Below are 72,089 nucleotides of genomic sequence, written 5' to 3' on the forward strand. Positions count from 1 at the left end.
TTCTTGATTTCAGTGTCCGAAGACTAAGGAACAAAGAAGTTTCCTTGGTCAAGGTGTTATGGCGAAACCAATTTGTTAAGGGTGCAACTCGGGAAGCTAAGGCGGATATGCGATCCAAGTACCCGCACCTATTTTCTGCGAACTCCATCAAGTCGAAGGTACCGTTCTTTCCTCAATCATGCACTTCTGATAAAAGTTGTAGCAGTTCAGCTGTCATTTATTATGTGTTCAGCTGTAGTTTCTTGAATTTATGCATTCTATGTTGCATTCGGAGTGAGAAACAATGTGGTGATGAGTCTAACGAATGGTTTCAACTGTATGCTCTATTCCCTATCTAAACTTTGCATGTCTATGGTCATTCGAGGATGAATGTTTCCAAGGGGGGGATGATGTAATACCCTGGGAAATTTTTCGTTGAAATTTTGCGCATAAATTTATTGGGTTCTATCTTCTAGAATGAATTATATATTTTTTCCTATGCAATGTCTTAGATTATGACCCACAATTGCGTAGAGTATCAAATAAGCTTTCCAACGATATATGGATCATCCAAAACGGACACCCGAGCGGCTAGTTATGAACATTCCGATCGAATCGTGAATAGTAGTGAACAGTAAAACATGCAGGAAAAAGTACAGAGGCCTGGCGTATTTTTGCTCCAAATTTAAATGATCATAACTCCTTGTACATAATGATCTGGGTAATCTAATATATATGAACGGAAAGGTCTGCGAGTCCTCTTTCCAATGAAATTAGTTTCATCCAATTTGTCTATCGGAGCAAAAAAGTTATGGTCGATCTACTTCAGCCTATCAAAAGCAAATTTTTGGGTCAACTTCAAATGATCATAACTCCTCATACGCAATGATCTGGGTGAGATAATATATATCAATGGAAATATATGAGAGTTCTCTTTCTAATGAAATTGGTTTCATCCAATTTAGATATCGGAGTAAAACGTTATGGTTGATCTACTTTAGTCTATCAAAACAGTCCACCAAAGGACAAATTCAAAGTTCACCATTAATTCTGCAAATTTATTCAAGATTCCAAGTTCCTAGTTCAAGAACACCAAGAACCATCATTCAAAGGCACGATTAACATCTCAAAAATGAGTATCGATCTAAAGTTCATCATTCAAGGTATGTGGGGATTTTCAATAAGAACTCTCTTTCGTTCTTGTGCCCAAAAGTAATTTTCTTTACAAAGGCATATTTTTATTTGATTTTTTACGAATTTGAAGCATGAACCCATATCTTATGATGATTATTATGAAATCTTGTGTTTATGATTTTGAAAGATGAATTTACATGTTTGGAGATATAGAGCATGAATCTTGAATGACATTTATCATGATTTTGATATTTGGGTCGTGAAACCCCATTAGAAATTGTGTTTTTTTGAGAAAGTGTGTTATAAGCACGTTGATGTTGAATATTTGAGATATTTTGAATGATTTGACCTTTTGGTCTTAATGGAGTTATTTTGAACTCGAGTGTGAAAGCAATCCACAACGTCGTTAATTTTGATAGATGGGAAGCCTGATGGCTCTCGATATATATTTATATATTACTGAAATTGTTTTGTTGTGGATTGTCTTTGAAATAAGCTGAGCTAAGTATGGGAGAAATCTTTAGCACCGAGTGGGAGGACTAAAGAGACCTTATTTTCCTAGAACTACGTGCCCCCGTAGGAGTGAGCCTGAGGCTGATTTATATACTGATCACTAGTTTGTGTGGATTTGATATCGATAGTCCTACTACGATGTCAAGGATAGGACAGCTCTCCCCAACGTGGGTTGTACGTTGGACTCCATGTAGCTCACATGGTTTAGTCGGTTATAGGTTCTCCCAGTGTGTGTGTGTTTTCTTCTGTCTATGGTGAATGGTGAAATGATTTGAAAGGGGAATTGTGAAAGTTACTCTTTCGAAAGATTTAAATGATATTTACATTATGAGAATTGATATTCTTGATGAACTGAAAGTGATTGACAAATTATATGATGACTCACATGTGTTATTATACTTATTTCATCCTCTCTTGATTATGATGATTTTCTTCGGGCTATGTGAGTCTTTCATACATCCTGCATATTTCTTATAAATATTTATGATGATGATGTTTATAAAACTGAATACACCCCCATATACTCGGTTCCTTTCCATGGTACTGACCCACATCTTCGGATGTGGGCTGCATTTTCTCGGAATGTAGGTTCAGGTGCTCAGTTCCAGATTTGACAGTGATTCTTTAGGCATGCTGTACTACATTCTCTGTCGTGGTGAGTCCTCATGTTCCGAGGACGTGATGTCTGATGTTGGTTTTATGGAATTATTTACATTTGATAACTGAGTATTCGTCAGTTGGGTCATGTCTCAATGGCTCGCTAGTTTTATTTATTTTCTCAGAGGCTTGTCAGACTAGTATAGATGTTGGGAGTTGACTAATAAGTCGTATTTTGTTATCTTTCTGAAATTTTTTTATTCTTGGATGATGATTACTCAGTTGATATTTGAGGGTTATTTATGAAAACCCCATTGATTTGTGTTGAATTGAATGAAAGTGGTTCAAAGGGTTAGCTTGGGGCTACTCGTAGCCTCAAGCGCCGTGTGACACTCCGGGACCCGTTTTCCAGGGCATTACACGTCTCATGCTTGTTGTTTGAAAATATTTAAGCCGCATGGCAGTGGTGATCTTTTTTCAGCGTCATCATTCTAATGGTGTCATGGGCTGCATACCTAAAACAAGTTCAAATAGGCTATTTTCCGTTGCTGATGACCTCTGCAAATTATAGCAAAATTGTGTTGTATCTAGAAGATCTGCCCATTTCCACCGGCTTTCTGTCACATAATTCCTCAAGTACTCTTTAAGCAAGTGGTTTATTCTCGGAGTTTGGCCATTAGTTTGTGAGTGATTTGCCATGGAAAATTTTAGATCAGTCCCCATCATAGTATATAATGCGTGCCAAAACCGACCAGTGAACCGCGCATCTCTATCACTTACGATATCACTTGGCAAACCAAAATACTTTACCACATTCTTGTAGAATAATCCTGCAACAACTTCTGACGAACAAATGATTGGAGCAGCAGTGAAAATAGCATATTTTGAGAACCTTTCCACCACCACCATTATGGACGCATTGCCATCTACTTTAGGAAATCTACAAATAAAGTCCATCGAGACTGAAATCCATGGCCTTTCAGGAATAGGCAGAGATTGTAGCAAACCCGCCTCTTTCATACGTTCAGTCTTGTCTATTTGAACCACATCACAAGTCTTCACGTATGCCTCAATATTGTCTTCTATCTTTGGACAAAAATAAACACGGGATAGCAGAGCTAGCATCCTTTCAACACTGGGATGACCAGCCAATGGAGTGTCATGTGTCTCTTTCATCATGTCTTTATGCAGGCCACTACCTTGAGGTATGACGATTCTCTCCTCTTTAAAGTAAAGGAGATCATCCTCGATCCAAAACCTCCGAATGATCCCATCTTTCACTTGACCCATCCACTTAACATAGAGTGGGTCATTAGCAGCACAAAATCTAATTCTATCCAAAAAATCAGATTCAAGTCTAGCAATAGAGTACACTGCAGCAAATAACTCTTTTCGACTTAGTGCATCCGCAACCTGGTTGTGTCTTCCTGGTTTATGCTCCCACGTGAAGTGATACTCCGCCAGGAATTCCTGCCATCTAGCATGCTTTGAACTCAGCTTCTTCTGGGTCTTAAAGAATATGTTCGGAACATTGTCCTGAGCACCACAAACCGAGTACCTAGCAAATATACCCTCCAACTCTGTAAACAATGCACCACTGAAACCATTTCTTTTTCATGTGTCAAATATATTTTCTCAGCATCACTCAATTTCAACTTTCAAGAGCCATAGGATGGCCTTCCTGCCCCAATACACCTATAATATCCTTATCTGACGCATCAGTGTGAACTTCAAATGGTAACTCAAAGTCTGGCAGCCTCAAAATGGGTTCTGAAGCAATAGCATCTTTCAACGTGTGAAATGGTACATTGCACTTCTCAGACCACACCCACTTGACGTCTTTCTTTAGAAAATCAGTCAACACTGCAACTTTCTTAGAGTAACCAGTAATGAATTTGTGATAATAATTAGCCAGCCCCAAGAATGATCTTAATTCTTTAACCCCGCTAGGTGCCTACCAATACGATTGCTTGCATCTTCTTAGGATCCATCCTCACTTGGTTTTGACTAACCAAATTCCCAAGGAACTTCACTTCCTATTTGGCAAATTCGCACTTTTACATCTTGACATTAAGTTTGTACTCCCGCAATCGAGACAATACTAACTTCAAATATTCCAAATGTTCATTAAGGGAACAACTATAAATGACTATGTCGTCTAGATATACCACAACAAAGTCATCTAGGTAATCAAATGACACATCATTCATCAATATTGCAGAAAGTTGCTGGGGCATTCATCAACCCAAATGACATAACCAAAAATTTGTAAGAGCCATACGTCATCATACACGTGGTCTTTGATTCATCATCTTCTGCTATTCAAACCTATCAATACCCTGATCGTAGATCAATTTTAGTAAACCAGCATGCCTTGGTAAGCATATCCATGATATCTTACACCAACGAGATAGGATACTTGTTCTTCACAGTCACTTTATTTAATGCTCGATAGTCCACACTCATCCTCATTGCACCATCCTATTTCTTTTGGAATAAAAAAGGATCACCATAAGGAGCCTTTGATGGTTGAACCAAACCAGCGTCAAACAACTCATTCAGTTGTTTTCACAATTCAGCCAACTCTTTAGGAGTCATTCAATAAGGAGCCTGCGCAAGAGCAACTGAACCTGGTAGCAATTCAATTTTGTGATCGATATCCCTCCTTGGCTGCAATTCTTTAGGAAATTTAGGGGGCATCACATCAGCATATTTCCTCAGTAAACCAACAAAACAATCTGTCACCTCCACCTTCACATTTCGTTTTACTTTAATCATGGCAACAAGAAAAGTTTCAACACTTTTCTTCAGTCCTTTTCGACTGAAATAGCAGAAATGATAGGGCCCTTGTTTTTCCCTTTCTTTACTTCTCCATAAGGATGAGAATCCTTGATGAAACTTGGATTGGTTAAGTCTCATATCATCACTCCGTCTAAGTGAGGAAAAGGAACAAAATGAAACTATGTAAGGAAATCTATCCCTAGAATGACTTCAAAATCACCTAATGGCATAGCTATCAAGTTGTGTTTTCCTATCCAACTTCCAATCACCATCTGCACATTGTAAGCTATGACAATAATGGCTTGTGCCTTAGAACTCACTGTCTGGACAAAGAATGGACTTTTCTTCAACTTAAGTCCATATTTCATAGCAACTTTGGCATCCACAAAAGTATGAGTGGATCCAGTATCTACCATTTCCATCACACGATTGCCATCAACTTTTATTTCGAAGTGAATTAACGCAGCATGAGGGTTGTTGAAAGACTTTGAGGATTCACCCACAAAATTAAGCAAACTGATTTGGTTAAGTGGCAACCCCAAAGGATTTTCCAACACAGCAATAACTTCGTCAACCCCATCTTGATTCACGTTGCTAGAAAACATCGCATTCACTCTTTCATGATTTAGATAACTCTTGGCTAAATATGGTCGACCACATGTCTAACAGCCCTCCGAATTGCCATCTTTCCCTTTATTCTTTGCATTTCCAGCATTTGTCAGAGCCTTTTCCTTGACACCCTTGTCGTTATGCCCATTTTTCTTCCCTTCCTATTGCTTCTCAGTCTTTTTCTTTGACTTCGATGAACTAGAAATGTCAAAATCAAAATGAGTTGAGCAAAAATCCACCAACGAGTCAGCAGCAACAATTGTCTTGGCAAGTCCTTCACATTCTACCTACGTAATTCATTTTTGTCCCATGCTTGCATCCCTGAGATAAAGTTATGCAACCTATCCTTATTAGACATAATTTAGATGTCCAACATCAAAGAAGTAAATTCTTTGATATAGTCGCAAATTGTTCCCGTTTGCCATAGCCTTTTCAACTTGTCTCTAGCAATCCATGAGACATTGCTAGGATGGAATTGATCCCTCATTTCCTTTTTCAACTTATCCCAAGTATAAATTTTAAGATGTCCAACACTTTCATCATCTGCATTCCGAGTACGCCACCATAATTTTGCATCACTAGTCAAGTATATCGTGGTAATGTTCAATTTGTCCATCTTAGCAACTCGTGTAGTAGTGAAGTATTGCTCCATATCCCACAGAAAATTCTCCAATTCCTTGGCACTTCTAGCACCACCAAAAGGCTTGGGTTTAGGAATTTTTATTTTGGAATTGCTTTCATGGGTCTGTCCAGATGCAGCCACCGCACATCGTAGAACCATCATCTCCGTCAGCAAATCTGCCATCACCTTGCCTTGGTCCTACACCAGTGATATTTTTGCAGAACTTTCATCATATTGGGCACGTAATAATGACAAACCTTCCTTCAAGGCTTTGATTTGTGTCACCAAATCAATCACGCCTTCAGTTTGCGTGAGTTCATCTGTCATGCCAATGAATTTTTGAACTCGTGTAACATCTTTGTTTAATTGAGCGACAGTAACCATCTTCGTACTGCAAGGCATCTCTGATACTAGTTGAGATAGGGGTAATCTATTTTTTGCAACACCACTGCTTGGAAGTCGCACACACATAGCACAACTTCATCAACAACACATACAATGCGCAGTCTAAGCAATTAGACACAAATTGCAGAAACATAAAGCACTCAACCGTTTATAAGAACCGCATCCCCAACCTTTATATTTCTCTCAGAATTACAAAGGAAATGTCACACGAAAATTGTCAAAGTCTTACACTCATCACACTATTTCTGGATGCCTTTACAATTTTCCAATACACAAATAGATACTACACAAGGCAGTTTCAACAATTAAAACATAGGACACCTAGCAGCCTGCCATTGGACAAGGCCACATGCTATCACATGACATATAACTTCCTGATCTAGTAATTTAAATACAATTTGAAAATACCATGTTTACAGCATTCAAAATTCAAACTTAGTAACTACCTCATGTGATGAGCACATGAGTAGTCTTGAACACTTACCCAATAGTTGAGACAGGGGCATTCTATTTTTTGCAACACCACTGCTCGGCAGTTGTCCAAACACAGCACAACTTCATCCATAACACACACAATGCACAGTCTAAGCAATAGACACAAATTGCAGAAACATAAAGCACTCAATCGTTTACAGGAACCGCATCCCCAACCTTTATATTTCTCTCAGAATTACAAAGGAAATGTCACATGAAATTGTCAAAGTCTTACACTCATCACACTATTTCTGGATGCCTTTACAATTTTCCAATACACAAATAGATACTACACAAGGCAGTTTCAACAGTTACAACATAGGACACCTGGCAGCCTGCCATTGGACAAGGCCACATGCTATCACATGACATATAACTTCCTGATCTAGTAATTAAAATACAATTTGAAAATACTATGTTTACAACATTCAAAATTCAATCTTAGTAACTACCTCATGTGACTAGCACATGAGTAGTCTTGAACACTTAGCCAATTGTTGAGATAGGGGCGTTCTATTTTTTATAACACTACTGCTTGGTAGTCACGCACACACAACACAACTTCAGCCACAACACACACAATGCACAGTCTAAGCAATAGACATAAATTGCAGAAATATAAAGCACTCAATCGTTTATAGGAATTGCATCCCCAACCTTTATATTTCTCTCAGAATTATAATGGAAATATCACACAAAATTGTCAAAGGCATACACTCAACACACACTATTTCTGGATGCCTTTACAATTTTCCAACAACATAAATAAATACTGCCTAAGGCATTTTCAGCAGTTACAACATAGGACACCTGGCAGCCTTCCATTGGACAAGGTCACATGCTATCACATGACATATAACTTCCTGATCTAGTAATTAAAATACATTCTGAAAATACTATGTTTATGACATTCAAAATTCAAACTTAGTACCTCATATGACTAGCATATGAGTAGTCTTGAACACTTAGTCAATTTTGCCAATGCTAAATACTTAGTCATTTTCCAGGTTTTCTAGTCATTTTCCAGCTTTTCTAACACTTTATCATCTTGTCATGCTTATAAGCCATGACTCATCTTGCCATCTTCATGCCATGCCAATGTCATGTCTAAGCCTGTGCCAACACCATGCCATTGCTTGCATCATGAAGCTGTCTTAGCCATGTCACAACTTAGGCCACACCAATGCCTATGCTGCGACTCAGCCTCGACCATGCCAGTGTCCATGACTGTGTCCATGCCATCACCTGCGCCTCACCAGTGTCGATACCATTCAGTGCCATAACATGTTCTTGTCACTACTACATGCATGTCCACTCAGGTTCCACGCGCCTTTCGTTGCCTTAAGTGCCCAAGGCAGCCTTGCCATCACTCTAGCATACATTGGTCTAACACATTGCTTGTCTTTGGCACATGTCAAGGACAATTTGCACCTTCACATGGCCTTGTGAGACATCAAGCCTTAGACTGAGGGTTTAACAAAGCACCCTCACATAATGACCTCGATGCTCTCGTCGAGGTTGTTTTAAGGTAGTTCTCTATTTGCTTGTCGAACTGCCATAGATTCTGAGCTTCTCCAAAATGGCGTCTTCTTCGCTTGAACATTTCCATTGAATTAAGAATTCTATCTTGGTACTCTTCTTGGATTTACCCATAATCCGGTGAGCAAGTATCTTCTTAATTCTGGATTTATACTCTTTCACGATCAAAGGAGGAGTTCTTTTGTTTTTGTTCCTTCCTAGGTCTTCAACATCTTCATTGTACCATTTCAGAAAACTAACATGAAAGGTAGGGTGAATTTTCAAACTTTCTAGCAAGTCCAACCTATAAGCAACTTCTTCGAGCTTCTCAATAACATCGAATGGGTCATCATACCTTGGGATTAGTCCCCGATGCCTTGTCTTGCTCATAATCTGGTTCCAGACTTGAGGAGTGATCTTCAAGAGCACTTTGTCTCCAACGCTGAACTCTACTGCAGTTGATGCTGATCCTCATACTTCTTCATGCATTTCTGGGCCTTCTTTAAGCTATCTTGCGTCTCAACAAGCATCTCATGCTTGTCTTTTACAAATCTATAAGAAGCAGGGTATTGGTGATCTTTTTTTTAGCATCATCACTTCCAATGGGGTCATGGGCTGCATGCCTAAAAAATTTCAAATGGGCCCTTTTCCATTGCCAATAACCTGTGCAAATTATAGAAAAATTATGATGTATCTAGCAGATCTACCCAATTCCGTTGGCTTGCTGTCACATAATACCTCAGGTACTCTTCAAGCAAGTGGTTTATTCTCTCAGTTTGGCCATCAGTTTGTGGGTGATTTGTCGTGGAAAATTTTAGACCAGTCCCCATCATAGTAAACAATGCGTGCCAAAATAGAGAAGTGAACCGCGCATCTTTATCACTCACGATATCACTTGGCAAACCAAAATGCTTTACCATATTCATGTAAAATAATTCTGTAGCAACTTCTCACTAACAAACGATTAGAGAAGCAACAAAAATAGCATATTTTGAGAACCTGTCCACCACCACCTTTATGGACGCATTGCCATCTACTTTAGGAAATCCAGAAATAAAGTCCTTCGAGATAGAAATCCATAGTCTTTCAGGATAGCCAGAGGTTGTAGCAAACCCGCCTCTTTCATACGTTCAGTCTTGTCTCTTTAATACACATCACAAGTCTTCACGTATGCCTCAATATCATCTTCCATATTTGGCCAAAAATAAACACGGGATAGCAGAGCTAGCATCCTTTCAACACCAGGATGACCAAACCAAGGAGTGTCATGCGCTTCTTTCATCATGTCTTTATACAGGCCACTACCTTGAGGTACGATAATTCTTCCCTCTTTAAAGTAAAGGAGATCGTCTGTGATCCAATACCTCCGAATGATCCCATCTTTCACTTGACCCATCTACTTAATAGAGAGTGGGTCATTAGCAGTACAAAATCTAATTCTATCCAAAAAATGATATTCAAGTCTAGCAATAGAGTACACTGCTGCAAATACCTCTTTTCGACTTAGTGCATCCGCAACCTGGTTATGTCTTCCTAGTTTATGCTCCCACATGAAGTCATACTCCACCAGGAATTCCTGCCACCGGGCTTGCTTTGGACTCAGCTGCTTCTGGGTCTTAAAGAATATGTTCGCAACATTGTCTGTTTGCACCACAAACATAATACCTAGCAAATATACCCTCTAAGTTTGTAAATAATGCACAACTAAAACCATTTCTTTTTCATATGTCTAATATCTTTGCTCAGCATCACTCAATTTTTGACTTTCAAAAGCCACAGGATGGCCTTCCTGCACTAATATGCCTCTAACTGCCTTATCCGACACATCAATATGAACTTCAAATGGTAACTCAAAGTCTGGCACCCTCAAAATAGGTTCTGAAGCAATAGCATCTTTCAACGTGTGAAATGCTATATTGCACTTCTCAGATCATACCCACTTGATGTCTTTCTTTAGCAAATCAGTCGACGCTGCAACTTTCTTAGAGTAACTAGTAATAAATTTGCGATAATAATTAGCCATCCCCAAGAATGATCTTAATTCTGTAACTCCGCTAGGTGCCTACCAATCAAAGATTGCTTGCACCTTCTTAGGATCTATCCTCTCTTAGTTTTGACTAACCACATTCCCAAGGAACTTCACTTCCTGTTTGGCAAATTCACACTTTTCCATCTTGACATAAAGTTTGTACTCCCACAATCGAGACAATACTAACTTCAAATGTTCAAAATGTTCATCAAGGGAACAACTATAAATGACTATGTCATCTAGATATACCACAACAAAGTCATCTAGGTAATCAAACAGCACATCGTTCATCAAGTTGTAGAAAGTTTTTGGGGCATTCGTAAACCCAAACAGCATAACTAGAAACTCGTAAGAGCCATACCTCGTCACATATGTGGTCTTTGATTTATCATCTTCTGCTATTCGAACTTGCCAATACCCTAATAGTAGATCAAGTTTAGTAAACTAGCATGCCTTGGTAAGCCTATCCTTGAGATCTTACACCAACGGGACAGTATACTTGTTCTTCACAGTCACTTTGTTTAATGCTTGATAGTCCACACGCATCCTCATTAAACCATCTTGTTTCTTTGGGAATAAAATAGGAGCACCATAAGGAGCCTTCGATGGTTGAATCAAACCAGCATCCAACAACTCATTCAGTTATTTTCGCAATTCAGCCAACTCTTTAGGAGCCATTCGATAAGGAGCCTGCGCAGGAGAAAATGAACTTTGTAGCAATTCAATTTTGTGATCGATATCCCTTCTTGACGGTAATTCTTTAGGTAATTCAGGGGGAATCACATCAAGATATTGCCTCAGTAAATCAGCAGCACAATCTGGCACCTTCACCTTCATATTTGGTTTCACTTTAATCTTGACAGCAAGAAAAGTTTCAGCACCTTTCTTCAGTCCTTTCTCGACTGAAATAGCAGAAATGATAGGGACTTTGTTTTTCCCTTGCTTTACTTCTCCATAAGGATAAGAATCCTTGATGAAACTTGGATTAGTTTTGTCTCCGATCATCACTTCGTCTAAGTGAGGGAAAGGAACAAAATGAAAATTTATAAGGAAATCTATCCCTAGAATGACTTTGAAATCACCTAATGGCTTAGCCATCAAGTTGTGTTTTCCCGTCCAACTTTCAATCTCCTTCTGCACATCATAAGCCATGCCTACAATATCTTGTGACTTGGAACTCACCGTCTGGACAAAGGATGGACTTTTCTTCAACTTAAGTCCATATTTCGCAGCAACTTTTGTATCCACAAAAGTATAAGTGGCTTCAGTATCTACTATTACAATCACACGATTGCCATTAATTTTTATCTCGACATTAATTAATGCAGCATGAGGGTTGGTGAACGTCTTTGAGGATTCACCCACAACATTTAGCAAACTGATATGGTTAAGTGACAATCCCAAAGAATTTTCCGACGCAGCAAGAACTTCATCACCCCCATCTCGATTCACATTGCTAGCAAGCATCGCATTTACTCTTTCTCGATTTGGAAAACTCTTTGCTAAATGTGGTCCACCATATGTCCAACAGCCCTTCGAATTGCCATCTTTCCCCTTATTCTATGCATTTCCAGCATTTGTTGGAGCCTTTTCCTTGTTACCCTTGTTGTTATATCCATCTTTCTTCCCTTCCCATTTTTTCTCAGTATTTTTCTTTGACTTCGAAGAATTAGGAATGTCAGAATCAGAACGTGTTGAGAAAAAATCCACCAACAAGTCAGCAACAGCAATTGCACTCAGCAAGTCCTTCATATTCTGCCTATATAATTTATTTTGGGCCTATGCCTGCATCCCTGTGATAAAGTTATGCAACTTGTCCTCATCAGACATATTTTCGATGTCCAACATCAAAGAAGTAAATTCTTTGATATAGTCGTGATTTGTTCCCATTTGTCGTAGCCTTTTCAACTTGTCTCTAGAAATCCATGAGGCATTGCTAGAAGGGAATTGATCCCTCTTTCCTTTTTCATGTCATCCCAAGTATCAATTTTAGGACATCCATCACTTTCATCATCTGTATTCCGAGTACACCACCATAATTTTGTATCACCAGTCAAGTACATTGTGGTAATGTTCAATTTATCTATCTCAGTAACTCGTGCAGCAATGATGTATTGATCTATATCCCACAAAAAATTCTCCAATTCCTTGGTACTTCTAGCACTACCAAAAGGCTTGGGTTCAGGGATTTTTACTTTTGAACTGCTTTCATGGGTCTTTCTAGATGCAGCCACCGCACATTGCAGAACCATCATCTCCATCTGCAAATCTTCCATCACCTTGCCTTGGTCCTGCACCACCGACATTAAGGCATCGCATGAACTCAGCAATTCTATAGAACGTTCATCATATTGGGCACGTAAAAATGCCAAATCTTCCTTCAAGGCTTTGATTTGTGTCACCAAATCAATCACGCCTTCAGTTTGCGTGAGTTCATTTGTCATGCCAATGAATTTTTGAACTCGTATAATATCTTCGTTTAATTGAGCGACAGTAACCATCTTCGTACTGCAACGCGTCCTTGATACTAATTGAGATTGGGGCAGTCTATTTTTTGCCACACCACTGCTTGGAAGTCGCACACACATAGCACAACTTCATCCACAACACACACAATGCACAGTCTAAGCAATTAGACACAAATTGCAGAAACATAAAGCACTAAATTGTTTACAGGAACCACGTCCCCAGCCTTTATATTTCTCTCAGAATTACAAAGGAAATGTCACATGAAATTGTCAAAGGTATACACTCAACACACACTATTTCTGGATGCCTTTACAATTTTCCAGGAACACAAATAAATACTACACAAGGCAGTTTCAGCAGTTATGATATAGGACACCTGGCAGCCTGTCATTGGACAAGGCCACATGCCATTACATGACATATAACTTCCTGATCTAGTAATTAAAATACAATCTAAAAATACTATGTTTACAGCATTCAAAATTCAAACTTAGTAATTACCTCATGTGAATAGCACGTGAGTAGTCTTGAACACTTACCCAATTTCGCCAATGCTAAACACTTAGTAATTTTTCGGCTTTTCTAACACTTGATCATCTTTCCATGCTTCTAAGCCATGCCTCATCTTGCCATCTTCATGCCATGCCAATTTCATGTCGCGCCTGTGCCAACGCCATGCCATTGTTTGCGCCATGAAGCTGTCTTAGCCATGTCACAACTTAGGCCACGCCAATGCCCATGTTGTGACTCTGCCTCAATCATGCCGGCCTCTATGTCTGTGTCCATGCCTATTCCATGCCATTACCTGCGCCTCGCTAGTGTCGATACCATGCCAGTCCCATGCCATATTCTTGTCACTGCTACACGCATGCCCTTTCAGGTACCATGCACCTGTCATTGCCTCAAGTGCCCAAGGTAGCCTTTCCATTACTTTAGCATACCTTGGTCTAACACATTGCTTGTCTTTGGCATATTTCAAGGACAATGTGCACCTTGACATGGCCTTATGAGCAATCAAGCCTTAGACTGAGTCAGTTGTTTTCTTAATTTGGACATACATTTGGAGATAAAAAATTTTATGAATTCTGATTGACCTAAAATTCAATAGGTTCATTGAAAATAGCCTAGTAAGAAATAATCAATAGAGATGAGTCAGGCCATGTTTGGGACGTTTTAGGTTGTTTATATTAAGTTTTGTTTTCAAAAATAAAAATCATTGAAACAAAAAAAAACAATGATCACTTTCTAAGTTTGACTTCACATAGGAATTATTTATACATGAAGCCACTCCCTAGATGGTTTTACCATCACACCACAGAATGAGAGTTCGTATGTTTAGAACTTTTTATTATGACGTAACAGCTATAAAACATAATAAAATTCACCAATTTTATTTTAAAGGAAAGAGGAAGCCATGGATGTCAACAACCTCTTACATGATGATCAAGAAGATATTTCCCTATAGTCATCCTCCATCACACTCTACTGCATCATCCATTTTAGTAAGCAATTCCATTTTCATTTGGGAGGAGCTTGGTAAGTTTAAATTACTTGAAGTAAATTACCTCACATAAATTAGAACGGAGAGAGGAATAAAGTGATGAGATAATTAATCCTACAAAATCTAAGAGAGACATAGAGGAATAATCTTGTCTATAATTTTAATGGCCGCCATTCTTTGTGATCCTTTGCCTAATGGAATACTCATTACAAATTCAAGAATTAAAAAGAAGTTCCAACTAGTTCAAAAGATATAAGAAATATCCGCTACTATTTTTTTAAAAAAAAACTATAAAATCAACTTTAAAAAGTAAGATAAGGACAGAAAAAGATATAATCAAGTCCACCTAATTCACGGTGTGTCCTTGAGAAATTTTTTCTCCTAAAATATCCGAGGTTAGTGGAATATCTCCTCCTAGGATAAAATGATTCAATTCAGAAAATAGTGGTACCTAAAATTTTCTGTACAACGAACTCACTCAACAGTTTGAAGATCACACAAGAGCTTTTAGAAAAATAAGCAGATATTTTTCCCCTCAAATATCATACCTTTACCTGAGGAAAAGTTCAGGTATTTATAGTCAAAAAGTGGTGCTTCAGAAAGGAAGAAATGGTTCACATAATAATGCACTATTTTTAAAATGACACCTACCTACAATGCATCTGCGCCGACCTGTGCTACATTTATGCACGCAGGTATCGTTGGCACAAACTGGAATGTTCTAGCTTGGGATGTGTCTCACCTGTACAGACCTATGCCTGCAGGCATTCATTTCATTTTTAAACAATACCTCGAAGGGTTACATCCCTTCGAGGTTCTTATGACTACATCCACAAATGGAGAAGTAATTTTCTATTGAATTTTTGTATTAAAAACTTCACTTATTTTCAAATCGATCATTTGATAAATTCAAATAATAATTTAAATTTAAATTCAAATAATAATTTAAATTTAAATTCAAAGTCAAAGTCGAGATGAGCGAGCAATGACAACGATGGCATGAGGCATATCTTGTTCTTGCCTCACTATCCACATGAAGAATTTCTTCTCAATATATATGCATAAGAAAGTTCCTTTATCTCACCAATGTGGGTGAACTGTACTTCCTTAAAGTGAAAACTCACTTCACTTTTTCCTCCATTTGTTCCCTTCATTTTTCATTCACATATTCAAGTCAGTATTTCTTTGAACTGTTCGTGGTGAACTTGCATCGGTGGCACTCGATCAATTGGTAGATATGATATCTTTAAACCGCTGAACTTTAATGTGCACCTAGACAATACAAGTCACACAACCAGCCTTTTACATTATTTGATCTCCTTGAACCTAACTCTTGGGATCTCTAGTCTGCTAGGTAGGGTTATTGCCATGAAGACTTTTCCTTGAATGTAAACACATTTCCTTCAATTATCTCTCAACTCCCTCTCTAAATAGGCCTTTTGTAAGTGGATCTAACATATTATTATTTTACTTTACATAATCAACCGTGAAAATTTCACTAGAGATTTGTTATCTAGCGATATTATATCTCCGTCTTATATGATGAGATTTACCATTATACATCATGCTCCCGACCCTTTGTATTGCCTCTTGACTATCACAGTGTATTCACATTGGTGCCAATGGTTTGTCCCAATAAGAAATATCTCCCAAGAAATTTTGGAGCTATTTAGCTTCTTCACGACTTTATCTAATGCGATAAATTCATATTTCATTTTAGAGTGGTAAATGCATGTCTGTTTGTTCGATATCTAAGAGACTGCTCCTTCACATAAATTAAATACATATTCATTCATGGATTTTAATTCATTCTATTTGGTGATCCAATTTGCATTACTACATCTTTCAATTGCCGTTGGAGATTTGTTATAATGCAAAGTATAGTCTTGAGTATGTTTTAGATACCGCAAAACTCTTTTCATTTCCATCCATCTCATCTACCATCCTAATTTACTAATAGTACATGGTATGTTTGATCGTGTATAATTCATGACACGCATCAAACTTCGGAACACTCTAACGTATTCCAACTGTGAGTCATGTTCACCATCTATCTTTTGAAGTGCAAAGCTAACGTCTAATGGAGTCTTGGCAAAATTGAAATTCAAATATTTAAACTTGTAAAGTACCTTTTCAGTGAATGAGACTATGAAAATGTCATCACTTATGGAGTTCTATGAATTCTTATTCCTAAGATCACATTAGCAACTCCAGGGTCTTTTATATCAAATTTGGTCTCATGTATTGGTTTCATAGCATTTATGTCAGAAATGTCGCTGCTTATGATCAACATATCATCCACATACAAATTGTCATGGCCTGAACTGAGACCCTGGCCGTGACGGGCACCCCAAGCCAACCAAGGTCTGATATGAAACCTTAGCCTTCCATTATAAGCATAGTAAGATAACAAACATGTGGAAGACAACCCATTATATAAGGCATTTGATAAATTATAAAAAGAAATTTGAAAATCAAAACCAAATCTAGAAAGAAATAACCCAAATAAAGTAGTGTTCATGTCTTATGAACAAAATTTAAAACAACAACCCATACTATATATGAAACCTCTAACTTTAAGAATAACTCCAAAGTTAGGAAGTTACTTCAAATATACCATAAATCAAAGAAATACAAGTATGGAAATATATGTGAAAAATACAAATATCTTTCGAATGATGGAGGGCTCACCTTTACAAACCAGCTGTCCCATGGGATAATGAACAACCTATGATGTACAAGGTCATAAGAAAAGGCCCTCAAACCTACATCATGAAATGATGTAGCATCTAGGGACGGTCAGTACGGCTAGTACTTGTATGCAACCTAAGGAAGGGAAAAATATACATTTAGAAAAAGACCAGTCATAAAACATATGCTCAACAACCATCAAGGTAAGAGAATGATGGAAAATGGGACAAGGAATATGAAACATGACCATTTAAAATTTAATCCTGAAGTATGTAGCTTGCACCGACCTCCAGTTACCTACGAACTAGATGGGTCTGGATCCCCCTGTAGGAAGGTCCCCAATTCATATTTAGTTACATGGACCAAGGTAAAGAAAATACGGTGGTCATAGATCCCCAACATCGCAAATGTTATTTCCAGTGTTGCCCCCCCCCCCAGGACTACACTTTCTTGCTAAAGTTATATAATTTCATTTGATCCCAATTAAAAAAACTTTTTGCATATCATTAACCATGGAGTCTTTTATTAAGGCATCCCCAAATTAATATTTCCATACCAAGAGACTTGCAAGACTTTCCAATTATGTCATACCGTATCTATTTAACCATTTAGACTCCAAATTTCATTTAAAAATTCATAACCATATCCCCCGAGGGAGTTTCCAAAACCTTTTAACCTTTTCCCTTTGTACCTTTTCCTGTTATGCAATTTTTCCAGTGAACAGTATAGGCACGATAAAATCCTTGTTTAGAAACCAAATTATGATGTGGGTTGAGGTTCATATCATTATCATTATGCGAAAAAATCCATAAGTATTATGAAATCTGGTTACCAAATTCCAACCTTAGCACAAGACATAAATTTAGTTTACAATCCATTATTCAAACCATGGAGAAGCCATTAAAAATAAGGAAAAATCAATTCAAGAGTAAAACAACCAAAAACCCTCAACCCTAGTTGAATCAACCATTCGTAAATATCAAGTAAATTGATGCAATAGCACAATAATTTAAAATAGGGAGTGTCCAACATGTCTTTTAAACTTAGGAATTTGATAAGAACTTGAATTTGAAGCCTTAGGAGCTTGAATTTTTGAGAAGAACCCTTATTTGTTGTTCTTGAGGGTTTGGAAGAAGAGGGATCATGTATTTGGATTATGGGAGGAGGGAAAGCACGTTTGTATTAGTTAAAGCATGATTTAGAACATAAATGACTAGTTTGGCCTAAAAAAAATTAAAGAGAAACATGAGTTTTAGCATATCTGGGAACATAGGCATGCCATTCCTTAATGTGGAGAACACGAGGAGTGCCACACTTTCAGTGTGAAGCATAGAGAGTGTGCCACGCTCTTATTGCGGACCCTCACTGGTTTGCCTGGTAAAATGCTCATAAATTTTTGTTCGGATGTTACATTAAGGCAAAATTGGTGGCGTTGGAAAGACTAATCAATTATATTTCATTTGGTAGGTCATGAGATCAAAAATTCCATATATTCTAGAAGTTATACAAGTCCAAGGTTTAACCTTGCAGGATCTAACACCAAAATCCAGTCGTTAAAAAAAGTTCTCAACTCAGCTTTACTATAAGTGTTTCCTACGAATATTATTTACATCAAAATCACTTTACATACTAGGTAAATGATCATGACACTTTTATTTATATAGAAATCATTGGGTTTGAGTTTATACACATAGGAATGATGGTTTAAATTTTAGCCCAAAAATATGGGGTGCTATAGGGACTTATTGAATAAAGTATGTAACTTCAAATTAAGAATTTCCCCTCAACGAAATATATATAGGAATCAAAATAAAAGAGCTTCGTGATATTAGCAAGTAAATCATTTAAGCACAAATCTTTAGATAATGAGACTTGACATAGACATGATCTTGTGCATGAGTTCTATAAAACATGATCATAAAAACATAAGGCATGAATTTTTGTAGGAATCCTCGGCTTGATTAAGATTGATGCAAGACACGAAATAAGATTTAGCGGGACATAAGAATAGAAGCATTCTCTACCATCAATGATACGTCTGATAGGCCCTTAAATTTAGTGACGCTCTTCAACAATGTTTACAACTATGAATACCACACTTCACCAAATCCAAGCATAGAATAACCTTTCGAAACACATAACTACATGAGCCTGAGTCTAGCTGCATACTTCCTACATAAATCTTAACTCAGAATAAAAAATCGCTAGCTTAAGCTATGGGACCCTATGTTCTATATCCTTCCAAGAATACTACTTCATCTTATCACTAGAATCAATCAACCTCATATCTAAATTGAGGAATACTAGCCATATAACAACATGGTTAGTGTATCGATCAATCAAAACATTAACGCCTATTTTTACTACACTCACTTTATAGGTCTCTCCACTAAAAATCAGCAACTTCAATCATAATCCAAAAGATTTTAACCACATCTCTCCTTCCTAACTATTTCTTATGAAAAAAATTTATCTCACTCTTCTCGCTTCATCTATAACCTTTTCACAAGTAGCCATACTTTATAGTAAAGAACATCCATTCTCTTACCTAAAACATTACTACTGTTCCATGATATAAGCATGAAAAGCACAAAATAGTACAACGTATTGTCAAAGGTTCAAGTTTCGGATTGAAAAACTTTTGGAGCCTTTTCAAGCCTTGTTCATGAAAATGGGAACTTTTGATAGCATGAGGCCTTCAACCAAGGGAGTGTGTTTGCTAAAACGTGAAGAAGAGCTTTGAATACACTCCAAGGCAGCCTTGAATACACTCCAAAGGTGCCTCAACTTAGGGATATTATGGTCTTTTGAGGCTCCCTTTTTACACTCCAAAGGAGCACCCTTCATTGAGGGTATTTTTGACATTTGTTATGTAATAGTATAAATAGACAAGTAGTCTTCTATTTTCACTAGCTTTTGGATATTTGAAATGAGTGAATTTTAGATTGTAGTTCTTCTTCTTCTCTTAGAGAGAGAATCCAAAATTAGGGTTAGCACAATTGATGGATTTCACTTGTGTTGACAAATTAGCAAGAAAGGTGGGTGGTTGAGAAGGTGAATTCCTTCTTGTCCACCTAAGAATGAAGTGTTATCCATCCATGGTGAAGTGTGTCTAGTTGTTTGATACACAATTAGGTGCTAATCATTAAGGTTGGTGTATGTTTCATTATCTTTCTTTACATTTATGCAATCTTCTCCTTTATCTCCCTTCTATGTGTTGTTTTCCTTCTAGTGTGCTTGCTGATTTTTGTGTTCTTCATAAATGTAAACTAAGAACACACAAAATTGGGATGAATAACACAAAAATCAGCAAGCACACTTGCAGGAAAAAACACATAGAAGGGAGATGAAGGAGAAGATTGCATGAATGTAAAGATAGATAAAGAAACATACTCCAACCTTAATGATTAGCACCTAATTGTGTATCAAACAACTAGACACACTTCACCATGAATGGATAACACTTTATTCTTAGGTGGACACGAAGGAATTCACCTTATCAAGCACCCACCTTTCTTGCCAATTTGTCAACATAAGTGAAATCCATCAATTTTGCTAACTGTTATTTCAAATTCTCTCTCTAAGAGAAGAAGAATAACTACAATCTAAAAGTCACTCATTTCAAATGTCCAAAAGCTAGTGAAAATAGAAGGCTACTTTTCTATTTATACTATTACATAACAAATGTCAAAAATATCCTTAATGAAGGGTGCTCCTTTGGAGTATAAAAAGGGAGTCTCAAAAAACCATAATATCTCTAATTTGAGGCATCTTTGGAGTGTATTCAAGGATGCCTTGGGGTGTATTCAAAACTCTTTTACACTTTTTAGAAAATACACTCCCTTGGTTGAAGGCATCATGCTCTCAAAAGCTCTCATTTGCATGAACAAGGTTTGAAAAGGCTCCAAAAGGTCTTCAATCCAAAACTTGAACCGTTGACAATACCTTGTACTCTTTTGTGATCTTCGTGCTTGTATCATCCTCTCCATCTTAAAAGGAATTTGTCCATCAAATTCATATCTTGCAAAATCAAAGAGAGAAGAAAACAAGCACACAATCCTCTTGGTAGGTGGGTTAGCATTAGAACCACAATTATATCATCACTCCAAGGTGGTTCACACTTAACATACATCCATGTATCCTTGGTATTTGGCATGTAAAGATTGGCATAAAGGATACAAATAAAGTGAATGGCATCAACATAAAAAGGTAATGAGCATGAACTAAAACCACACCTTCCATATCTCAAAGGTATCCCGGGATCAAAGGGAAGTAGTAAGCAAGGGTCTAGGTTGAGTTAGCCATTTCTTTTACTAGAAAATCATGTTCATAATTAACAAAAACAATCAACCTTAAGAGAAAGATATCATTCAAGACTAAAGGGTTGTGGTGTAAAAATCCCCTCCTAGGAACAAACACACCTTTATTCACAAGTTTTCCAAACAAATAATCATCACAAATAAGACTAGTGGCACGTTTTTCATCACACACACTCAAGGGGTCAAGTTTCATATCATGATCAACATTTCAAAAATGAGCACCAACTTGAAGGCTTTCAATTCCACAATTCACATATTCAAGTAGTGGACTATACGTAGGAGCACATTAATCATGGTACAAATTAAGAGATCTATTAAGAGGAGAATCATGCACCCCTATGTCAAACAAACCCGAGACCAACACACTAGAGGGTAAATCACAACATTTCAAGCTCAAAGAAGGGTAATGAGTAGCTTTAAGAGTAAGTTGATCATTGTTCATAACAAAAGAGATACTAAGGAAAAGTGTATGCACTTGTAAACCTGAAACTACTTCACAAGACACTAAATCACACCATTGTGAAATCAAGGGATTGTAGAGAGTAGTGAAGTCACCTCGAGTAAGGCTTGGGCAGTCCACTTTTTTGGCGCTCTTGGTCAAAGGAGTCTCTAGTTCATTTCTTATGCTTTCATGTGGAAATCCTTTTGGATCCTTCTTGATTATTATTTCATCTAGTACCTGCACATAATAAGAATCAAAGCTAGGCAAAATGCTAGCTTTTGGGTTAGGAAGTGACAAAGTTTCTTTGTGGACAAGATCCACAATCAAGCAATTTTTTTTTATTTTCTACTTCACTACCCCGGGTTTCGCTTTCTCTTTCATTCTTTTCTTCATATTTTTATTGTACCTCAACATCAAGATTCTCTTCATCTTGAGGCTTGGCCTCATTATCTTTGGGTTATAACTTGTGGAGAGGAATCATTTGATTTCGTAAAGTATAGGATTTTTGGACTTGAGGTGTTTGGATTTGTGAAGGTAGCCTTGGGTCAAGTGAGTTTGGAACTTGGTGATTTTAATTTTGGGGAGGTTTTGGTGGACATAGTCTATCAACCCCCGCTCTAACTCTATTCATGTCTCTCCTAAAAGCATACCTATCATTCCTCAAGGCATCATGATCACTCTTCATATCTCGGGAAAAAGCCTCAAGCCTAGCCATCAAGGCTCCTAAAGCATCATTTCCTAAAGGTTGGGATGTGGTACCTTTTGATTCCATTTCAATTGTACCTATCAAAATAAAAAAAAAAAAAAAGGAAAACCTACAAAATGAACAAATAAGTTAGCTCGTAAAAAAAGGCTTACCACACTCACACTTGAATCTCACCTCACACTTGGTCTCACAAGTGTTGAATACTTGGCAATACTTGGTAAGTTAATTGAGTAGTGAATAAGCTTTGGTCCAGAATAGATTTTTTTATGATATGACTCCAATAAAAATGATGCACGGACTTGAACCAAGAAACTACTATGAATTAAAAACGATAAAAGCACAAAAGAAATGTAGACACAAAACTAACAACTCTAGACTAATTATCAACCTAGTAGTTAATTACTAGTTTTTTAATTAGTGGTAGAATCAACACAAAAACAACTAGAAACAACAAATAGAAACTTAGAAATCTAATTTAGAACTAAATTTGGTTGTTTATATAGTTATGATGTGGAAGCTTGTGATTTGACGTCACTTTTTTCAAAATTTTCAATTTTCAAATTCTTGTCTCGGCCAAACAACACTTAGGAAGGAAGAGAATTTGTTTGGAGGGAAACATATTCAATTTTGAAGCCTTTTCAAGCTTCAAAATGGATTAGAAATGAATTGGTCCCCCTTGTACTTGCAATTGTACTTGAAGACTCCTTTTGCCTTTGTTGTTTTCTTGTTTTGGCAAGACTAGGAAGCTTCTTGGAAATTGCCTTGAACAACCAGTACACTCTCTTTCCTCTCTTTTCAAGATCAAAAAAGAACTTTTGAATATTCTTCTCCAACAAGATATGAAGATTGAGGAAGAACAATATGAATATTCAAGAGTTGACCTAGGTTTGACCACTAGGCAAATGAACCCCCAATTCAATTTTTCTTTTAGATCTAGGTTCATTTGGCCAAGGTGAGCTCAAATAACAAAAAATCAGCCACCAATCACATCACCCACTCAAAACGAATCTCAGCTCCAAAAGCTTCAAACAAGTCAGAACAATGGTGATCTAGCTCAAAAACAATCAAATCTTGTTCCAAATGTAGATCTAGACACCCTAGGTTCTAGGGGACAAGAATCTAGTACTTGAAACCAACAAAACAACACAAAAACATGTAGATCTAATATTTAAAAATCTGCGAAAACATAAAAACGGTTTTACAATTTTTTTGTGAGATTTTCTAAATAAGAACACTAAAACCAAGATTTAGGGATGTTGGAACAACTCTAAACAAGGCTTTGATACCAAATGATACATGATCTAAACTAAGAACACACGAAATTGGGATGAAGAACACAAAAATCAGCAAGCACACTAGAAGGAAAACAACACATAAAAGAGAGATGAAGGAGAAGATTGCATAAATGTAAAGATAGATAATGAAACATACACCACCCTTAATGATTAGCACCTAATTTTGTATCAAACAACTAGACACACTTCACCATTGATGGATAACACTTCATTCTTAGGTGGACTCAAAGAAATTCTCCTTCTCAAACACCCACCTTTCTTGCCAATTTGTCAACACAAGTGAAATCCATCAATTGTGCTAACCCTAATTTTGGATTCTCTCTCTAAGATAAGAAGAAGAACTACAATCTAAAAGTCACTCATTTCAAATGTCCAAAAGCTAATGAAAATAGAAGGCTACTTGTCTATTTATACTATTACATAACAAATGTCAAAAATACCCTTAATGAAGAGTGCTCCTTTGGATTTTAAAAGGGGAGTCTTAAAAGATAATAATATCCTTAAGTTGAGGCACCTTTGCAGTGTATTCAAGGATGCCTTGGAGTGTATTCAAAGATCTTCTTCACGTTTTAGCAGATACACTCCCTTGGTTGGAGGCATCATGCTCTCATAAGCTCCCATTTGCATGAACAAGGCTTGAAAAGGCTCCAAAAGGTCTTCAATCCAAAACTTGAACCTTTTACAATACCTTGTACTCTTTTGTGCTCTTCATGCTTGTATCATTCCATAGTCACTATCATCCTAATATAAGGAGAGTCATTAAGGGACTAGAGTACAAGCATCAGGAATGGGAGCAACATTATTCAATTATAACATATATTTTTTTCAATACTCAAGGTGGGGCTTGTGATGTAATATATGATCTAATAAGCACGAAGTCTTCATATATCAAACACCTAGATAATAAATAGAGGGTTAAAGCATGGACATAGGTTGCAGATAGAACTTGAACCTTAGGCGTAGGCATAATTTGAGTATATAAGATAGTGGTAGAATGTCCTCTTAAACCGAAGTAGGAGGAATTTTCTTGAATAAGAATAGATTATAATTAATCTCCCCTGAAACTCGCCATCATGAGAAAGTTCAAGATCTACAATAGTTCATAATCTTACCCTTTTACCAAAGGTCACTATCCTAGACTTGCAGACATATCCTCCGATGATTCTATTAGCACAACACTCTGCATAATGGGGGGATATCACTATGCACATAAACGTCAAACTCCCCCCGACAACCTTAACATGAAAGCACTAAATTCTTTCTAGGACATCTTTTCAGATATACTAATTTTAACTTTTCCTAGGTTTTATAGCCATCACCGTACAATTAAAACTCTCATGCTCACACACATCCACATTCTCTGGCACCTAATCATCCATTATCTGCTCATTAGCTTACTAACATCAAATCTCTAACCGCATAACCTCACAATTTAATAAAATTTTAAAACTATACTAAGAGTTCACGTAGTCAATTTATATCTCCCTCAATTTTGCTTTAAAGAACACCATATAACAACTCCCTGGACTTATCCATGCTAATAAATTCAAGAACATGAAGTAGGTACACATTCCACTAATAACTCAAGATCGAGTACACCTTATTCTTATAACTTTAGGATCTTATCCCTATAATGATTTAGCCATAAATTCTTCTTCAACACTAAACCTCGTGCATATATCACAATTATCCACTTAAATTTCTATAAGCATCATTGAGTCCCCTTTTTTAAGATCTCCCCAAGTAAATACTAAATTTATAAATTTTTAACTGATCAATCCTTCTATTCACAACCTATGATTAATTTTACTACTACAATATCTAGTCCTCATAAGCTCTTTTCTTATTTCAAATAAGGATGCAAATATTTTGAATAACTACTCTTTTTGTTACCGACTATCAAAAGTTTGCTAATTTTGGTACACCTTAACTAATATCGTAAGGGTATAACAACCCTAACACTCATTTCAAGGTTACAAAAATACAACTACCCCCTTGGTGTTTTTCACTGAAAAGTTATCCGTACTTTGACTTCTAAACTTAGGAAATCATATCACTAACCTTGGGTCATCTTACTATTCATAGGTAATAAAATCCTATTATACTACCTCTCGGGTGGTAGTACTATCCCAACATTCAGATACAAATCTTTCTCCTTAAGCGAGATGTCTGTATTAAAGTTTTTGAAAGGGACTAAATGCACATCTTACCTCAAAATAAAAAGCACGATTCATAATGATAGGGTATACACTTGAATCAATACACTTTGATGCACTAATGGACTCCTTCAAGTCCTTGTATTATTTCATAACTTTTTTGATGACTCAATCAAAAAGGACCACAGTGTTAGAAATCTAAGCCTTTGCACTTGTATCCCTCGATAATGAAATATTGCCAATAAAATAAGAGTAAGGAAGGAATTTGGATAACTTTCATATGGATAACTCTATTGCATGATCTAGAGTATGAAAGAATGAGAAATATTTCCTAAATACTTTATAGACTCCTTATTATAAGTGTAGTGAACAACACATACATAATAAAGGCATTAATAGACACAACTTCATAGATACCCTGGGACCCTTAAGCATACTATGATACCAAGATTGGCATGACCCAAACCAGAGCCCTGACCGTGAAGGGCACCCCAAGATAATCAAGGCTTGAGATGACCCCTTACCTTCCATCAAAAGCTTAGTAAGACAAGAAACATACGGAAGACAACCCATTATATAAGGAGTTTGATAAATCATAAAAAAAAGTTAGTAAATCAAAACTAAAATAGAAAGTAATAACCCAAATAAAGTAGTGTCCATGTCTTAAGAACAAAATTCAAAATAACAACTCACACCGTCTATGAAGCAAGTGTAAAACAACAAAAACCCTTAATCCTAGTTGAATCAATCATTCAAGAACAAATAAATTTCAATTAAATTGATGCAATAATATAATAATTAAAAATAGGGAGTGTCCAACATGCCTTTTAATGGAATAAATTTGAGAAGAACTTGAATTTGAGGCCTTGAAAGCTTGAATTTTTTAGAATAACACTTATTTGGAGTTCTTAAGGGTTTGGGAGTAGAGAAATTGTGTATTCTGATTATGGGATGATAGAAAACACGTTAGTATTAGTTATAGAATAATTTAGGACGTAAATGACTAGTTTTCCTTAGAAAAATTGAAGAGAAACATGAGTTTTAGCATATATGAGACCATGTGTGTACCACACCCTTAATGAGAAGGACACAGGGCATGCCACGCTCTTAACGCAGGGTACTAAGGGTGTGTCACACTTTTATCATGGACCCTTCCTAGTTTGCTCGAAAAATGAACATAACTTTTCTCTTGGGTATTGCATTAAGGGGAAATCAAAGGCATTGAATAGAGGACTCAATTATGTTTCATTTGGTGGATCTTGAGCTCAAAAATTCCATATATTCTAGAAGTTACACCTGTTCAAAGTTGACCATTGTAGGATCAAATACCAAAATTTAGTCAACAATCTACGTGTTTTCTATGAACATTCTTCACATCAAAAGCACTTACACACTAGAAAAATATCCATGACACTTATATTTACATATAATTCATTAGGTATGGGTTTATACACGTAAAAATGAATGTTTAAATTCGAGCCCAAAAATGTGGCGTGTTATACAAACAAACAATGACTTTTTCATTTGGAGTGTATTTAATGTAAACAGATTTATCACATTTATTTATCTTGAAGCCATTTGCCAACATAGTTTGGTGAAACTTTCCATGCCACTATTTGGGTACTTGTTTTAGTCCATAAAGTGACTTAACAAGTTTGCACACTTTTCTTCCTTTACCAGGAACCCCAAAAGCCTCAAATTGTTCTATGTCAATTACATCCTCCAATTCTCCAATTAATAATGTTCTTTTCACATATATTTGATGGATTTCAAGAATAATGTCACGACCCGGGCTGAGGCCCTGGCCGCGATGAGCATCTTAAATCATGAAGGCCTGAGCGCCCTTTCTAGCTGACAATAGTGCACATAATTCATAGCTTATTAAGAAATTTGTAAAATATAATAAGACGGAAACATGGTCAATCTCTGAGTTTAACTGAAAAATACAAAATTAAGTTCATACATTCAAAACACCTAACACCAGTCTGTGAAATCTCTAATGATATAAAAATCAACATCTTGTCGAAGCTGGGACAATGCCCCCATTTGGACCAAAAACAAAATGGAATAACAATATTCTAAAAGAGGCCCTCTAAAATAAAGGAGGCTCACCAAATGCACACTTCTTTCTGACAAATATACGGCTTAGTGAGACCCCTGGATTGAGCCTTAGACCCTAAAATATAGGGGGTCAATACAGATGTACTGGTACCCAGAGCAATTCAAAATAATGTAGTTACATAAATATTTATATCACAAGTGAGAGCATTTCATAAAGCGTTATGCATGGATAATTTAAAATTCATGGGCAATCTCAAATGATTTTAAAATGACTTTGTAGATGCAATTCCTTTTTTTGTTTTACTTCAAAGCTAGATGGTACACCCTACAAGTCTGATATTCCATGGGCTATATAGAATCTGCCTTGACTCGGCAGCCAAGCCCTCAACCTAAGTTTTCTACAAAGGTTGGAGTTTCTGAGTCTGTTATGCCATAGGGCACTAGGCCAGTGAATAATCCCTATTGGGGACATAATAAACCATATCAGCAAAACACGATTTTGGGCAATGAGTTTCTGAACTTGTTTCATCTTCGGGTAACCATCTAACATCTCTTACGTCCATTTTTAACCTTTTTTTTGAACATACATTTTAAAACTCAAAGTCTAAAAATCTATGTGAAATCTGACTTTTATTTTTTTGAATCTGTGATTGCATTGCCTGATTTGGTATCATCATACCAAGACTTAAAAGTCGTATGTCTAAGCCATTTATTAATATGCATTAATTTCCTTCAATTCCATCTATTTAGTTGAGCACCAAAAACATTTAACAATGCAAGAGAGTTCCTATTTTTAATACATATTTTTAACTATGCAGAGATTCTCTCTTTTCAATATTTTAACAAATATGTGGTGGTCAAGTATTTTGTCACAAACTATACAAATCTTTAAAATCATCACTTCTCAATTATTTAAATAAGAATACTCCCTTTCCTTCAGTTCGTAATCAAATTCAATTCCATAACAATAGTGAAGACATTTATATCATGTTTCTAAATATGCAACTTATCAATTCGTGACATAGAAATCAAGAGAATGCCTTAACAAGAGAAGGAGTACAAATATTCATGCTCTAAAATTTAAGTTTCAAAAAATCAAGGTCATACATATACATATATATACGACTAACAATCAATTTCAAGAAGGAAAGGCCTCAAGACCAAAATATTATCATCAAAAGGGTTCACAATACATAATTGTAAATATAAATTTAAAACCTTTTGTAAATACATGATTTCATAACTTTAAACCTTATTCAAAATGTTTTCAATAAGCCCATGTAGTTTAGGAAAACCCCACGTACCTTTGATTATTTATTTTGAAGAATAGAACTCGAATCTTGGCCCATTTCTTAGAAATCATAAACTTAAAGATGAATTCTTGATCTTTGGGAGAGGAGTTAGGGTTATTATTCCTGATGGAATTGAGTAATTATGGGCATAAAGTTCACTAATAATGCTTTAATCCACTGATTACATGAATTGGGGTTATAGGGAAAAGTCCAAACTACCCCTTCAAAATTTAAAAGTTCAGTAGACTCATTTTTTAGGGCACCCTCGCATCGCGTCGAGCACTAATGTGTTAGGCGTCGCGACACATCGGGCACCAACGCAATAGGTATCGCAAGGTGTTAATATCGCGTTGAGTTACTATTTTTGAAATCCAAACACATCCCAACTCTTGTTCAAATAATCTAAAACTCCCCTGAGACAAACCCTTTTCATTCCTGAACATGATTTAACTTAAAAATATACGTCTCGAGGTTGAAAAGATCAATTTAGGAATTATAATAGTTTGGGAGCTTAAAATATGACTAAGTCTTTTTGACACTTAGAAAATTTTTAGGTTGTTTTCTCTTTAAGAATGCTACTAAGTGAGGTATTAAGTCAAGAATGCTACGGGGTGTTACATTATCCCCGAATGATGGCTCGAAACACATACAAGCATGACTTTAAGTAGTATATGATCTGTACCTTCTATGTCATCATCCATGGTCTCAAAGAGGTTTGGGTATCTAGTTCGCATGTCATCTTCTAACTCCCAAGTAACTTTCTCAGCTCTTTGAATCTTCCACAATACCTTAACCAAAACTATTTCCTTACTACTTAGCTTCTGAACTTGGCAATCCAAAATGGCAATGGGTTCTTCTTCATATGACAAGGAGTCTTTCACGTTGATCTCTTCTATAGGCAATACAAGAGAGTGATGTCTAATGCACTTTTTTTGCATGGACACATGGAACACCGGATGCACGAAAGCCAGACTCGCAGGTAAGTCTAAATCATAGGCAAATCTACCTATCCTCCTCATAATCTGATACGGTCCTATATAACAAGGACTAAGCTTTTATTTCTTCCTGAACTGCATGACTCCTTCCATAGGAGAGACCTTTAGGAAAACCCAATCGTCAAGTTCGAATTCTAAACTGACTTGGTCATCCGGTCTACAATCACCCAAATGGAGTCATATTGGTTTTGGGACATCGAAAGACCCATGATGAAATCCATATTTATCATCTCCATTTCCACATTGTCATGACTATCTCTTAGGAAGTTCCACCTGGCCTTAAATGTTCTACTTTGACTTGTTGATGATTCAAACACTTAGACACAAAGTTAGCAATATCTCTTTTCATATTGTTCCACCAATAAATATCCTTAAGGTCATGATACATTTTAGTAGAGCCTAGGTGAACAATATACCTCAAAGTGTGGGCTTCATCAAGGATTCTTTCTCGCAACCCATCTACATTTGACATAAAAAGCCTACCTTGATACCTTAAAATCCCATCACTTCCAATTTTAAATGCCAGCACCTTCTGTTGATCATATCATTTTTAATCTACATCAATATACGGTCTCCAGCTTGCTTTTTCTTAACTTCAGCATATATGGAAGATTTAGCTATCTCAGGAACAATTACTCATCCCTCTTCAGAATCTAGAAGTCGAACCCCTAGATTTGCAAGACGGTGAATATCTTTACCATCTCTCTTTTTTATTTCTCAACTTGATAAAGACTGCCTATTGATAACCTACTGAGGGCATTAGCCACGATATTTGCCTTGCCCGGATGATAGTGAAGGCTCATGTCATAATCCTTCAACAGTTCCAACCACCCCTTTGCCTAAGATTCAATTTTTTCTATGTGAAAACATACTACAAACTTTTGTGGTCACTGAATATATCTACATGCAACCCATAAAGATAATACCACCAGATTTTAAGTGCAAACACCATAGGTGCTAACTCGAAGTCATGAGTGGAATAATTCTTTTCATGTACCTTCAACTGCCTACATACATAAGCCACCACTTTACCATGTTGCATAAACACTCACCCAAGTCTCGCTCGAGACATATTACAATACACAATAAAACCTTCTGTACCATTAGGGAGAGTCAAAACTAGCATGGTAGTCATCTTATCTTTTAGTTTCTTAAAAATAATTTCACATGAGTCCGACCATAAGAATTTTCCCTTTTGTCTAAGTTAATTTGGTAAGGGGAGCAGCTATGGAGGAAAAACTCTCTACAAATCTTCTATAATACCCTGCCAAACCCAGGAAGTTCCAGATATCCGTTAGAGTCATGGGTTTGGACCATTTTTTCATAGCCTCAACCTTTTGGGGGTCAACTTCGATCCCTTCACTAGAAATAATGTGGCCTGGGAAAGCAATAACACTAAGCCAGAATTCAATTTAGAAAACTTTGCACATAACTCATGATCTTTGAGGGTCTGGAGGATAATTCAAAGATGGTTAGGATGATCCTCCTGGCCTTAAAGGGTTAGGTATCGCGATGCATTAGGCACCAACATGATAGGCATCATGACGCATCAACATTGCATTGAGTTACTATTTCTGAAATCCAAACACATCCCAACTCTTGTCTGAAAAATCCAAAACTCCCCCGAAACTACCCCTTTTCACTCCTGAACATGATTCAACCTAAAAATCTATGTCTGAGGTCGAAAAGATTGATTCATAAAATTTTGGGAGCTTAAAATATGATTAAATCCTTTTGACACTTAGAAAATTTTTAGGTTGTTAGCTCTTTAAGCATACTACTAAGTGAGGTATTATGTCAAGAATTCTATGGGGTGTTACAATCATATACTTTTGCTAATACAACCAACCTTTGAATGGACGCTATCTATGCTACTGGCAAGTACATGTTGACATGATCATTGCTTTATTTTTCTCTAAATCCTTTTACAATAAGTCTTGACTTGTATTTTTCAATAGTACCATTAGCTTTAATTTTTCTTTTGAAGATCCATTTAGAACCAGAAGGTTTATTTTCTGGAGGAAGACTAACCAACTCCCAAGTATGGTTGTTCAAGATTGAAACCAATCTCACTAGTAACTGCCTCTTTCCAAAAGGATGATTTCAAAGATGACATCGCTTCTTCAAACGTTTGAGGCATATTTCCAAGAAAAAATTTTACAAAATCTTATCCGAAGGAAGTCCACATTCTTTGACATGTACTACTCCTTGGATTCTCATCATTCAGTATATTTTCTTTTGGTTTATCTCGAGGTCATTTGGACCCTCCACTAGAGAGCTCATATCGAGTTATATACAGATAAATTGTTCAAGGAACTCAATATTACCTGACTCAATTATAGTATTTTCATGAAATTCCAGATGTTCCTATTTATGAACCAAAAATCAGCATGCTTTACTACTTGTAGTATATAAGATGAAAACATAGTCCACAGTCTTAGGTCCTATTTTTATCCTTTTTAGGCATAGGAACTTGGACTTTGGCTAGATACCCCTAACAATTTAAAATATTTCAAGTTGAGTTTCCTTTCATTCAATTTTTCATATGAACTAGAGTGTGTCTAGCTATGGGGTACTCTATTGAGTATTCGATTTGCTGTTTAGATAACTTACCTCCACAAGTTTTGTGGTAAACTTAACTTATGAGTAAGGCATTCATTGTTTTCTTAACATTTGGTTTTTTCATTTTGAAACTCTATTTGATTGAGGTGAATATGAGGCAGTAGTTTGATGAAAAATTTTTTTCTAAACATATCTCCACAAAAGGAGATTCACACACTCCACTTCTATCACTTCTTATTGTTTTGTTAATTTTATACAACAAATTTCCAACTTTGGTTTTATATTGCCTTAATGTGTCTATTTCTTCATCCTTAACATTTAGCAACTAAACATAACAGTATCTAGTGCAATCATTAATAAAAGTAATGAAATACTTTTTTCCACCATAGGATGGTATTGACTTCATATCACCAATGTCGGTGTGGATTAAATCTAAGAAATTTGAATTCCTTTCAACAAACTTTTACGGATGTTTAGCATACTTAGATTCCATAGATATTTGACACTTTGATTAATTGCACTCAAAGTTAGGAAAAACTTCTAAATTAATCAATTTTTGCAAGGTTTTGTTATTGACATATCCTAAACGTTCATGACATAATTCATTTAACTCAAGTAGCTAAGAAGAAATAAAACTTTTATTGATTTCAACATTCATTATATTGATCTTAATAAGTCCCTCGATGAGATAACCTTCACCTACATACACTTCTCATTTATTAATTACAACTTTGTCAGAAATAAATACATATTCAAATCCATTTTAAGATTGAAGTAAAGTCGAAATTAAGTTCTTTCGCAACTCCAGAATATGGAGGACGTTATTTGAGTGTCACCATCCTATCTTATGTCATCATCAAGAAATATTTCTTGTTCCTTCAATATTTGGGGAAACAGAGTAAGTCGTAAATATCTCTCATCAACTTGCCAGAGCATATGATGTAAATAATTCCTTGTTGGCACATACGTGGCTAGTGGCACTTGAATTAATCAACCACTCTCTAGGATTTCCAACCAAGCTGTACTCCGGAAGTATAGCACATAGGTCATCCAAATCATCTTTATGTTTAGCAATGTTTGCTTGATTCTTTTTGTTGCCCTTTTTGGAACCCGACAATCTGCCGAATTGTGACCAACTTTTCTATTGTTAAAGCAATTTTCCTTAAATATATTCTTGGGAAGATTGTTTGTTGTCCCAATGCTTTATTTCTTTTCTTTAATTTATTAGGGTCATCCTCCACTATAGTTGCTCCACTAATTGCAGAATTTCCTCTAAACCTCTTTTTGGTTGCTTTATTGTCCTCTTCAATCAATAACCTCAGAATATGGTCTTCAACAGACATCTTCTTTTATTTGTACTTCAAGTATTGTTTGAAGTCTTTCCACAAATATGGTAACTTCTCATTTATAATGGCTACTTGAAAAGCCTCATTCACATTCAAACCTACATCAAAGGTTATGTGATTATTATGAACAACAATAATATATCCAATAAGGGTATTTACTAAATTTATACCTTCACTGGGTAATCATGGATGATTACTTGTAGTTCTTGAACTTGGGTGGCGACAGTCTTACTGTCTATCATCTCAAATTTCAGAAATGTTACAACAATGAACTTCTTTATTCCTGTATCCTCAGTTTTGTATTTCGTTTTCAAAGCATCTTATAGTTATTTAGAGGTCCTCATGTTGTTGTACAATTGTACAGATCATCATGAAGGCTACTCAATATGTAGTTCTTACACAAGAAATCAGAGTGCTTCCAAGCTTCAGTTATGATAAATCATTCCTTTTTTGATGTTTTCTCCGGCAACTCTGGTACGCCTTCTATGATGAATATTTAAAGACTTAATGTACTCAAGTAAAAGAACATCTTTTGTTGCCACCTTTTAAAATCCACACTAGTAATATTTCAAAGATTTTCCACCAATGTAAAGGTGGGTTATGCATTCGAACAACTTCAAGTAGAAATATTTGTTGTTGTGGCATTTGCCATTTTGTCATTAACTTGATTTTCAACGGTCATTTTTGTTGTCAATAAGAGACAACCAGTTTAGTATGTCAAAATACTAGCTATAAAGTTTAAATCTTTAAACAACAACTTGTATCTAGTTTAACAATGAAGTTTTTATGTTCTTCTAATCGTCAATAGAATGAACTTAAAATCATGATGAAGCTTTTATATCTATAAATCACTATTAAGTTCAAACAGTGTAGAAAGAAAAAAGCTTTAATCTCCAGAAACCCAAAATGAAAGATTACAATAAATTCTTTAAGATTATTATTTTTAGGGTACAAAATCTGTATTTAACAATATGAACTTCAACAATAAGTTCAAAACAACATCAAGAACTACAATGAAGTTCCAAATACATCAAACACAAGTCCAAAATTCCAAATATTCTATAACTTATACACATTCAAAGTTGACCATTGCAGGGTCAAATACAAAAATTCAGTAGATAGCAAAAGTTCTCAACTCAACTTTGCTTTAAGTGTTTTCTGTAAACATTCTTTTCATCGAAAACACTTTACATACTAGGTAAATGATCATGACACTTATATTTACATAGAAATCATTGGTTTTGTGTTTATACATGTACAAATGATGGTTGAAATTTTAGCCCAAAAATATGGGGTTTTACATTATCCCCCCTTGAAATCATTCGTCCTCGAATGATGGGTAGGAACTTATTGAAGCATTAGAAGTATGAAATGAATAATGTAACTTCACATTAGGAATTTTATCTCAACAAAACATGTCTAAGCACCAATATAAATAAGCTTCATGGCATCACCAAGTAAATAGTGTAAGCATGAATCATAAGATAACGAGACTTGATATGGACATTATCTTGGGCATGAGTTCTATGAAACATGTTCATAACAAGGTAAGGCTTGAATTTTTCCAAGAATCCTAGGCTTTATTAAGATTGATACAAACACGAAATAATATTTTCCAGGACATAAGAATAAAAGCATTCTCCACCTCCAATGATACGTCTAATAGCCCCTTATATTTACCGATACTTCTCAACCATGCTTATAGCTATAAATACCACACTTCACCATTTCCAATCTTATAATTCCTTGCAAAACACATAACTACACGATCATTAGCTAACTGGATACTTTCTCTATGTTAAATCCTAACTCAGATTAAAAAGATGCTATCTTAAGCTATGGGACGCTATGCTCTACATCGTTCCAAGAATACTACTCCATCTTATCATTAGAATCAAACAACCTTAGATTTAAATCAAGGAGTAATAGCCATATAACACAATGATTTGTGTGTTTATCAATCACAACAACCAAGCCTATTTTTACTACACCCACTTTATGAATCTCCCCACCAAAAAACCAACAACTTCAGTCACTATCCAAGAGATTTTCACCACATCTTCCTTCCTAACTATTTTGCATAACCAAAGTTCATCTCACTCTTCCTGCTTCATCTATAATCTTAGCTCAGTAACCACACTAAAATTTACAGTAAAGAACATCCACTATCTTGTCTAAAACATTACTACACTTCCATAGCCACTATCTTGACAACATAAGGAGGGTCATTGAGGACTAGAGCACAAGCATCAGCAATGAGAGTGACATTATTCAATTGTAACATATATTTCCTACACTACTCAGGGGGCATGTGATGTAAGATGTGATCCAATAGGCATAGAGTCTTCTTATATCAAATACCTAGATCATAAATAGAGGGTCAAAGCATGGACATAGGTTGCAGAGAGAACTTAGACCTTAGGCATAGGCACAATTTAATTACATAAGATACTGGTAGAATGTCTTCTTAAATCGAAGTAGGAGGAAATTGATGAATAAGAATAGATTTACCATTACTCTTCCCTGAAACTCACCATTATGAGAAAATCAAGATCTACCATCGTTCATAATCTCCCCTTGCTCAAAGGTCACTATTCTGGACTAGGGGACTTATCCTCTCATTAACTCTATAAGCACAACTCACCACATAATGAGAGGTATCACTATGTATATGAACACCAAAATCCCCCCGACAACTTTAATATGAGACACTAAATTCTTTCTAGGACACCCCCTTTAGGGATACTAGTCTTAAATTTGCTATCTTCTATAGCCATCACCCTATAATTAAACACTCGTAGGCACACACATCCATATTCTCTGGAACGTAGTCATCCATTCTCTACTTATTATCTTAATAACATCAAATCTCTAATCACATAAACTCATAATTTAACAAAATTTTAAAATGATACCAAGAGTTCATATAGTCAATGACAGACACAACATATTTTAAATATAAAATGATGATATCTTCCTCAATCCAGCTCTAGAGAACACCATATAACAATTCCCTAGACTTCCATATAATAGGAAATTCAAGAACAAGAACTAGGTACACATGACACTTATAACTCAAGATCGAGTACACCTTATTCTTATAACTTAAGGCTCTTATCACTGTAATGATTTAGACATTATTTCTACTTCAACACTAGATCTCATGAATTTATCACAATTATCCACTCAAATTTCTATAAATATTACTGAGTCCTTATGATATCCCCAACTAAATATGAAATTTATAAATTATTAACCGATTAATGCTTACACTCACAACCTATGATTAATTTTACTACTACAATGTCTATTCCTCATTCGATCCTTTATTGTTTCAACTAATGATCCAAATATTTTAACTAACCAATATCTTTTTATCAAATACCATAAGTTGCTAATTTTGCTACACCTTAATCAATACCATAAGGACATAACAACCCTAACACTTACATCAAGTTTACACAAATACAACTACCCTATATTTTTTTCACTAAAAAGTTATCCTCACTTTGACTTCTAAACTTAGGACTTTATATCACTAACCTTGAGGTCATCTTAACACTCATAGGTAATAAGTCCTATATACTACCTCCAGGTAGAGGTACTACCGGAGTATTCAGATATAAATCTTTCTCCTTAAGCGAGACGTCTGAAATAAAGTTTTTGATAGGGACTGAACACACATCTTACCTCAAAATAAAAACCACAATTAATAAAGATAGGGATATACACTTGAATCAATACACTTTGATGCACTAATGGACTCCTTTCAAGTCCTTGTGTTATTTCATAACTTTTTTGATGACTTTATAGAAAAGGACCACAACGTTAGGAATCTAATATTTTGCATTTGTATCCCTTGATAATGAAACATAGCCAACAAAATTAGAGAAAGGAAAGAATTTCGGTAACTTTCTTAGGGACAACACTATTGCATGATCTAGAGTATGCATGAATGAGAAACATTTCCCAAATGCCTATAGAATCCTTAGTATAAGTGCGGAGAACAACAAACCCTTAAGCAAGACTCTACTAGACATGGCTTTGTAGACACCCTGAGACCTAAATTGTACTCTGATACCAAGCCTATCACAACCCAAACCGGGGACCTAGCCATGATGGGTACCCCAAGCCAACCAAGGACTGAGATGACCCCTTATCCTTCCATCATATACATAGTAAGATAAGAAACATGCAGAAGCCAACTGATTATATAAAGAGTTTGACCAATCATTGGAAGAAGTTTATAAATCAAAACCAAATCTAGAAAGTAATTACCCAAATAAAGTAGTGTTCATGTCTTGAGAAAAAAATATAAAACAACAACCTACACCGTCTACGAAGCCTATAACTTTTTGAATAACTCCTAAGTTGGGACATGATTCTAACTATACCATAAATACAAAAAATACCAGTATGAAAATTTATGTGAAAAATACAAATACCTTTTGGATGTAGGCTCACCACTTCTTACTAGTTATCCCATAGGATAATGAACAACCTATGTTGCACAAGGTCATAAGAAAAGGCCCCCAAACCTACACTAAAAAGTGTAGCATCTAGGAATGATCAGTACGGCGAGTACTGACATTCAAACCCAGGAAAGGAATAAAATATAATTCTTTAAGATTGTTATTTTACGGGTACAAAATTTTTATGTAACAATATGAACTTCAACATTAAGTTCAAAATAACTTCAAGAACTACAAAGAAGTTCTTACAAATTCCAATAAAAGTTCAAAAGATATATGAACTATCAAAATTAAGTTTCTACGATTTTTCTGAAAAATAGTAAAACCAACTTAAAGAGAGTAAGATGAAGACAGAAAAATATAGAATCAAGTTCACCAAATTCATGGTGTGTCCCTAAGGAATTTATTCCCTTAAAGTACCTAGGTCTAATGGAATATCTCCTCCCAGGATTAAATGATTCACCTTACAAAAATAGTGGTACCTCAAATTTTCTAAGAAACAAACTCACTCAACAGTTTGAAGATCACAATAGAGTGTTTAGAAGAAGAAGGTGATGATGATGATGTTTTATTTTCTAAACAAAAAACTCACTCAACGATTTGAAAATCACAGTAGAGTTTTTAGAAGAAGAAGAAGATGATGTTTTATAATTCAAATTTTACACCTTTACCTGAGGAAAAGGTCATGTATTTATAGGAAAAATGTGGTGTTTTAAAAAGAAAGCAATCGTTCACGAAACAAGCTATTGTCTTCAAAATGACACCTATATGTACTGCACCTGTGCTAGACCTGAGCTGCATCTGTGCGTTTAGGTAGCGTTTCGCACAAACCAGAATGTTCTTGCTTGGCCCGTATCTGACCTTTGCCAAACCTATGCCATACCTACATGTGGAGGTCGTTATTTCATTCTAAAAGAGTACCTCAAAGTATTACATTCCTTTGAGGTACGTTATGATTACATTTGTACCGCATCCGCATATGAAGACCTATTTTCTACTGGATTTTTGGATTTAAACCTTTACTTATTTTAAAGTTTCTAATAAATTTTGTTCAAAAAGATAATCTCTCTATCAATCATTTGATAAATTCAAATATAAATCCAAATTCAAATTGAAGCCGAAGCCTATCCAAGCGAGTGACAATATCTGGCGCAAAACATGTCTTATTTTTGCCTGGCTATCCACATGAAGGTATGATTCTCAGTATTTGCATAAGAAAGTATCTTTCTCCCACCAATGTGGGAGAACTTTCTTTCTTAAAGTGAAAATTCACTTCACTTTTTCTTCATTTGTCCCCTCTATTTTCTATTCACTTAGAATCCAACAATCCCCACATGAAAGAAAATGGCTATTTTAAAAAAAATAAGGAAAAATGTATGATCTTCAAGCAAAGATCAATTATATCTAGATAATTAGGTTTCTCTGAGAATTTTTCATAGTTAACTTGCATCATATGTACTCGATCAATCGGCAGATATGATATTTTTGAACCGTTAAACTTTAATATACAACAATACAACACAAGTCCTACAACCGTCCTTTTAAAATTTATGGTTCTCACTATTTTGTTCATTTAATCCATGAACACAACCTGATTTTTTGAGAGCTTAAAGAATAGGCCTTTACTATTATTCTCCTTGAATTGACTTTCATTTCACCCTTATATAGGTGATTCCTAAATGTTTAATCCTTTAGATCAAACTATTTGGTCAAATATGTCAAACTTAGAAACCATTAAAAAGCTTCAATCCATAAGCTTTATCCTTGTTTCATGAAAATTGTCTTTATTATGAGAATGGGTTGTCAAATGTTTAACCACCAGTCATAACTTTGTTTGATCTCCTTGAACCTAGCTCTTGGGATATCCATTCTGCTAGGTAGAGTTACCACCATAATGGCTTGTCATAGTTCATAAACCTATTTCCTTCGATGATCTATAAATTCAGACTCCAGATAGGTCTTCTGTAGGTGGATCTGATACATTATCCTTTGAATTTACATAGTCAATACAGATGTACTGATATGCAGAGTAATCCAAAATATCATCGTTTTATTCAACATAAGTGAGAGAAATTCATAAAACAAACAAATACATATTACATACAACATAGGAAAAACACATCGGCATACTTTAAAAACTTTGAAAACATGATATACTCTTTATCTTACTTTTGAGATAAATGGTACACCCTTGAAGACAAGTACCTATGGGATATATAGGTCCACCATTAACTCATCGGTCAAGACCCTAAATCCAAGTTTCCCGAAAGGATAGGGTTCCAATATACAAGTCTAGTATACCAGTGCCTCAAAGACAAGCATACATTGGCCTTAGCCAATCATATTACCCGAATCGGCAAAACTCGATTTCCAGCATGAGCCCTTATACTCAAATGCCTTCTTAGGTTAACCATCTAACTCTATTTAAGCCTATTTTTAACATTTCAAATCATGTATCTTTTGGAAAAATGGTCAAATGTCTAAATAATTTCTGTAGTAAAGTCTAGTCTAAGTCTATTAAGGTATTTGTCTCATTTAAAATCGGCATACCAAGACTTACAAGTCATATAAGACATACAATATCATGTTACAGTCTTTTCATTCAAAATACAATGTTTGGACTACCAAATCAATCAAACAGTACAAGAGAATTAGTATTTCAAAATTCTTTTAAACTTATGCGAGAATTCTCTCTTTCAATTCTTAAACATCCGGTGGTCACTTACTTTGTAGTAAACTATGCAATTCTTTCAATAAACATCTTTAAAATTAACCAATAAGTAAAACACCCTATCTTTAATTCACAATCAATCTCAAATCATTTACCATAGCCAAGAATTATTTATACCATGCTTCAAAAGATAAAATTTATCAATTTGTAACATGCAAAAATCAAAAGGGGTCATAACTAGAGAGGGAGTACAAATATTTATGCTCTTAATTCAACTTTCAAACTCCAAACGCATACATACATATATGTGTATTAAAATCAAATTTAAGGGAAGGAATCAACACCAAAACATATTTATCAAAAGAGTTCACAATGCATACTTTTAAATGTAATTCAAGAACCCTTCATAAATACATGATTTCCCAATATTCAAAACCTTATTAAAATAATTTCACTACACCCATGTAGTTTAGGAAAACCCCACGTACCTTATGTTCCTTAGATGAGGAATAGTGCCTTAATCTTGACACTTTTCTTAGGAAATTTTGGATTGAAAAGCTAGAATTCCTTGGATTCCTAGAGAAAAGAATTTTGAATTTCATTCTTGGGGAAAGGGGGGATTTGCATGAGTTTTTGATGATGAAAAGTGGGAAAATAATGCCCTTTGGGTGTTGTAACTCATCCCTTGGACGTTTGGAGATGAAAAGAAAGGACCAAAGATCCCCTTGAACCCTAAGAAGTTGAAAACAACGCGGGAATAGACCAAGCGATGCCCTATTTAGCCCGGGAAGTAGAGCCCATGGCGCCTCCTCTATACCGGTGCAATAACCCGGGTGGCGTGGGCATATTGCCTCCACTTACTGCCTCTCACAAAAATGGCTATAACATTGTGATCGGGTATCGGATTTAGGTAAAATCGGTATCGTTGAAAAGGTGATTCAAGTATCTATAATTTGGTGGGTATTGAAATGAAAATTTTCACTTATATCAAAAGTTATAGACCCTTGTAGAATAAAAAAACAGACTTTGGACGAATCAATAATTCTTAGCTCAACTTTGCTCTAGGTGGTTTCTATGAACATTTTTTACTTCGAAAGCACTTTCCAAACTAGGATAAAGATCAAGAAACATGAATTAAAATATGAATCATGGTATTAGAGTTTTCACATGTAGGAACGACGTTTGATTTCTATCTCTAAAATATGGGGTGTTATATTATCTCCCCCTTGGGATCATTCATCCCCGAATGATGGGTAGGATCTAGTTGAAGCTTGAAAAGCATAAAGTAAGGAACGTAACCTCACGTTGAATATTTTTTTCCTTGAGGGAATATGCAAAGGCATTAAAAGAGCTTCATGATAACACCCTAGTGAATCATATACGCACGAAGCGTGAGATTATAAGGATTGAGATAGAGATGACCTTGCATACGATTCATGATTATCACAACATATGGCATGAGTTTATTTTGTGATAATAGGCCTAATTTACATCGGTACAATCAAGAAATAAGATTTTGCAGAAGATAAGTATTAGAAGCATTCTTTACCTTCAAGGCACAATGAATCGACCTAAAACTTAGAGACACTGCTCAACCATGCCCCAACTAATAAATAACATACTTCATTATTTACAACTTATAATTCTCTTACAACACATCTAACCACAAGAGTTGGAGTCCCACTACATAGTAATTCCATATTGAAGCCTAACCCAATGTTAAAAGAATGCTATTTTTAAACTATAGGACCCTGTACTTTACATCATATTAAGAAATCACCTCACCTTATCACTATAGCCCACCAATCTCAAGTCTTAATTCAAGGAGTAATAACCACATGGCTCATTCGTTTGTGTTATGATCAATCAAAACATTCAAGCCTATCATTACTACACCTACTAACTGGCTCTCTCCTGTAAGACCAGCAAATTAAATCATTCTCACAAAGATTTTTGCTGCATATCTCCTTCCTAACTATTTCACGTAATGAAAGTTTATCTCCTTCTTTCCCTTTTTACCTATAATTTTATCTAAAGAAATCACATCAAATTTTTCATATTCAAGAACATCCACTCCCTCTACCCAAAATATTACTATGCTCCTACAACCACCATCATACTAACATACAGAGGGTCACTGAGGGACCCAATCATAAATATTATAAATAAGATTAACACTATTAGACTATAACTTATGCTTATTACAGTACTCGAGGAGGGACATTGTAATGCCCTAAATATAGTAACCAGAATGCTACACGGTGCTCATGACCCCAAAGGACCACAAGCTAACCTATGATTGATATTTGTACCTGTACACTAAATAGTATATGTATATAAATGTAGAAACATAAATTGAAAGGCTATAAGGTTCAATACTGAACATAATCTGAATAATAACAATGTCTGAATAAAATGGTATCATAATACAATAACAAAACTGAAATACTGAAGTTTAAATCTAGTCTGTAATCTAGTCTGAAAGCCTCTAACTATCTGAAGTAGGGAGTGGAAAGAACATGTCTCTAACTAACTCCTGACTACTGAAAGCTGAACTAAAATACTGAAGTAATTAAGTAGTAATCATGTCCTCGGAGAATGAGGACTTACTGCTAATTCTAACTACTAAAATTTGTAATGCTACTGCTACTCTAAAACTTATGCCTTTAAACCTATGGCGTAAATTAAAACACCATAGAGCGAATGCATCAGTACGACTGAATTTACTAAGTATATGAGTGAGGTAGGCTAAATGCAAAGGTTTATATACATAAACAATGCTGACTAATATGAATGTAAGAATACATACATGTATAAGTAACTGCAACTGAACTCATGGTAATACTGACTACTGAGTCTGAATACTGATAACATGAGTTTACTGACACTGAGAACTGAGTCACTAAATAGTGAGGAATTGATGCTGTATTACCAAATACTGAGGGGCTGATAATATATATATTACTGAAACATGAATGACTATTTCTGATAGTTCTGATTATGAAGAACTAGTCTGATTGACTGTATCTGATAGTCTTAAATTTGAGTACTGATATCATATGTGTACTGATAGCTAATATGACTGATATAACTAATAACATAGGTGATTATATCTAACAGTCCTAAATTTGATAGAACTATCTGAGCTCTGTATTGTATCTGAGTGGACTGTATCTAATAGCCCTGAAATCTGAAGAACTATCTAAGTTCTTTTATTAAGACTGAGTGACTGTATCTAACAGTCCTAAAATTTGTAAATAAAACTGTGGGAAGTAGTTATTTAACCGACATGCCCCACATATGCCATTATAGCTAAGCTGGGGTCCAATCTCATCCCTGACTGGAAGGGTGTCAATGCTGTGCCACTAGTAGAGACAACTATGTGTGACCCTTATATAATAGGTTGCTCTAATGAGAATGGTGGGAACCCTCATATAGCAAGTTAAGCCACCTCATTTAACCTTATTTAATAGGTTATAATGTCTCAACCTACAATGTCCATGTAGTTCTGGAGTACAAGGATGATTGCTAAGAATCACACCCTCAAAATAACAGGTGAGTTCCCATCCTTGGGCTCACTCGGTGCTAACTTCTACTCCCATCTGAATAGATTGATCATGATTAACTAAACTGTACATGGGCTAATTTTTCTAAGTTCTTTGACTGGGGGAATACTACTGATATCTGACAACGTGATTGAGTTTATGAGATTACTGAGATTAATGGGAATACTGAGGTTACTAAGATTATTAAGCACCGAGATCACTGATATTACTGAACTTCTGAGATTATTGAGATTTCTTACTTATCCTGAGTCACCTGACTGAGTGATTTCTGTGGATCATGTCTTGACTGAGGATATCATGAAAACATGACTTGGCGCTAGGAACATAGCTATATTTTTTAGGTACAAGTATCCCCAGGACATAATAGAAGGAAACTGACAATACTTGACATTCTTGTATAATTCATGATTTAAAACTTGATTCATGAGCTCTATGGATGGAAGTGATCCATGGATGAACACTACACATTTCTTAAATATTGATCCTAAAAGAGATCTAATGTTTCTTGAAGGTTCTTAAAGAAATGCTGAGGTTGTTCTTGATTTTTATTGACTAGGGTTTAACCCCTATTGGGAGAGAATGTTCCTGTTCTTGAGGAGAAAGAGAAAATAATGGGATAATAGCCTTCTCATGGATTTAATACCATGTTTAGAGTAAGGGAAAAATACCAAAATACCCCTATGAAATCACTTCCCAGTTGCTGAAATTATCAGCTGACGACCAAGGCTGATAATTCGTCAAATCTGTGATAGCCCGTCAGCCTGGGTCGTCACCTTGTAGCTGGAATTTTTGGGTTTTTGTCTAAGCCTGACAACATAGGCTAATAAGCCGTTATACTTATGATAAGTCGTTAGTTTATGTCGTCACTCATTTGCCAGGCGGACATGCTGGAGTAAAATGGGTATAACTTTTTGCTTCGATATCGAATTTTGGTGAAATTGTTATCGTTGGAAAGATAATTCAATTATATATCTATGGTGGATCATGAGATGAAAAATACATATTATAAAGAGAGATATGATCATTTGAAGTTGACTATAGCAATATCCTTTCCAAGAATTCAATCGGTAAGGAATGTTTTGATTCGTCCAATAGCTGGGAGTTATTTGAAGCCTTAATAGGCATCTAAATTACTCATAAAACTATAAAATAACCATGATGTACCATGCATGAGCTTGAATCATGGAGCTAATATTGTTTTGTATTTTTTTGGGTTATTACAATACTCCCCCTTGGGGACATTCGTCCTCGAATGAGACTGACTGAGATGGAAGAAAAGATCAATTGAAGTACATACAAGACATACACTACCAAAACATGATTTCATGACTGAAATAACTGAGGAGCTAAATATAACATACTGAACATGCATATCTGATGCCTGACTGAGTGTTCTGATGAATTGAGTGTCTCATAATGATAATGCATATCTGAAGCATGATTATATTCCTAAACTGATATATGAATGCATGGCTAAATATGCAAGGGTACTTAGTACCAAGTCTGAAATAAGGATCTGAGCATAAACTGAATACCTAGTCTATAATGGTAATTTGAACATAGAACTAAGTTCAAGAGTAACTGTTACGTAAACTTAAATGTACTGATGACCCTATGATTATTCTAGAAGTATGCATGAATTGGGGCCTGATAACATGACTATATATGAGACATGACACATAAACTAAATTTTGTGAACTGAACTGAGCCCCTAAATACATGGCTCACGACTGAGATTTGAACTTGAGGGTCAACTTATGAGTACTCCTTACTCCAAATTGAATTCATTATGTAAACAAAGAATGGGATGTTTAAGTCATGAAATTTTGGGGCTTCATAGTGTATCTCCCCTTGGGATGCTATGTCCCTTGAAGAATGCTAATTTGTCTGAGATACTGAGGAAAACTGAGGTAGTGTTCAAGGCACCCACGAACTGAATCGTGATTGAATGTTTGAGATCTAAAACTGAGTTGTGATACATGAACTAAGATGAGCTTGCACCTATCTGGTTGGTTCATCTTTGAATGGTTACATTCTTTTATGAGATTTCGGTTCAGGCGCATAGATGGGGACATAGAAATCGAACTGTGCGAATATGTCTGTATAAGATAGATGAGTATTAAAATCATAACCTGATTGAGATTTGATAAGATGAGTTGAGGCCTATGAACATCATCTAAGATGAAGTAACTAAGTTTCAGGCACTGCAACTGAGACTACTTAAAGATTTACGAGGTACTGAGCACGAATGCATAAATATACTAACTTATCTAATAAACTAAATAATTGACAACTGAATATTGGGCATGTGTGACTGGTCTATACTTAGTCTGAATAACTGGACTGAGACTAAAAGGTATTTACATAGGAGGTAAGGATGAACTGAGTAACATGAGATGACTGAGCATGGATTCATGAAGTCTATATTATTTGCTAATGTGAGACCAAGAATACTATATGATTTGGAAATATTCCATAGACTGGGGTATTGAAATACCTACAACCGAGTAACTGATAATTGTATGCTATAGTCAAGCAAGTCTGAAATTAAACTGAGTTTTCTGATTCGATTACGGAATTAAAGCTGACACTATAACCAAGACTGTAACTAAGATTCTTACTGGAACTGAATGCTGGGTTCTGATAACTGAATACTAATAACTAAGGTTCAGACTGATACTGAGATACTAAATTCTGGAATTGAACACTAATTACTTGGTACTGAATACTGAAACTATAACTGAAATAGCAACTGATTTTTTATAGTATATGATGGGGACTAACATAAGTCAAGGATCCACATATACATTCATACTCTGTACTTTCCCAACTCTTAAATACTACCTCTTGCTAGCCATTTACTTGCTTACTAACATGACATTCAAGCCTATCTTAATACATACATCCTCGTGTACAATAAGCATACAACAATCTTATCTTAACATAATGCATTTACTCTTTCCCATCTAAGCAACTGCTCATCACTACACTATTTCCACAAAGTGAGCTTACTGAAGGGTTAAATTAGGAGGACCTGAAGAATGAATACACACTGACTAAACTTAACACATGACTAAAACCTAAGAAATAGAATGTCAACAACATAGATTTACTAAAAAGTTATGAACTGAGGATATACATGACATAGTCTGAATTTATCTGATCAGTGGGGGCGTAGCATGAGTCATGGAGGTTAAGTATAATTGTAAAGCATGATATATGTACATAAGTCATGAACTGCATGACCTGGGGTTAGAGTTTTTGTGTTCATGAGACATGATTCATAATACTAAGTGAGCTAGAACTTCTTATGCGAGGACTGGAAGGGCACAAGATTCTATGAAAACCATGTGAATATAAGTTGTGTTCGTAGAACTGAGATATGAAACATGTGTAGGCATTATGCTGACTGAAGTACAAAACTTGTACTGAGATAAGGATGGATCGGGAATCATCTTCCCTTATTTCTTTTTCTATTCATACTAGCACTACTATTGGAATTCTGAGAGCCTGACTTGGTTACTTGATCTATCATCTCCCTCTTAACTTTAAGCCATCCTCTTAAGTCTGTGAATACTTTAGTAAGCTCTGGACTGAACCGCAATTATCACCACATACTTACACTCTATTTGACATATGCTTGCCTTTATAAACACATTATCTGCTACTATTTCCTCATATACTACTAATATCATATTCCTAATTCACATCCATCTCTACACACTTAATTTCAAATCAATAGTTTTAATTTCTTACTTGCACTGTTCAAGCCTACTGAATCACTTTGGTACAACTATCCCTAGGAATACATAATTAGTTCATTCTGGGTGATATTATCCCAACTCTACTACTGCGAAACTCCTGGGTTCATCCTTTTAACTCTAGGTATATGCTATCATATGATTCTGAGAAGGGATCTAATGACATATCTAAATTCAGGTTCAAGAATGAGTTCTCATGTTCATGAATGAAATTTCTATAACTTTTGGACAGAACTGGACTGATGGGATACTTTGAGTCTGTAATCAGTCCCATAACTGACTGTAGGGACTGTCTAAGAAATCTCTATCTCTAAGACTTGAGCTTCACTATTTTTGATACCTTAAAAGTAAGGTGGAGTTGACATGAGTGGAGCATGATGAGAATCTACATGAGTAGAAAAATCTGAGACATAAAAGAAAGGGAACTATTCCTAAAACATCGCATAGACTCCTGCGCATAAGTGTGTTGCACAACACACCCATGTACAAGACTCTACTAGATACGGCTTTCAAACTTCTTAGGACACTATTTAACCTTAGGCTCTGATACCAAGTTTGTAACTCCCTGAAACTGGTACCCGAAATGCTACATAGTGCTCATGACCCCGAAGGACCACAAGCTAACCCATGCCTAATATCTGTACTTGTACACTGCATAATATATGTATATAAATGTCTAAACATAAACTAATCCGAATAATAGCAATGTATAAATAAAGTGGTATCACAATACCAAAACAAAATAGAAATACTGAAGTCTGAATCTAGTTTTAAAGACTCTAACTGTCTGAAGTAGAGAGTGGAAGGAACATGTCTCCAACTAACTCCTGAATACTGAAAACGGTCAGGAAATGTATAATTTGGATTGGAATCCCAGGATTGAGAGACAGATATTCGTTCGGTCTGATATTTGATCATTTGTCACTCACTCACTTCTTTTTGCATTGGATCAAATCAATTAGATGAGTCACTAGGTACGGATTATCTTATTGGCTGCTCCAAACTAAAATATGAAAGTAATTAAGTAGTAATCATGTCTTCGGAGAATGAGAACTCACTGCTAATTCTGACGGCTGAAATCTATAATGTTACTACTGCTTTGAAACTCGTGCCTCTAAACCTATGGCGAAAAATAAAACACCATAGCACGAATGCATCAGTACAACTGAGTATACTGAGTATACAAGTGAGGTAGGCCAAATACAAAAGGTTATATGCATAAACAATGATGATTGATATGAACCTGAGAATACATACAGGCATAAGTAACTATAACTGATATCGTGGTAAAACTAACTACTGAGTCTGAATACTGATAACATGAGTTTACTTATACCGAGAACTAAGTCACTGAATAGTGAGGAATTGATATTGTATTGCCAAATACTGACGGACTGATAATATATATATATATATATTGATGATACATGAATGACTGGTTCTGATACTTCTGATTCTGATGAACTAGTCTGATTAACTGTATCTGACAGTCCTGAATCTGACTACTGATAACATATGCGTACTGATACCTAACATAACTGATATAACTGATAACATGGGTGATTATATCTAACAGTCCTAAATTTGATAGAACTATCTGAGCTCTGTATTGTATCTGAATGGACTGTATCTAATAGCCTTGAAATCTGAAGAACTATCTAAGTTCTTTTATTAAGACTGGGTGACTGTATCTAACAGTCCTAAAATTTGTAAATGAAACTGTGGGAAGTAGTTATTTAACCGACATGCTCCATATATGCCATTATAGCTAAGCTGGGGTCCAATCTCATCCCTGACTAGAAGGGTGTCAATACTGTGCCACTAGTAGAGACAACTGTGTGTGACCCTTATATAATAGGTTGCTCTAACGAGAATGGTGGGAACCCTCATATAGCAGGTTAAGCCACCTCATTTAACCTTATTTAATAGGTTATAATGTCTCAACCTACAATGTCCACGTAGTTCTAGAGTACAAGGATGATTGCTAAGAATCACACCCTCAAAATAACAGGTGAGTTCCCATCCTTGGGCTCACTCGGTGCTAACTTCTACTCCCATCTGAATAGATTGATCATGATTAACTAAACTGTACATGGGCTAATTTTACTGAGTTCTTTGACTGGGGGAATACTACTGATATCTGACAACATGATTGATTTTATGAGATTACTGAGATTAATGGGAATACTGAGGTTACTAAGATTATTGAGCACCGAGATCACTGATATTGCTGAACTTCTGAGATCACTGAGATTACTGAGATTACTAAGATTTCTGAGATTTCTGAGTTTTCCTGAGTCACCTGACTAATTGAGTTCTATGGATTATGACTTAATTGAGGATATCATGGAAACATGACTTCACACAGCTATATTTTTAAGGTAAAAGTACCCCCAGGACTCGGTAGAAGGAAACTGACAATACTTTATATTCTTGAATACAAGACCAACAACAATAGTTCATACTACAATATTTGGGGTTAACTCATGTGGTACTTCATAATCATTATCTTGTACATAACATGGAATCCATATAGACACACTATGAATCCATTCACCAATCATCATGTACATTCCATTAACACATATATTGCACAAAAATGACATTTGAGCCCTTTGAACATAATAGACTAGCATGCATTTATCATATAGTTTACCCCTAAGCTATATTACATGATTTTATCACTCTAGGCATTTTATCAAACACCTTACATGCACAACTTTGGGCATAGGTATACTTATCAATTTAACAATCTTAAGCCACCCAAGTTCATGGATTTCAACTAACATGCTCACATACTTCATAAAAATACATCAAGACACCATCTTGAAAACCAAATAACAACGATCAACATAAATATAATCATACCACAAAATGATAATCACAATTCATGATTTAAAACTTGATTCTTGAGCTCCATGGATGGAAGGGATCTATGGATGAACACTACACATACCTTAAAGCTTGATCTTGAAAGAGATCTAATGTTTCTTAAAGAATCTTGAAGAAATCCTGAGGTTGTTCTTGATTTTTCTTAACTAGGGTTTAACCCCTTTTGGGAGATAATGTTCCTATTATTGAGGAGAATGAGAAAATAATAGGATAATAGCCTTCTCAGGGCTTTAATACCGTGTTTAGAGTGAGGGGAAAATACTGAAATACTCCTACAAAATCACTTCCCAGTTACTAAAATTATCAGCTAATGACCAAGGCTGATAAGCTGTCAGATCTGTGATAGCCCGTCAGCCCAGGTCGTCACCTGGGAGCTGGAATTTTTGGATTTCTATCTAAGCCTGACGACATGGGCTGATAAGCCGTCAGACTTGTGATAAGTCGTCAGCTCATGTCGTCAGTCATTTACCAGGCAGACATGTTGGAGTAAAATGGGTATAACTTTTTGATCCGATATCGGATTATGGGGAAATTGAAATCATTGGAAAGCTAATTCAATTATATATCTGTTGGAAGGTCATGAGCTCAAAAATTCATAGTATAACGAGAGATATGCTCATTTGAAGTTGACTATAGCAATATCCTTTCCAATAATTCAATCGGTAAGGAATGTTTTGATTCATCCGATAGATGGGAGTTATTCTAAGCGTTAAATACATCTAAATTACTCATAAAACTATAAAAGAAGCATGATGTACCATGCATATGCTTGAAGCATGCTCTAATATTGGTTTGGATTTTTTCGGGGTATCACAGACATGAGGTGAAGATACGGCTCAATATGCACAAAATGCTTCATATATCAAGTGTCTGGATCATGAGTAGAGAGTCGTTCAGCATAAACACAACACAGCATGAGTGTTTAGGAAATACCCCGGTGAAAACCATGGGTCCACATTTCATGAGTCGTGTAACATAAGTTTGGAATTTATGAAGTCAATGATTGAGCTAAGGATTGATACTTGAAGTTATCGCTTCTCATTTCAAAGATGAGATAGTCAGAAGTTTTCATGAACCTTATTACTTTAACTAGTACAACAACAACAACAATAACAAACCCAGTGTATTCCCACAAAGTGTGGTCTGGTGAGGGTAAAGTATACGCAGTCCATACCGCTACCTCCAAAGAAGTAGAGAAGTTGTTTTCGATAGACCCCCGGCTCAAGATAAGGAATAATAAACAAAAGTGTAATGAAACATGAAGAAAGATGGATGGCATCACATTAAAAGAATTAATACATATATATATAAATCAAAGCAGTATGAGATAAGGTAACCAAGTGCAATGTGCAATAAGAGATAAGAAATAGGGCATTCGAAAAATGACACCCACCTAGTAGTAACAAAAACTCACAGGCCAAAGACACCCTCCACACCTAATCCATCCTGACTAGGAGCTCTTACCTAAGGACACAGTCCTAGGATTAGTAACCTGGCTATACCAGGGCTCTTCTAACTACTAGCTATAGCCCACGCACACAACCTATCCTTGTACCCTTATCCGCGACCTCCACACCTTCCTATCTAGGGTCATGTCCTCAGTAAGATGAAGATTTTCCATATTATGTCTAATCACATCCCTCTAGTACTTCTTTAAGCTATCTCTCCTCCTCCTGAAGCTATCCAATGCTAGCCTCTCACTCCTCCGAACTGTGGCATCCATACCCCATACCCCTCCTCATCACATGTCCAAACCATCTCAGCCTTCCTTCTTACATCTTGTCCTCCACCGAAGCCACTCCCACCTTCTCCGAGATTGTCTCATTCCTAACTCTATCCACTCTAGTAAGTCCACACATCCAACGCAACATTCTGATTTGTGCAACTTTTATTCTTTGAATGTAGGAGTTCTTGAATGGCCAACACTCTGCTCCATAGAGCATAGCTAGACGGACTGCCACTCTGTGGGATTTACCTTTAAGCTTAACTGGGACCTTCTTATCATACAACACTCCCGAGGCAAGCCTTCACTTTATCCAACTTGCTCCAATACGATTAGAAATATCCTTATCTATCTTACCATTCCCTTGAATCAAAGACCCAAGATACTTAAAACTATCCCTCTTACAAACATCTTGGGAATCCAACCTCACCACCACATCTTTCTCCTTCCTCAAGTCACTAAACTTGTATTCCATATATTCCGTCTTGGACCTACTTAACCTGAGCCCTTTAGATTCAAGGGTTTGCTTCCAAACCTCTAATTTTTCATTTACCCCTCCTCGCGTCTCATCAATCAACACTCCATCGTGCACAAACAACATACATCAAGGTACCTCCCCTGAATACTTTGCATTCGAGTCTTCCCTCTATCGTACATGTCCTTAATATCTCTAATGTACACCATCGAGAACCCTATTGCCTCTAAAAATCTCCAAAGAACCTCCCTAGGGACTTTGTCATACGCCTTCTCTAAGTCTATTAACACCATGTGCAAATCCCTTTTTCTTTCTCTATACTGCTCCACCAATCTCCTTACCAGGGGGATTGCATCCATCGTTGAACGACCAGGCATGAAACCAAACTGATTTTCTACAATAGACACGAGCTTCCTCAATCTCCGCTCAACCACCCACTCCTAAATCTTCATAGTATGGCTCTATAGATTGATACCTCTATAGTTGCTGCAACTCTGAATGTTGCCCTTGTTTTTATACAATGGAATCCTCGTACTCCACCTCCAAGCCTCAGGCATTCTCGCCGTCTTGAAAATGTTGTTCAACAAATCAGCCAACCACATTAAACCTGTCCTACCTTCAAACTTCCAAAAATCCACCAGAATCTCATCAGGCTCTGTCGCCCTTCCTCTCTGCATTTTGCGAATAGCATCTCTAAGCTCCTCAATCGTAAAACATCTATAATAACTAAAATCACGTCTATCCTCTGAGAGCTCTAGCTCTCCTAAGTCAATGGCTCTGTCCCCTCCTCATTCAAAAGCCTCTAAAAATACTCCTACCATCTCTTCTTAATTTGGACATACTCCACCAAAACTCTACTTTAGCTAGTCCTGACGTAAAATAAATCAGAAACATATAGAAAACATGATTTATTAAAACTAACCATGATATGAGACATGGATCTTACGGGTCATAAGGAACATAGTATAGAACTTGAATACAAAAGGCATTGGTAGAATAACCTCTTAAATTGAAGTAGGAGGGTTTGCTTGAATAGGAGTAGATTTATCACAACTCTTCCCTGCAATTTGCTACCTTGAGGAAATTCAAGAACTATCGTAACTTATTATCTCCCCTTTAGATCAAAGTCATAATCCTAGACTTAGTATATAACCTCTCACTAAATCTATCAGCACAACACTCAGCACAATGGGGTTTCATCATATACATAAACACTAAACTCTCCCAGATAAATTATACTATGAAAGCCTTGCTTTCCGAAAATACTTCTCTTAACTTTCGCTAGTATCCACTGCCCTCATCGTACAACTCACACTCTCATGAGCATACATATCCACACCCCCTTATCATATAAAGATCCATTTTCCACTACTTAACAAACTCACATTAAACCTCTAATCATATAACTTACAACTTGATAAATTTTTTAAAACTACAGCAAAGGCGCATATTGCCTACCTATATTTTCTCAATTCAACTATAAAGAACACCATACAACAACTCCTTAGTCTTTCCCAAACATCTTCATACTACAAATTCAAGAACACAGACTAGGAACACGAAACATCTATACTAATAAAACTTTATCTAACAACATACAACCTGGGGGGTTCACCTTAGTCTTATATACCCACATTCTTATCCACTTAATGACTCAACCATAATTTATCGTTCTAACACTAATCATATGTATATAAATATATCATAACTATCCGTTCCTTTATCTATAAGTTGCCAACCTAGGCTATTTCACACATCGAATCAAGCCTACTATTTACTCCCACAAACATGTGTCATTAATCTTAAGCTTCTATTTTTACCACTACACTCCACATCTAAAGTTCAACCCTATTTTCTAACAACACCAATCATATAACACCGATGAACCAGGTCACATACTATACTATTAAATCAAATTGGGGTATCAACCCAACTGCATCATTTCAATTAACTACTACCTACAATCACAACCCCTCCATGACATTACTACTATACCTCAAAATCTACTAGTCACCTCCTCACATGTAGTACTAGTTTACAACTACTAAAGAAAAGAAAGTCAAGGGGGTAAAGTCACATAATAGACATAGTAAACCCTAGTCTTATGTTATAACCCATTACAATCTTACCTACATATTCCACTTTCTCACATCATAGTTACTTACCCATGCATATATCACAATAAATAAGCAAACTACCCCTCAAGGGTTATACAACTAAAACTACTTATTTATGTAAAAGTCACCCTCACTCTGGCCTCTAGACTTGTGACTTCATATAACTAACTTTAGGATCACCTTACTACTAGTAGGGTATGGCACCTTAGCACATACTATAACTCAGGTGGAAATATTATTCCAATATTCTGGCATATATCACTAAACTTAAACATGACATCCGTAACAAGAATTTTAAAAGGGACTAAATACACTTCATACCTCAAGCTCAAACGTACGATTGATATAGATAGGGGTATAACCTTAAATCAACATACTTTAAATCACTCATGGACTCCTCCCAAGTCCTTGTGCGATTTTCACAATATTTTATGACTCAATTAGAAGGGACCACCTCATTTAGACTCTAAGATTCTGCACTTGAATTGACTCGACAATGAGACATAGATAATAAAATTAGAGTAAAGAAGGAATTTGGATAACTTCTAAATGAACAACACAATGGCAAAATCTAGAATATGAAGAATAGTGAAACATTCCTAAATACCTAGTAGCTTCCCCCTTATAAGTGTGGCACATTACACACCCATAAATAGGACTCTACTCGATGAGATTTGCAGACACCCTAGGATCATGAACCATGCTCTAATACTAAGTTTGTTATCACCCAAGCCAAGGCCCTGTCCGCAATGAGCATCTCAAACTATGAAGGCTCAGGCGTCCCTTTATCTCTGGCAATCATGCACAATATTCATATAATATAAAGAAATTCACAAAATTATCGTACGGAAACATGGTCATTCTCATAATTCAACTAAACAATTCAAAAAAAAATTCTTAACATTCAAAACACATGACACCCGTCTACGAAATCTCTAACAATGCAAGAACTAATCTATGTCTAAAACTGGGAAAAGGCCCCCAGTCGGACCATGATACAAAAATAAAATAGTAGTGTCTGATAACCAAGTCCTTCCAAAATAAGGGAGGCTTAGCAACTATGAACTTTGGAATATCAATCTACTACTTAGCGGGACCCCGGGACTCTGCCTCAGATCCTAAAATATAGGGGGATCAATACAGATGTACTGGTACGCAGAATTATCCAAAATAGCATAGTTTTATTCAACATAAGTAAGAGTAATTTATAAATCAAACAAATACATATTACATACAAAATAGGAAAAACATCTTGGCATACTTTAAAAACTTTGAAACAATTCTTTCAAAACATGATTCACTCTTTCTCTTACTTTTGAGCTAGATGGTACAACCTACAATTCTAGTACCCATGGGATATATAGGTCCTCCATTAACTTATCCACCAAGCCTCAACATCCAAGTTTGCCGTAAGGATAGAGGTCCTATATACTCGTCTAGTATACCAGTGTCTCAAGGACAAGTACACATTGTCCTTAGCCAATTATTTCACCCGAATAGGTCAAACTCAGTTTTCTGCAATGATCCCTTACACTTAAATGCCTTCTTTGGGTAACCTTTTAACTCTCTTTAACCCATTTTTAACATTTTAAATCATACATCTTTCTGAAAAGTGGTCTAATATCTGAAAACTTTCTGTAGTAAAGTCTAGTCAAAGTCTATTATGGCATTTGTCTGATTTGGTATAATCATACAAAAACTTGCAAGTTATATAAGCAATACAATATAATATGATAATCTTTGAATTCAAAACATAATGTTTGAACCACTAAATCATTCAAGCAGTACAAGAGAATTAGTATTTCAAAATTAATGGAAACATATGCAAGAATTCTCTCTTTCAATTCGTAAACATGTGGTGGTCTCTTACTTTATAGTAAAACATGAAATTATTTGAATAAACATATTTAACATTAACCAAAAAATAACACACCCTCTCTTTAATTCATAATCAATCTCAAATCATTTAACCATAGCCAAAAAATATTTACACCATGCTTCAAAAGGTGAAATTTATCAATTTGTAACATGTGAAAATTAAAAGGGGTCATAAATAGAGAGGGAGTACAAATATTCATTCTCTCAATTTAACTTTCAAACTCCAAATGCATACATACATATATGTGAACAAAAATCAAATTTAAGGGAAGGCCTCAAGACCAAAACATTATTATCCAAAAGAGTTCACAGTGGATACTTTTAAATGTAATTTAAGAGCCCTTCATAAATACATGATTTCTCAACATTCAAAACCTTATTAAAATGATTTCAACACACCCGTGTAGTTTAGGAAAACCTCACATACCTTATGTTCCTTAGATGAGGAATCGAACCTTAATCTTGACATTTTTCTTGGGAAATTTGAGATTTAAAGGCTTGAATTCCTTGTATTCTTGGAGAAAAGGATTTTGGATTTCGTTATTGGGAAAGGGAGGGTTTGCGTTAGGTTTGATGAAAAATGGGTAAATAATTCCATTTTAGTGTTGTAACTCGTCCCTTGGACATTTGGGGTTGAGGGAAAATAACCAAAGTACCCCTTGACCCTTAAGAGGTAGAAAACAGCAGAGGAATGGACTAGGCGGCTTCCCATTTAGCCTGGGGGAGTAGAGTCCACAGTTCCTCCTCTATCCCGGTGTAATAACTTGGGTGGAGGGGGTATATCGCCTTTACTTACTGCCTCTCACAAAAATGACTATAATTTTTCACTCGGGTATCAGATTTAGGTAAAATTGGTACCACTGAAAGCTGATTCTATTATCTACAGTTTGGTGGGTATTAAGATAAAAAATTACATGTATATCAAAAGTCTTACATGTTCAAAGTAGACCCTTATAGAATCAAATACCAAAATTTGGATAAATCAAAGATTCTTAGCTCAACATTGCTCTAGATGGGTTCTATGAACATTTTTCACTTTGAAAGCACTTCCTAAACTAGGATAAAGATCATGAAACATGAATCAAAATATGAATCATGGTATTAGAGTTTTCACACTTAGGAATGACGGTTTGATTTCTAGCTCTAAAATGCGGGGTGTTACAGAGTCACTTCACATTCATTCTTTTCAAGTGTAAAGCTCATATCTAGAGGAGTCTTGGCAATATTAAAGCTTAAATATTTGGACTTTTCAAGTACCTTTTCAATGTAATGAGACTGTAACAATACTAATCCTTATGGAGTTCTATGAACTCTTATTCCTAAGTTCACACCAGCAGCTCTAAGGTCTTACATATCAAACATGCCCTCAATCCTTCATTTCATAGTAATTATGTCAGAAATATCTCTACTTATGATTAATATATCATCCACATACAAATAAACAATAACTTTGATTTTTGAAATGTCTTCAAAATAACACATTTATCTCATTCATTTATCTTGAAGCTATTTTCCTACATAGTTTGGTCAAACTTTGAATGCCACTCTTTGGATGCTTGTTTTAGTCCATAAATTGACTTAGCAAGTTTGCACACTTTCCATTATTTACCAGAAACCACAAAAACCTTTGGTTGTTCTGTGTAAATTACTTCCTCTAATTCTCCATATAAAAATGTTGCTTTTACATATGTTTGATGGATTTCAAGACCATCTACCTCCGATAATGCAGCAAATATTTGAATGGATGTTATCTTTATTACTGGTGAGTATGTATCGAAATAATTAAGGCCTTATTTTTGTCTAAAGTCATTCACAATAAGCCTTGCCTTGTATTTGTCAATAGTACCATTAATTTTTATTTTCTTTTGAAGATCCATTTAGAATCTAAAGATTTATTTCTTCGAGGAAGATAAATCAACTCCTAAGTGTGGTTTCTTAAAACTAAATAATCTCACTATTGACTACCTCTTTCCAAAAGGATTAGTCCAAAGATGACATTGCTTCTTCAAACTTGTGAGGTTTATTTCAAGAATAAATATTACAAAATCTGATTTGAAAGGAGTTGAGGTTTTTTGACTATACTATGCTTTAGATTCTCATCATTAAGTACATTCTCCTTTGGTTCATCTCGAAGTCGTTTAAACCCTCCACTAGATAGCTCATGTCCAGATTTGTACGAAGAAATATGTACAAAGAACTCAGCATAATTTGACTCAATTACCATATTTTCATAAACATCTGGATGTTTGAATGTATGAACCAAAAATCAGCATGCTATACTATTTGTAGAATATCCAATTAACATACAGTCCATAGTCTTAGGTCTTATTTTACCTTTCTAGGCATAGAAACTTGAACTTTATCTAGACACCCTCACACTTTAAAATATTTCAAGTTGGGTTTTATTTTTTCTATTTTTCATACAGAATTTAGTGTGCCTTGGAATGGTACTTTATGGAGTATTTGGTTTGCTATCAGGACAGCTTTCCCCCATAAGTTGTGGTAAACCTAAACTTATGAGTAAGGTATTTATCATTTCATTTAACGTTTAATTTTTCATTCCTCAATCTCATTTGATTTAGGAGAAACAGGGTAGTAGTTTGATGAACAATTTCATTTTCTAACCATATCTTCCCAAAAGGGGATTCATACTTTCCATCTCTATCGCTTCTTACCATTTTGATCTTTTTATCGAACTGATTTTCAACTTTAATTTTATATGGCCTCAACTCATCTATTGCTTCATCCTTATTATTTACCAAATAAAAATAACAGTATCTAGTGCAATCATCAATAAATGATATGAAATATTTTTTCCCACCAAATGATGGTACTGACTTCATATCGTAAATGTTGGTGTGGATTAAGTTTAAGGTTTATACGAATGTTTAGCATACTTAGATTCTACACATATTTTACACTTTGATTTATTGCACTTAAAGTTGCGCAAAACTTCTAAATTAATCAGATTTTGCAAGGGTTTGTAATTGACATATCCTAAAGGTTCATACCATAATTCATTTGACCCAAGTAAGTAAGAAGATATAGAAATTTTATTGATTTCAACATTTATTATATTGATTATAAATAGGCCCTCGGGGAGGTAGCCTTTACCTACATACACTTTTCTTTTACTAATTACAATTTTGTCAAAAGTAAATGTACATTTGAATCCATTCTTAGTTAGAAGTGAAGTAGAAATTAAGTTCTTTTGCAACACTAGAACATGAAGGGCATTGTTTAGTATCACCACTTTGCCTGATATCTTCTTCAAGCAAATATTGCATGTTCCTTCAACTTTTGTTGTAGCAGAGTTAGCTATAAATATCTCTTATCAGCTTGAGTAAAGCATACAATGCAAATAATTTCTTGTTGGCATATACGTGGCGGGTGGTACCTAAATCAATCCACCACACTCTAGGATTTCCAACCAAATTCTACTCTAAAATCATAGAACATATATCGTCCACATCATCTTTGGATTCAGCCATATTGGCTTGATCCTTTTTCTAACTCTTTTTGAGAGTTTGACAATCTGCCAACTTTGACCAACTTTGTCAAAGTTAAAGCAATTTCCTTAGAATTTCTTCTTCGGAGGATTAGTTTTTGTCCTGATGCTTTCTTTCTTTTCTTTAATTTATTAGGGTCATCCTCCATAATATTTGCTTCACTAATTGCAGAATTCCTTCAAGACCACTTTTTGGCTGCTTTGTTGTTATCTTAAATCCGTAACCTCAAAATGAGATTTTCAAAAGACATCTCCTTTCACTTGTCATTCAAGTAGTTTTTGAAGTCTTTTCACAATGGTGGTAACTTCTCGATTATAGCAGCTACTTGAAAAGCATCATCTATAGTCAAACCTACATCAAGGGTTATATGATTATTAAGAACAAAATTAATATGTTCAATAAAGGTATTTACTAGTTTTATACCTTCTGCTAAGAGATCATGGATGCTTACTTACAGTTCTTGAACTTGGGTGATGACAGTCGTTTCGTCTATCATCTTAAATTCCAAAAATCTTGCAATAATGAATTTTTTCATTCCTGCATCTTCAAATTTGTATTTATTTTTCAAAGAATCTTATAGTTCCTTAGAGTTCCTCATATCGATGTACGCATTTTACAGATCATCTTGAAGGTCACTCAATATATAGTTCTTACACAAGAAATTTGAGTGCTTTCAAGCTTCAGTTATGATAAAGTGTTCCTTTTTCAGTATTTTCTTTGACAACTATGGTATGTTTTTTGTGATGAATCTTTGAAGAGTTAATGTAGTCAATTAAAAGAACATCTTTTCCTGCCACCTTTTAAAATCAACACCAGAAAACTTTTTGGGTTTTTCCACCGGTGCCATGGCAGGTGCAGCATTCGAACGACTTGAAGTAGCAATATTTTTTGTTGGGACATTTGTCATTCCATCATTAACTTGATTTGTAACAGTTATTTTTGCTATCACAAAGATACAACCAATTTAGTATGTCCAAATACTAACTATAAAGTTTAAAACTTTAAATAACAACTTATTTCTAGTTTAACAATGATGTTTTATGTTCTTCCAATCGTCAACTAATTGATGAAGTTCTTATATCTTCAAATCACTATAAAATTCAGACAGAGTAAAAATCAAAAAGTTGTAATCTCAAAAAATCCAAAAATACATATTACAATAAAATTCTTAAGATTGTTATTTTTTGGATACAAAATCTATATTTAATAATATGAACTTCAACAATAAGTCCAAGAATAACTTCAAGAACTAAAAACAAATTTCAACAACTCCAAACACAAGTTCAAAAGATATATGAACTATCAAATGAAGTTTCTACTATATTTCCGGAAAAATAGTAAAACCAACTTAAAGAAAGTAAGACAAAGGCAGAAAAAGATAGAATCAAGTTCATCAAATTCACGCATAAAATTATTCACTTCGGAAAGCAGTGGTACCTCATATATTTTTCAACTTAAATTTCATACCTTTACGTGAGGAAAATTTAGAGATGTTGCTTGAGTAAGAAAGAAATAGTTCATGAAATAATGCACTATTTTCAAAACATAAATTTCATATCTTTAACTGAGGAGAATTTTAGAGATGATGCTTCAAAAAGGAAGCAATACTTCACCAGAAGGTAGCATTTGACACAAATCGGAATGTTCTAACAACGATGACGCAAGGCATTTCGTGTTCTTGCCTCACTATCCACATGAAGGAATGCTTCTCAATATATGCATAAGATATTTCCTTTCTCCCACCAATGTTGGAGAACTTTACTTCCTTAATTTGAAAACTCACTTCACTTTTTCCTTCATTTTCATTCACATATTCACTTAGAACCCAACAAAAACAACCTTCAACCACTTTGTATCAAGCACATAAATTTGGCAATACACTTTTCATCAGAACCAATATATGAATCTTTTCATGCTGAATTGTTTGGTTACTTCCATCCGAGGACCTTGCTGGTGACAGTGAATTCAGATGCCCTAAACATAACTTTGTTCAAGGTATACTACAATTTTATTATGAATTCATTCTACACCTTAATAATTTCCCTTCTTCATTTTTTCTCGTTTTTCCATTGAACTTATGTTTGAATTTGTAGGTCTTATTGAAAGTGCTGGAAGGTTGGAACAGATGATGTACCAAATGTTATAAATGTAGTAATTAAATGTCTGGGCACAGTTTCTTGAAAGGTTTTACAATACTTGAAACACCTACATTTGAAAGACAAGGAAGGGCAACCTGGTACAATAGTTCCCCGCTATGCATGGGATCCGGCAATGGGTCGGACCCAAGGGTGTATTTTACATAGCCTTAGCCAACTTTTCTACAATTACAAAACAAGGCACTCATCAAGTTAACTTCGAGTTCCAATGGTAATTCTCATAACAAATAATGTTTTTTTTCTTCTCTATTTAATAACAATGCCAATTAAATTTTACAATATGCAGATTAGTAACTTTTTCATAAAAACCTAGAAGTTGGTCATATTTATTTATACAGGTGAATTAATCAATAAGCTTGTAGCTGTAATACAGGTATAAATGGATCAGAATCGCATCTATGCAAGGGTAGTTCTATGTTGGTGGAACACAGTATTGGTGGCAAGTTACAAATTGAGCCAAATTTAGGAGGGTTTCCCTTAGTATTACAATATGTATTAAGAAACTAAACAACCCTGTTATCTTTTGCCTTGTGTTTGTGTGCAATTTTTTGATGTGTCATAGGATCTGTATGATTTAGTCCTCCTTGAGTATTTGATACATGAAATTGGTGATTATTTCATAATATGTATTCCTTACTAATGAGTGACGCATTTTTACTTTCACTTTTGGTCAAAAGAGAGCATATATTTGGAACGAATGAAACAAGAGATACTATATGTAATATGGATTTTAGCACAGCGTTTGTGCCAATGATGAATAATATTTGTTACCTTCCAAAAAAGAAAGTTTTTGGGGGAGAATAAAACATTGGAATAAAGAGTGTGTTGGCCGTATAAATTGGTAAAATGGATAGAACATGCAACCTTTTCGATATAGTAGTCAATGTCACGATTTTCTCATTAGAGCCAAGTGAAATGGAGAATCGGGTCGACTTTATAAAATATTTTCTCAAAAGAAAATACTTGTTATGCTAGATCATGTTTGGTTGTCCTCGTCTCTGAGAATTCCTTTTAGAATTGAGCACAAGTATTGCCAGATTATGATCATTACAGACGTGTAGGTGTTTTAAGGAATATGGGTGCAAAGAAGATCCTATTATGGCTCTGGAAGCAGGGGTAGCTCAAGGGAAAGGGTGGTAAAGCCCTTGCTTTAGGCTCTAAACTTTCAAGGGCTCAAAAATTTTAATTGTTAATTTTGAGATTTTATTTTCTTTTTGACAATATTGAATATAGTAAAAAAAAAAAGCTAACATCATTCAATAGAAATATTTTGGAACTTTGAATTAAACTACTTAAATCTTTATCTATAATTTTATATCTACATCTACAATATATAAACTATAATCTATAATCTATACTACCTTAAAAGCACCAACTCGAAAAACTTAAAGTAAAATTACTAAAATGTCCCCGCTTATTTAATTAAAATAAACTTATTTAAATTTGAAAATTACCCCAGCCTATTTATGTTTAATTATATTTTTCAATCCTACATCTGCACATGCTATAAAATCCGAAAGAGGCACCAACCAAATGACTTTAGGACGCATTGCTTCAACGAGCACGTATCATCTTTTTATAAAGCAGAAGTATCATGGAAGTACTGTCATGACCTGATTTACAATTCATGATGGCACCTACTAAAATCCACCAGTAAGTAAGCCGACACTGTAACCCAGAGCTAAGGCAATGGGTTACTTTGGTAGAAACGTTCAACATATGGACCAAATATACAAACACAATTATAAACACAATATTCTAATAAAGTAGAGAATCCATAACATGAATACAAATTCCACAACTTGTTGATATCAATACAAGAGCATCTAAGTTCAACGATAGAAAATACAACTCAAAGTTTAAATAGTCTTATACATTATCTCGAATACAAAAGACTGAATAAAGATATGAGGGAAATGGGCAAATCAAAACTCAAAGAGCTCACCTATCTCCAGAAGATCAACACTGCACGTACTCAACTCAGCGAAGGCAACTAGTACTCGGGTCTACACCAAAAAGGTACAGAAGTGTAGTATGAGTACCATCGGTCGACTGAGCTAAATCATGTTATAAAGTAAGACAATATCTCTAAGTCAAGGTACAAAATCAAACATGAATCATCTTCTTCATCACTGTATATAATCAATAATCAAACAGGAACAATACTATAACATATTCATTTGTCATGCACCAATACCATTATACATAAGAGGCAAATTCTCTAAAACATAAAGCATCACTAATACAATAATAATAGCTTTAAGACCAAGATGATATACAAATATTTATTAAGCATAAGTAAAAGAATCCACCTCGACATCTCATACCACCGGGGAGTACACCCAAAAGAACATAAAGTAAAGAAACTCATCACTATATCCCATACCACCAGAGAGTACACTAAATAATCAAATCACCAAGTATAAAATCATATAACCAACTCATGAATATCCATAATTTACCACTTTCGCACAAACGGGCATTGCCAAGTTTATGATCATCAAAAATTACCACCATTAAATTAACATATATCAAGTACCCATGATCATACTCATAAAGCTATTTGGATATCTAACCCATCAATATACTATATCTACTAATTTACAATAACCTAAATGCTCTTTACCAAGTTACTAATCCACTAGTCATTAGGACCTTCATTTATTAGCCCAACCATTTTATAGAGATTTCCTCATTCAAGAAATAGAAGCTAATTATCATTCACTAGGTAGCCAACATCCACATCTAGCCATGATGCACTACTAATCCATAGTCCATTTAACCAAAATTCATTCCTAGTTATCATAGGTGCACTAGTCACCATATAAGAATAGGTTACATATTATCAAACACACTTATCTATCTATTAAACAACGCCTCCTACTAGTTAACACCATAAATATCTAATTCAACAATTAAACAACCAGCGGCGTTACATATTAGGCATCAATATCACTAATCATTAACAATGCTAAGTCTATTATCTTCATTAGCCTTTTACAAACATAATGACTAGTTACCATATTTTAACTAAACAAAGTTCACCAACTAGTATTCTAGGCTTCTAGCCATCAAGTAACATAACCACTTTATATATATATATATATGACTAGTTATCACATAATCCATTTCCTAGGAAAAATTCCACCATTATTTTATTTATTCAAGCCAAATATATCCACTAGGTGAATCCTTACTTCTACACATGATTACAGTTACCTATCAGTTTAACTCATTATACGACATATTTTACTTCTATTCACTAATTAGCATCAACAAGAGCCATGTCGCTTAACAAGTGATTAATAATAGAGAATTATAGACAACTTTCAAAGAAAAACATCATATCCCTAATGCACATACAGGTGTAATCATACAAGGGCATAACCACATATATACATATATATATATACATATATGCTTAACTTACATTGCATCAACATAATATCAATATATCCTCTGGGTTTACCGAGTATTTTTATGGCATCAATACCTTTTTTAGATTTATCGAACATTATCATAACATCAATATATCCTCCGACCTTGTCAGGCATCAACATATCATCAATATATCCTCCGTCCTTGTCGAGCATCATCATAACATCAATATACCCTCTGTCTTTTCCGATCATCAACATATCATCAATATATCCTCCAGCCTTCCTGGGCATCATCATAGCAATAATACCTCTTTCGAATTTACTGGGTACCATCATAACATTAAAATATCCTCCGTCCTTAGCATACATCATCATAACATCAATATCCATTATAACATCAATATGCACATATATATATATATGTATATATATATATATATAGCCAAATCAATAACAAATGCAAGCCCAATGAAGAATGGAGTGGAAAAGAAGTAAGAGAAGATATATCATTGCTCCTTACCCATTATTATTAATGCAATATATTAGTAGGGGCATGAGCATGTGTACACAAATTGTATGAAAATTCCACACATTTTTAGGATTAATATGATTATTAGCATAGTCAATAACAAGCCATGGTTATACTTTCTTAAATCTCTTTTATTAGGCATGCTTCACAATACTAGCACAAAGGGGTTCTTCGGCACAAGCTTAAGTTTAGTCACTAGGCTTGAACATAATATGAATCATAACATAATCCAAGGCTTAATAGTAATTTAGACAATTGATTAAGTGATAGCATAATTATGGATTCCACTTACAAGACTATCCATTTCTATTCAAGTGGTGACAATAAAGTCACAATCAAACATACACATTATTTCCAATGTCAATCACTGTGAATAACCTATCTACTGGGTTTAACCATCTTATTCCAAAAGCCTATTCTAGGCGCCAAACAAATATCTAGGTCACTAACAATTTATATGATTCAAGCTTAATGTTGTCACGTTCCGCTTCTAACATCCCAAAATATCCAATCAAGTCTAAGTTCTACTCGGGACTAGACTAATTCATCTACATCATGTCTTAGAGGTTTAACAATCCATAATTTTATGGTATAATTTTCCTTAAGTATTACTCTTAGCTCATTAAAGGCATATGTAAGGTCAAATTACTCTTAGTGTGAGTGAAAAAGGTTGCTCCTGTCTAATTACAACTAGAGCATTCTCATACTATTCATGAAATAACAAATCCAACTGGCAAGGTTCTAAGTTATAAGTTAATCACCACACTATATACGTTCAATGGCCTAAATAGTTCAATTAATCCAAAATATACCATTTATCATACCAATACCTAAAACCCATTCCAATCGTAATAACATATCAAAATCATACTACAATAAAGATCAATCTAACAAAAGTAAGTTTAACTTACCTTGAATCCAAATATAGATCACGAACCAACAATCTTCAGTTTCCCTTTCCTTGAAGCTTCTCTAAGGATTCACGCTATCAAAAACATAATCCATGCATTAGTATGAGAATAACAACACCCATATTGTACCATTGTGCTTTGGATCCAAAATAACACCAAAACCCTCAAGTGGGTCCCACATATGGAATCGGGTTTTCGAGAACAACCCAATGTTCAAATACCATTAGGAAGTTAAAGACCTCAAAAAATTTGTGAAAAATAACCATATTTGGGGCTAAAATCAAGTCTCAAGCCATTTGGGGTTTTAGTCAAAAATTTAAGAAATTAGAGTATGAAATGGAAGGATTCTTACCTCAAATTCGTTGTTAATTGTAAATATAAATGTTTAACAAGCTTATCATTCACCCCAAGAGTCAATTTAGAGCTACCATGTCTTTCTAGGGCTACTAGGGTACAAAAAGAAGTGAAGAATGCCCAATATTCGACCAAAAAGGCCTTTTTATACATGTTAAATGGGGACTGCAAGGTCAAAACTTGTTTTTGAACTCTAGGACTAATTCGGACTCCTTTTTCGCAAATGAACTATGTAACCCTACTAATTTTGATGTTTCAGATGCATTGGGGAAGTAGGATTTACCATCTGAGGTCATTTAGGCCACTTGTGGATCCCACAACTATATTTTTTTATTTTTTGCTCTTCGATCAATGGGTCGAAATGAGCTTGGGTACAGTAGGATCTGAACCAAGGTTCTACCTAGCCTAAAATAGATATTATAGATCTATTGGAGCAGTTGGAATTTGCATCCAAAATCCTTTTGCTGAAGATTTTACTCAGAGGCCATTTGGAATAGGCGAAAACTTCTAAATAGAAAATTAGCCCTAAAAATCAAACGAACTATCCGGTATCCGAACTATCAGTTCCAACAAGTAATAAATGACTTGGGGAAGCTATAGAAATTCTCTAACAATGAAAATAAATGAGAATATGAAAAATTACCGGAAGGGTCATTACAACATCCACTACTAAGAAACTTTCTTCCACGAAAGTTAAAGCTATGGAAATACCTGAAGTCTAGAATAGGTGGGGAATCTCTCTAGTATGCAACTGCCTCACATCACTAGCCAAAATAAGCATGGGCTCCTATAAAAAGGCTATTGGCTCATCTAACTGGACTCATTCCCACCTAAGAACATGAGATGGGTCAGGAATATACTCCTACAGTATGGAGACATGGAAAACTGGATGAATAGCTGGTACATATGGAGATAAAGTAAACTCATAGGCCATCTAGCATACTATGCAGAGAATCTCAAAAGGGATAATATTGTCAAGACTCGAGACTACCCCTAGTCATGACAACAGTTCTTACAGTCATAAGTGACCACAAGCTAACCCATAAGCTAGTACTTACTGTGAGCACTAAATAAAATAGTAATAAAACATCCATGTAGAAGATAAACTGATAAAGTACTACAAGTCTGAATACTGATAGTATGACTTAATCATAAGTCTAAAACATCTGATAAGATACTAAAAACCAAATGGCCTATTTGAAAACCACTAATAAAACTGACAAAGCTGATTAATTATCTAACTTACTGTCTGAGCATCTCTAAGCTTCTAAACTGACTAAGGAGCTATTGGAATAGGCCGCCAACTAACTCTAACTGGCAGAAAATAATGAAATACTGAAATAACTGAATGAGAGCCCATATGTCCTCAAAGGATAAGGACTCACCATTGTTGCTATTGTTGTGGTAACGCTGGGCCGTCTAAGTAGGATCAAGAAACTGAGCATTCGAACCTATGATATAAGACATCATATAGCAATGAAGAGTATGTGGTCAGTACTTTGAATGTACTAGTATATAAGATGAGGACAGGCTGAAATATATAGGGTAACTATGCATGAATGCATGAACATGTAAAATTTGAGAATGCAAGACTATGTGTATATTTGTTCTGTTATTGAGATAACGTAAAATCTAAAAAACGGAAAGTATAAAACTGAATATCTGAAAGTCTATACACTTAGTCAAGAAAACGTGAAAAAAAATACACTAAATATTGTACTGAGACTATGTGATCTTGCTATAAATAACATGCCCCAAATCGGCTATTGGGGTCCAACCTGTAACCCGAGCTAGAAGGGTGTTGGTACCTTGCCAAGGGTACAAGCACTGGCTGACGATGTGGTTCTACAAGGCTGATATTCTGAAGAACGGGGGTGTCATGCCTAACTGATTAGGGACCCCTCAAAGTCTGTGGTGGAGCCGTAGGTTTGGTACTTAGGGACTGCTACTAGCGTCTCATGCCTAATTGGCGGGGTAGACTCTATCCCTATGTTCACTCGGTGCTAAGTGTTACTCCCAACTAAATGACACTAATACTGGACTGGACTGAATTAAATTTAACTGAGCAAACAAATGACAATGCTCATAATGGTTTGATCGTAACAACTGACTGAATGATAATACTCGTGGTCTAATTTAAATCATTCTGAGATACTGAAATCATGAAAAACAACTAGGTATCTGGTGTTCATAACCCACCAGCACTAAATGATTATAAATATTTTGTATTAATCTTAAAATACTATAATAGGTGATCATGGATCAAAGACACAACATGTCATTTCATCAAACATGTAAAAACCATAAGTTGAACATGGGGATGTCTTAAACATAAGGAAACAATAGTATTACATAGTTAAATTCATAACTTAGGGATTTATCCAAAATCAATTGAACATGACATGAGAATTGCAACACTCAAAACATGATATGACTCATGCCACTAGAAAACACTCATAACCATAACTTGTAGTTGAATTAACAAGAGATTCATGGAATTTATTCAACTTAAACATGGAAAATCTCATAATTTAAACCAAAAAAGGATTATTGGACTCCATATGTGAAAGGGGCTCATGGATGAACATCACACATACCTCACTAGATGAATTCTTGAGGATTTCTTGAACTCGCAGCTTGAATTATTGCTCTTGGGAAAAGGGAGGGCTTTTTACGTGAGTTAATTTGAAGAAGATGGGTAAATAATTCACTTTTGGGTGTTTTAATTTGTGCCTTGGATATTTAAGGCTGAAGGGGCAGGATCAAAGTGCCCTTTGAACCTTAAAAAGCTGAAACTGTGGGGGAATAAGCTCTACATCATGTCTCTTATCTGTTTGAGAGAGCAGTGTGCCGTGGCCAAACCGCAGACCCTTACTGACTCACACAAAAAAGGCTATAACTTTTTGCTCGGGTATCAGATTAATGTGAAATTGGTATAGCTGGAAAGATAATTCAATTATCTATCATTTGGTGGGTCTTGAGATGAAAAATTCCTCGTATATAAAAAGTTATACATGTTTAAAGTCAACCCTTGTGGAATCAAACACCATAATTTGTCCGAATCATGGGCTCTTACTCAACATTGCTCTAAGTGATTTCCATGAAAATTTTTCACCTTATAAGTACTTCACATACTAGGATACAGGTCATGACTTATGTATTCAAATGTAAATCATGGTATTAGAGTTTACACATATAG

General features: G+C 35.3%; 1 protein-coding gene across 1 annotated transcript; it reads right to left on the reverse strand.

Annotated features, from left to right (window-relative positions):
• Window positions 1-22,313: 22,313 nt before the first annotated feature.
• LOC124888828 lies at window positions 22,314-54,733 on the reverse strand. Its single transcript, XM_047400116.1, has 3 exons — window positions 54,532-54,733; window positions 22,734-22,866; window positions 22,314-22,320 (listed from the first exon to the last, which is right to left on the reverse strand). Exons 1-3 carry the CDS (start codon window positions 54,731-54,733, stop codon window positions 22,314-22,316), a joined length of 342 nt encoding a protein of 113 aa, XP_047256072.1.
• Between the last annotated feature and the right edge of the window lie 17,356 nt (window positions 54,734-72,089).

Source organism: Capsicum annuum, chromosome 11, assembly GCF_002878395.1.
Source record: "Capsicum annuum cultivar UCD-10X-F1 chromosome 11, UCD10Xv1.1, whole genome shotgun sequence".
Classification (NCBI taxonomy): Eukaryota; Viridiplantae; Streptophyta; class Magnoliopsida; order Solanales; family Solanaceae; genus Capsicum; species Capsicum annuum.

Excerpts from the sequence above, each read along its gene's own strand:
- LOC124888828 (XM_047400116.1), bottom strand. The coding sequence starts at position 54,733 with ATGCAGAGAGGAAGGGCGACAGAGCCTGATGAGATTCTGGTGGATTTT. Across the intron at positions 22,867-54,531 it reads GAGTTGCAGCAACTATAGAG|GTACAATTGAAATGGAATCA; the intron begins GTATCAATCTAT and ends TTATTTTGATAG.